The following is a 72,089-nucleotide window of genomic DNA, read 5'->3' as shown; positions in this document are numbered from 1 at the left end:
TGACTTGAATTAAACTTCAATATTTCATTTTCAAAGCAGAAATAAAAATTAAAAATCGTATTTTAAAAGTTTGATTCAATTTTCATTCCCCCATATTATTCAATACCTCACCATTAAAAAATTGTAAGACACAAGTAGGTCACGACACGATAACATTTACGCATAAGTAACGGATTCCACAAATACAAAATAAACATCCATGTTTTTTCAATTAAAAATGGAGAAATAATACAAGTTTGCTGGCATACGAAATGTTTTAATTTAGAGTGAATTAATTATACGCGCACCACAGGTATAGGTGATCCTATACCATGGATTAAGAATGCAGCCGGACTAGCCAGCCGTACTAGCCAGCAAGTGGACGATGGAATATACAGGTTTTCAGGCCGCTGCTAGAGGCGGGCTGAATTTGTAATTTTGTTGCGGATTGTATCGCGATTTTGGAATGTTTTAATTGAACAATTTAAATTTCTGCGGCTAGATTTTTGTAGTGAAGATTTGTTTGAATACTAAATTAATACTTTAATTCATTAAATTATTTGAGAAAACTGATGACTTTTAATGTAACTAAGTTAAGCTCTAATAAGTGCTTTTGGAGCACATATTTTGTTTTATTCAGTGCTAAGTTACTGATGTGAACATTTATACAATTCAAATGTGAAGAAACTTCCTTAAAACATATGGATAATTGAGTTTTGTTAATATTATACAAACGAATGTTACGTGCCATTTTTCAATATTTCAATCTAAAAAGGCAGTAGATGTGACAAAAGAAGTCTTTTTTCATACTCATACAATTTACAGTAAATTCATGCGTTGGATTATTCATTTAACTGTCCGAGCAAGGTTCGCAAAGACGCGGACCACTTTGTAAGGCTTCCGCGTGTTGGCATTTCTTTTAGCTGCGACGCCTCGAGCCCCGACTTGATCATGCGAAACTTTCCTCCTATGGCAGATCCTGTTTGGTGGCTTTCATTCTTCCTTGTCGCATTCCTCCTATCCTTCCATTCAAGGCCATTGCAGGAAAGTCTGCCTAACGGGGGCACTGTATATAAGTGGAACAAATTCTTCAGAGTCAACGCATTGGTAGAGGCAGGTGACATTTTTGAAGTGAATTTTCAAAAGTGAATTTTGAAGTTGGCAGGAATAGTCATGTACAGTATGTAACTGTATATAGTATAAATGGTGCTCGCATGAAAAAATTTCAAGAAGTGAATTTTTAACAATGAATTTTGAAGTTGGCAGGAATAGTCATGTATGTAACTATCTATAGTATAAATGGTGCTCGCATGAAAAAAATTTAAGAAGCGAGAGATTACTTGCTTCTTATATAGTAATTTCCTGTTTCTTTTCACTCACGTCAAAAATAACCACTCCGGTCGATGTCCTTTATAGCCGCTACGTTCAAGAGTTGATTTTACGGGATTCGTTTAGATTGATTTCTCGCCTTTTAATTTTCAAATCTAACCAACGCTTTTATTTCAATATTATCTTATATAATCAACTTACATTTTTCAAAGTCCCCAGGCAGCAATTAGTCTCATGATGTCATTATTTACTCGTAATATTTTACAGGTGAAATAACTTCACGTAATCCAAATGGTCGAACACCGTTAAGACATCCACACGTTTGAGGTCAGCTGCTGGAGTTTCGGTTGAGTAGAAACCGGCAAATTTGAAGCGGTCAGGTCGAGTATAGGCCGTGATACCTGGACAGGCGAGACACATTTTGCTTGTGGTTTGAAATGAGGGGTCCAGCTTAGGGGTTTGTCTGGTGTAGGGGTCTGGCTATATGGTGGAGGTCAGGCTTAGTGGGCCTGGTATGAGGACCAGGCTTAGTGGGCCTGGTATGAGGACCAGACTTAGTAGGCCAGGCTTTGTGGTCCTGGTATGAGGACCAGGCTTAGGAGGCCATGCTTAGTGGGCCTGGTATGAGGACCAGGCTTAGGCGGCCAGACTTAGGAGGCCTGGTATGAGGACCAGGCTTAGGCGGCCAGACTTAGGAGGCCTGGTATGAGGACCAGGCTTAGGAGGTAGGGTAATATGAGTATGAGATCTGAACTCTCTGATATGAGAACAATGCCTCTGTAATATCATTTAATACACTAGGCCTATTCTTGTAAAATCACATTTGGCGTATCCTAAATCCACTTGAATCACTATAATCATTATTTTACCACAAGGTAAAAAGTGGACTGCAAATATAAAATTTAATGTTAGAATCCTCAACGTTCCTGATAAGAAAAATATAATAAAAACACTAAAAAAGTCTTACCTTAAATTCTCGGAACTCATTGCTTTAAATTGCACGAATGAACGAAATTCAAATTTCTTCCGCTGTTATTAGACAAAAGAAGCCTTCCGAAATTGTTGAATTGAGGATCGGGGTGTCGATTTTTTCATAACTACCTGTGAAAGGAAACTCCAATTTCTTCGATGTCGATGCATATGAACCTTCGGTTGTATTATATTATATTATATCGGTTGTATTATAAATTCATCACAATATGCAAGTTTTTAGTTTGTATCTCGTGTGGGCTTGATGCGGTTACATGAAAAGTAAAATTTTTATAAGAATTTGGAGTACTCGAGTTATGGTTCTGCTAATGGGAAGTCTTGCTTGCTGCACTGACTTTAATTGCAGGCAATGAAATATATCTATTGACGTCATTAGACTTGTATAATATATGCATATGAATAGACGGCTATGATTAACAAAATTGGATTATTTAAAAAAATGGGTTATTTTATGGCGCGTTCGGGGTTAGTTAGGCTCGGTTCTCCACGACTCTCTTGGAAATTTGATTTCATCATTACATAATAAGAATACGATGTCAAAATGACCTAAATTTTAACTATTTAGAACAGTAGCCATAAATACAAATTAATGCTAATGCGTATTATATAAAATATTTGTTCTGCCACAACATATTCTGTCATTCGAAATATCATTAATTATGCACGAATAAATGATAAATGACATCTTCAATAATTATGCAATTAATGGTGATAATTTGAAAAGTTTCCATAATTTTTTTACATAGAACGACACAGAATAAGCTATTGTCGGCTAAAAATTGATTTGGACTACGGCAAAAACGGCAAAGCATTGCGTGAAATAAATCGGCATGTCCATAACATATCGTAAAAGTTTTAGATCTGATCATCAGTGATTAGATTCCATTCTCAAATTGCCAGGAAATAATATTCTATTAATATATCAATATTCGTATAATTTAATATCGTTAATTTTTCATGAAGATTAGTTGCGAGTCGTATTAGTTGCATGATTGATCACTGACGCGATATATGTTCATGAGAGCACCACTTCAAGCACCTTCTACAAGTCAAATGACGTCGAAACCATCTTGATTACATGATAATTTCGTTTAAACGATGTCAATTCCTAGTCAATTTATTTCAAACAACGTTCAATCAACATTATTTCAACGTAATATCCCTGGTGGATTGAGACCGCAGGTCAGCGCGTCGCCGCCCGGCCGGAGGGTCGCGCTGGCCAGGCTTTTTAGTGCAGCGCTCCGGCCGCGCGTTTCCTGCGGACAGCGTTGGTTTTATTGCATGATCGTTACGGTCCGGGAATTAATAGCTTCCATTATAATGGCTGACCTGTAGAGGCGTTTTAAGGAGGATCCATGACACATTTCATTCATATATGTACAAATCGTTGTTATTCTTGAAGTTTCATTCATTCATATTTTTGTTATTTGTTACAGTTTGTTATTTGTGAAATAATGTTCGGTAAGGGGTACGTTTTTTCAGAGGTGGTGGATATTGATATAACTTTGATACACGATATCATGGAATAAATGTGTAAGTCATGCTAATAAATACTCATTGGAACTTTTTCAGTTTGAACATTTGGGTCGTACTAAGACCAGTTCTTAACCATATTAATCATAACGGTATTTTTGAATGATATGAAAATGGGCGAAGTGCCGTGGCAAACATGTAAACGTTCCTAAATTTAAAATGATTTCGTTTTAGATACAAAATTAAGAACGCACTCCTATAAAATGAACATGCGAAAATTCTCAATTTTTAATTAAAAATGGTTATCTAGTAGCTCTTTCATCAGTTTCGAAAGTCAATGATGTAAAATTTCACAGATAATTTTAATAAAATAAAATTAATTTTCTTATTATATTTTGGCCATTTGAATTTTGCATTCATAAAGGGCATGGTACGGAATTTTTCGGTCAAGTAATAAATATTTTTATACATAAATTAAAACAAATTACATCGCTAGTAAAAACATGCCCACAGACTTGAAATCCACGACTAACAAACACTAAAAAAATATAACTCAGTATTTACAGCAGTGAGTGACAGAGAGCGCGTTTTCTCGTCGACGAAAACTTGAGGTCACGGACAGACGGACGGATAGACGGACAGACAGACAGACGGACGGACAGACGGACATGGCGAGCTCAATAGTGCATTTTTTCCATAAATGAGAAAATGCACTAATAACAGACTAAATATAACAGCTTGGTCATCAGGTCGCGAGGTTCGGCGACTGAAACGTCGTTCGCGATGGACTGTGAACTATTTTTTTTTTTTGAAAGCGAAATGGCTCATGTAAAGAATTAAAATCAGGATGTAAGAAAGAAATGCCTTAATTATTGCAAATTGTGTAACGACAAAACGTAACAAAGCATGTGCATTGGTCATGATCGAGATCCGAGCTTTATTTATATTTGCGGAAGAGCTCCGTAATGCAGGAAGCCGGGCAATTTATACTCCTGATGCAGAACTGAACGAAGTAAGGGAAGAAATAACCCAGCACCAAAATGAAATAAGTTTATCTTCGTGGATAACTCAATGGGGGACTCGCTTATATGTTTTTTTTTATTAATTTAGGGCAGAAAATTATGAATGGTGCTATTTACTCATAGTCTATACCACTACAATTTTTACTGAGATTAAGTGAGAATCATTGTGTGCATCGTTGTGTATGTTCATTGTGTACATGATCTTTTAAATGTGCATTAAAACATAAAAGCCTGCGATTCACTTGCAAGAGCGAATTGCCAGGCTTTTATGTTTTATTGTTTTTTTCAAGTTTTAATCTTTTAAAACTTGAAAACTCCTATGACTCTGTGTTCCGCGAGTCCTGGTTTTCGATTTAATGTTGTTTTGTGTTTTTGTATTTGTAGGTTTTATTGTCTGACTTAAAATTTTTAATTATAAAATGATTGTATACATTTTTAGTTTTTCGAACTGATGATGGAGCTGGACTCCGAAACGTTTTCAATATCGATATGGTGAATTTGATTGGCGTTTTCTTTGCTTTTAATACAGATTTTGATATTTTGTCTTTGAGAAAGGAATCGAGGAGTTTTCGACTGGTTACAATTGCAGTTTTGAGGACGTTAAAGAAACTCTAGAACGGGACTGGAGAAACTTTTGCTGCAATGAAAGAAAATGTTTTCCTTAACTTAAATACCTCGAACGCTGAGGGGACATCATACAAGTAGCCATGAGTGGAGTACAATATGACGTATTTTACACGTCATTTAGCAGTCATGTCACACTTCTATTGCATGTACTCAGCTCTCAGCTAAAGGACGCAAGAGTCTGTCCTCTGTACAGGGTCGCTCACCGAGTCTCATCCTTTAGATGCTAAAATAGAAAGTTGGTCATTCGAGAAAGTCGCAAAAGGTAGACTGTGCCCTCAAGCACGCTGCAATCCGGGACGATGTGTGAAAATAAGAAAACATGTCCTATCGAATCGTGCTTTTTGAGAATACCTACTAATTTGGCAGTCTTAGCTTTCCTGGAGAACTGTCTCTTCCAACAATGAACTCTAGCATTTAAACACACTTTACGAAATAAATGTCTGATCATTCACACGAAAATTCAATGCCTGTCCCGGACGAGTTAGGAGTTTGTGTGTAGTGAAGCTCTCGAATTCCACATTACTCGGAAAATATACTGATAAATTAAACATACTATGCCAAGCAATTACAGCTCAATAATAGCATGCAGCATATATGACAAATGGTTAGAAATTATGCAGTCTGACAAATGTTTAGAAACAAACCGAATCTTTAGGTAATTCGTGTTATACCCAGTCAATAATGTGAACGCACACTCAACTTAATATTGCAGTACTTTGTTTCTCCATTGTTCTAATACTAAATCCAGCTATAGCTCCATACTATAGCTAATTAGCTATTCTACTGAGTATGTCTTGCAGATAGTTTGGCTATATTTTCTTCATTCATTACATGTAAAAGATGATTTAGTAATATCTTTTCGTTCCGAATTTATTAATTTTAATGACGCAGTGGTTCTGCTTCTGGCTCGTAACTTCGTTGCCTCGAATGAAACTAAAATTTCTGTCGATTCATTCACATTATGTCTGTTCTCATATTATTTGAGCACGATACTAATATATGTAATTTTTCAAACTCTTTAAGCTTTTTTTGTTTCTTTCAATTGTTTCCACTGCTTCTGTTGGTCCATGAAATCAACTTCAATAACTAATGCATATACATATTATTCGCTTTCGGTTTACCTTTTTAAGCAGAATCCAAGTTTATCAAGCTCCAGAACCGTCAACTTTCATTTGCTTATTTGAAGTCAAATTTCCTCTCTTTTTCAAATAAATGCTGATCTGCATCTTGCTTGGGGCATCTCTTCGTTCTTTAATAGGCATAATTCATAAGCTGTCTCAAAGCGTAGAGTCTCATTTAGCTCAAGGCTTGAGAAAGTATCCTTCAAGCTGGAATACTTTACCTGGTGGGAAAATAGCAATAAGAAAGCTACAGAAAATCTAACTTTGCATGTATTCAATCAGTGGCTTTTTTGATGGTCCATGCTGGTCATATGAGCGGAATTCTTTGCCATATGTGTCAATTTCATGCTCAGATGCAAAAAGATTTAGTGAACGAAAGTTTTGACCAGATTTGCTACGGAAGAAAGACGTCCTATACAAAAGTTCATGATTATCTATTTAATAGAGTGTTTAAAGAGTTGTTGAAGGTGCATTGCCATATACATATGTCGAATTAATTCTCGCAATTCAAAACGATTCAATTGATAAATACATTGAGCAGAATTGACCCGCGAGAAGGCAGTCCGATACAAAACTTCATTATTAGCGAATTTTCTTATTTATGGAAAAAATGCCCTATTGTGCTCGTCATGTCCGTCCGCCCGTCCGTCCGTCTGTCTGTCCGTGACTTCACGTTTTCGTCGACGAGAAAATGCGCTCTCTGTCACACACTGCAGCGAGTACTAAGTTATATTTTTATCCATAATATTCATCATGGAGTATTTGAAGAGTTGTTGAAGAGCAGAAGGGTTGGGTGGGCATTGAGGCCGTACGTCTTCCGAATTTCTCCGGCGTCTTGCGACGTCCCGCGGTGCTCTGCTCACCCGTGGGAGCGATTCCAGCTTGCTGGAAGCTGACAGTGAAAATTACTTCTCGAAATCACGGTGCTTTCACAGTCGTTAAAAGCTGCTTGTCTCTAATAAACGATGATTAATTGATGAGCATTTATTTCGAATAATTTCTTTTTTTATAATCTTGGGTCATTTGATTGGACATGAAATGGAACTAACTTGGTCAGTATTGCAAATTTGTGGATGATTACATGCTTAAAACTTCATTATAGGTTGATGTTCATGCAAGAGAATTAATAGATGATGAAAATTAGTGCACAAAAAGATTTGGCTTTCCTACCACGACGTTCATATTCGTGCGCTCAATCATGCGTGCTGGAAAGCCGTGGTCATGCGCATGAAAAATGTGCAAGTATAAGTGTAGTCAAAGAAAGCACTTTGTTCATTTATTGAAATGTAAATTTCTAGGAATATGTAAATGGTCACTCACTTTTATTACATGAAGCTGACCGCAAAAAGATTACGGTACCTAATGTTGCAGGAAAGTGACTGGTCTAACCAGTGATCATGCAGAAACTTTCACTGGCTGCGAAAAATGTATACTTATGCGAGGACATGCATGTTCATAACTGTACAAAACAATTAAGATAATCTCTGTACATTTTGATCAATGGTCACCAATATTTTCCCCTCACCAATTAAATGTTAATACATTTAGCGGGTACGAATAGAGGGTTAGACGTAATCTAGAGTCTTATTGAATGACCCGTTGACACATGTAAACCTGTCATGAGACGATTCACGTATTCACGTGGAGTTTTTTTATAACATTAATAACCACGTGAATACGTGACCGTTTTTATATCGTTTAACATGAACTGGCAAGTTAGCACGGCGTTGCCCAGGCTTGATTGTTCCCACAATTATGGAATCCTGTTATCTCAAATCCCGTCATTTACGTAATCCTTAACTCAGCTAATATTTAAGCTCGTATATTCTAACGATATGAAGATCACTGCAAACTTACTTTTCACATAGAAGACAGGAATTCGAATATTCTTATTTTGCATATTTTAAACTAATTTTATATATGCCAAGTGTGAAATTAAATTAACATTTTGATCTTGTCGTTTCCTTCAATCCTTATTTTTTTTCTCCTACAAAAAAGTAAATTTCGTATCCGGTATAATCCCAACACGATAAGTATCGTGGATATATGCATCCGAGCAGCCCGTATATATCGGTGCAGATGCCATGCAGGCTAAAAGCAAACCGATTAAATTGACGATTAAATTTAAAACATCCCTGCTTAAAAAGCCTGTAGTGTCATGTTTTATTACGAAATTTACTGCACTAATGTCCCGCTGTGGCTTTCCGAGAACTTGTGATAATGGAAGCGAGGGATAGCTCACAAGAGGCTCTTAGCATCAGAGATAAGGTACCCTAATTTTGCTTGTGAGGCTTTTGAATGGCTGAGAAAAAGCAACTTCGTGGCAGCGTCTGAACTTCAGTCCTATTTAGCATCAGAGATAAGGTACCCTAATTTTGCTAGTGAGGCTTTTGAATGGCTGAGAAAAAGCAACTTCGTGGCAGCGTCTGAACTTCAGTCCTATCAAAATGAATGGCCACATCAGGCAAATTTTCGGGCCAGATGTAGCCCGTGTCCTGCAGGTTAGTGTAGGGTTTTTATTATCATACACGCGTAAATGATGACATATTTCTTTTCTAGCGAGTACAGTATTGGATGCCTCAACCTCTGTCATCTGCACTTCACGCATCGTGCTGATTCTTCACGTGCACACTGTCCGGCTTTCATCCTCCAGATGTGTTTTCAGTTTCATTTGAATGAGTTTCCAGTGTTATAATTTTGTTATTGTTTTAATTTACTTGCCTTTGTTCATCACAATAAGTTAGGCACTATCTTTAGGATTGTGCGTTAGGTTATGAACTATAGCATCATTAGGGAATTAATTTGATCATTTATGATCTATATGACGACTATCCTATTCAAGTTTTCATTTAATCCCTGGAATATTTAGATAAAATATGATTTTATGTCTGCTGATACTCAACATTCTCATTTTCATTTTTGCGTAACTAAGTTAAAAACATCGACTGTAAATTTGGTGAAGGGACTCGCTCAGGTTTGACCGTTCCCGTTTATTTCAATAAAAAAACTCGCTCATTGGTCAGCAATGAAGATTCATTTGAGAAAGGAGCTCTAGCAGAGGGTGAAAGTGTGTCTTTTAAAAAGTTGTAGTAACTGACGAGCTGATAAGACGACCACGGTCGCAGGACCGAACAATCTTGGAAAAGATAGCAAGTTCAACTTCCACTTCCAGCGTGTCACCGAGCAAGATATTTAGCATTTGGCTTGTGCGATATACGACAGCTTCATGACTGCTGTCGTGTAGAAAGTTGATTCAAAAGGTTATAATTTTGATTGCTTCTACTGTTCAATTTCTGCGTAGATGCACGCAAGATTTGTGAAAACTTTCTCCTAAATATATTCTAAAGTTCACTTAAATGTTTTAAATTCGAGCAGTTCGCTCTCCTTATTTATAGGTAGACTCTCTCTCATTGATCTTAATTATTACGACGACAAATAATTTGCTGACGGAGTTTTAATTCAACTTAATATTTCGTACCTAGTCGAAGAGCTATTGTTAGTTTTCATTTGTCATCCAATAAATCAACCTACTATTTCAGAGATAATCGAGGAGCTATTGTTAGTTTTCATTAGTCATCCAGTAAATCGGCAATTTCACCGAAGTCGGCAATTGTAATGGCATAATCTCTGAATTTGACAATGCCATTAAATTATATAATGAAGGAAAGTTCTTATCGGTGAAGGCTAACCTAAAGTGTCAGCAAGATGAAAGTAACATCATCTGCTGCGGCACGCGTAAACCTGCATACTGCGCTGCTGGTATGCGATCGTGCGTAGGAGAATAATTGCAATTTTACAGACCAATAATAGAAAAAAGTTTCAGTTATAAAGAGTTATAAATGTTATAAACTTTCATCAAAAATAGATTTAATACTTACAAGTAAAATATAACAGGCTAACGGGACGCAGACAATTGAACAAGAACATATTTTAATGAATTATAAACACTATCACTTAGGATATACAATCTTTTTATTTACCTATTAATTCAGTATAAGGTCAACTTTGATTGCAACTTTTTTAAAATCGCTCCTTATGTTAATTGTGACAGAATCTATGTTAATACAATTTTGTCATTAATTTGTCGGGAATATTTTGATATTATAATTGTCTCTAGCTACAAATAAATGGCAGTACGCTATATGCAACGACTCAGTTCATTTGCGTTTAGTTTAGCTACAAATCGTTTTAAATGCTTCAATTATTTAGAAAAATTAAGTAAATTTTATTATTAAAAATTAAATTAACGAATTAAACTCTTTTATTTGATTTTCGTTCAAAATATCAACAATGAAATAATATTTTTTAATTAAATGAAAATTTTGTGAAACGTTATCTTAATAAAGTTTCATCAATTGAGAGGAAATATCAGATAAGGGAATTAGGGAAGCACATGCCTTTGAGGCCGAAGTTACCTCTCTGGGGGACAGCTTTCGGAACAATTGGAAAGTTCGGTGTGAGAAAGTCGGGCTACAGGTCCTGCTCACACTAGGATTAGCGACCAAAATCTTGCAGTACCTGACGGCAAACATAAGGAATGTCGCCATAAAATGCAAGGGGAACTTCATCTGGCGTGCAAAATTTTTTTTTCCACTTTGTTTATTCAATCATAGTTCAGCATAACACTCTTACATTTCGAACAATATCGAAGCCAAATTTGTACAAGCACATTTAACTGATGTTAAAGTTAGTGGCAGGAAGTAAAATATTAATTCCAAGTAAATGTAGAAGCGTATTACTAATGCATCCATTTGCCATATTGATAAAAGTCAGACCTGTTGCCCCAGCTAAAGATCGACTGCTGCTTCTCGAGCTGCTCCACTAAAACGAGTGAATATCAAGGAATTGGATTGAAATAGAGCTGCAAATTCGATATATTAATGCATTCTATAAATATATTTTAAATAATGTAATATTATGCATTATGAAAGTGCTAAAACTGAATAGAACATATTAATTCCGTTTTGTCGATATAATCAATACATAAAGTATTCTATACATACGTATAAGATATACGACACGTAACGTATTCTATACGTATAAATTATACGATAATACTCAAACTTCACGAACATTACTTTGGTAAATTTAGAACAGAAACAGAAGAAAATTTTTTTTTTGCTCTGGACTTCAACTTATTAAACAAGTGGAACTTTAAAGTTGGAATATTCAATATAGACATCCACACATCAACATTAATTTTGAGCTTATAGTCGAACATATATATTTGAATAGAATAGTTGTAAAAGCTAAAAAATATAAATAATAATTAATACTAATTTTTTATAATTCTGCAGCTAAGGAATTTTCTTTGAGAGACTACGGGAATGCTGCTAATAAAAAATCATCAGGATATGAATATATATACTTTTAAATGGTGAAAATAGACAGAGTTGATCTAAAAACCTCTGAATTTGAAGAAAAATATTACTAATCAGTTTGCATTTTAGCTGGAAATGGTTACTACTCATCTGTATAATTGACACAGACCTTCACAAAATTTTCAAAGCATAGAAAAAGATTTATATTCATTTCTATTAATCCTCGAAGTTTGTGTGACCCACGTTATCTTGAGGAGCCGAATAGGGTTCAACTTTCAAAAGAAATTGTCATTTTTATAGGTAATAATTTCAGAAGGTTTTTTTCCAAAATTAATGATATTAAAAGAAAAATTATTTTTATTTGTTCTAGTGAGATTACTTGGTAATTAAAAAAATGGACGAATATAGGATTTTTAAACGCTTCACAAAAAGCACACTATTCGTAAGTACTAAGTTCGGCCTTAAAATTAGGCAAATCTCAACGTGATATGGTATTAGATATATATTTTTATATAGTTAATTATCGCCTGATATTCTTAAAAATTATTAAAGAATTCCCTATATCCATTATTAAAATTACCATTAAGCCAATTAAAAATATATACGATTGTTCCTTACTAGCTAATAATTCATTGAGAACGTTAAAGGAGCAATGCTCCGTATAGCGAAGACGCAAAACAATCTTTATTCTTTATTCGTTATTCACAGAGGAGCACACAAAAATATACATAACAAGAGACCATCGAAAATAAAAAAAAATACTAAATGCTTCCTTGTGAATGTCTACATAAGCTAAAAAGCTTCACAGACGACATAGGCGATATTACTCTCAATAGAACAATAACATATAATCCTTCGCAAGCTGCTTGTTTTCCGCATTGTTTGACGTGACAGCTAGTGGGCGATGCCTGCGCTGCCTTCCCGCATACAACTCACCGACCATCGCTGGCCTGGAAAGCCTTGTTCTGCTTATGAGCGAAGCTCAAAAAAGTTCATGAATGAAACGCCGCGGAATGCAGGTTACGAACGCGCAGCTGCGGCCTGCGCTGGGCCTTCTTCCTGCTGCTGCTGCGGCCAGAGAAAGTTGTGACGTTTTTCTAGCTTCTTGGCCAATCAGTAGACGGTGTTTTGAAGATCATGGATTGTTATCATCGATTTGTAATTAAATAATTCACTAATTACTGATAAAATATATATTTTGAAAATAGAATGTATTTAATGTAGGGATATTGCACCATTACGGAAACTATTGTTCGTAATTTATGTACATTTACCTTAATTAAAGAATAAATGATTTCCCGAGGTAATTCCCAGTGTTTCACGGTACAGGTATATATCATTTCTCACACAACAGCACAAATTATCATATAAACATGAGAAAAGCAAGAAATTTACACAATATTCACTGTGGCCTAGCTAGCGCAACGTCACCGACGCGGCAGCCAATGAAGTTCCCGAGGTGCCAGTGCCACCTGACGATGACGTCACGCGACGCTCCGCCCCCACGCGGTTCTCGACGTGTTAGTGCGAACATCAGTTCATTGAGTGAAGAGATTCTGTGTCGCGTGCACGTGTTGTGATTTGCTCTCGACATCAGTGGAGCTTAGTTGTCGCACGTTGACCAGGGTGGGTTTGATGTTTTGTGAAGTGTTGCTGGATGTGCATGGTAATTGGCAACGGGTGAGCCTATCAAGATCCGCTAATAGCTGAGTAAATGTCTTGATCCTGCTGTAAAAATTATTCATAGGCCTTGAGAATTTGACAGTTTAATGAGTTTAATATACGATTTTATACCAATAACTAATCTATATATAAATAAGCATATTTATTTATATATTTTTTGTCGTATGACCAGAATGAAGGAATAAAGGAGTACTCAGTTGACGCTATAATAGAATCAGTTTCAAATTTGAATTCAATTTAAAAAATTTCATTTTAAAAATGTATGTAAGTTCCAAAAACAATTCGTAATTTCACATCAAACTGTTAGCCGCCTTGTAAATTTCACTCCATGTTTCCTATAAAACATTTAAATCGATAATTAATCTGTGGTGAAGATGTTTAACAATTACGTATCTCTTTGACTCTAATAACAATTGAGTATTTATTTGAATCTAATTTGAAAGTTCAGTGGTCTTTTCCGTTCGCACATTTTCATGTTAAACAATGAATCTTGTGTACGATTCATACTTCGAATGCTCGTGAACATGCCGTTAGAATACTTCGAATGCTCATGAACATGCCGTTAAAATACTTCGAGAGTCGTGAACATGTTATTGTATTTATAAAATAATTTAGTTTCACATACGGGAACCAATCTAAGAACAAATCAAATTTGTCCGACTAGATCTCAAATTTACATTGCAGTATAACGATAGAATATTAGTGATTGCATGTCTGTGAATAAAAATTTTACAAATGTTTCCCTTCTTCATCCAACTTAAGTTTTCTCTCTCGCTGCTTGGCTGTTAAATGATAAAGCAATCACTAGCTGTGACCACAGCAGCAACGATATTACATATTTTACTAATAATCTGATAAAGATATGCTTTAACATATTCTCCTCAGTATTTCCAAACATAAAGCAGCATAACTAAGTTAGCTAATCGTTAGCTATAGCCAGGCGGGGTGACACTGACGTTCAAATCATTCTCACACAGAAAACAATCTCGTCTTCTAGTTCCTCTCTGCCTCATTCGGTTCGTTCCGGTTCCTTTATCACACATGTTGTAACGATCAGCGAGACTGAAATGGTGATGAGAAAGTTGTATTTGATTTTCATAATTAGTTCATATCACTTATTTTGAATAAATAATTATTGGGTCCGACTAGACATCTGTGGGCACTGTAAATTTATTTTCATTATTAAATATCATTATTAAATTATTATTTTATTTTCATTATTAAATGATATTTCCGAATCAATAATTTCGATTCTAAATACTCATGAAAGGTAATATTAAAAGGTATGTCTTCAACTCGAATGGAAGAGAACGGCACTGGTAAATCTTTCCATTTGGCTTGAATGTCATGGATTTTTTTTATGATAATTGAATAATAATAGTTCGATAGCACCGCGATGGTTCAGGATAAAAAAATGAGTATTTTTCAACATAACAACATCTGTCGTCTGTTTTATTTGAAAAAAATCGAGGTAATTTTTCAAATTCAAAGTGACTGTTATGAATTATGTGATGTAGAAGCTGAACTGTTATTATTATTAGCTTTGTCACGAACAGTTCAAGTAAAAGAAGCGGCCAAAACATAAGCGATCTCGTACATAATCCTTTTAATTAGGCCTATCAACTGATGATGAAATTGCAAGAAATAAAATGCAATAATGGCAAATAGTATTTCTTGATCTTGACGTAATTTATTTTTATTTTGGAAGAAATTTTAAGAATGATTGCCACGTTGTCGTTGGATTGGACCACTTGCATTTTATGTGCGTAGTTTGTGTCCATTTTGGATTGTGGAAAAAGTTATTTCAGGGTGATTTTTTTTCACCTTCTTAGAAAATATATTTTCGAAAGATTTCGGCTTATCGTAGTAACTTTTATCTAGTCTCACCCATCATCATGCATGAAAATTGCTTATGTCAGCATTACGGAGCATTTCGTACCCGGTAAATTTTACATAGCTATATGCAGGTAGTAATTCTTTGTTCCAACAACGACGAATTCCATTGAAATTTGGAAAAGTTTAATCATCGTTCTGGATTAGAAGACAATTCTTCAATCAGAATTTGCAAAGAAGAATTTTTATGAACTTCGAGCTCGTCAAACGTGAACCAAATCAAGAATCCAAGCATCGTTCGAGATTAAAAGACAATTCATCAATCAGAATTTGTAAACAAGAATTTTTATGAAGTTCGAGCTCGTAAAACGTGAAGCAATTGTCCAGTGCATTGCTCTAGATTGTTACCGGCATTCAGCGAGCCTGGTTCAGAAATCAGGCGTCCTTCGGCCGGCACGCGACGCTGCGGTCATCGCCATACGACGCCCGCCGCGCAAATTTCGGACGCGGAGTAACGGCGCGCGGTGAGCAGCAAGCAACAGGGTCGTGGTCTATATGTTGGTGTCATCATTGATTATTATTATATTAAAGCAATCTGGTATCGACAGTTGTTATTATTATTATATTAAAAAATGTGGTTTTGTCAGCTTTGATTATTATTACATCAAAACTATCTGGTACCGTCAACTTCGATTTAAATTGTATTAAAACATTCTGGTACCGTCAGCTTTGATTGCTGTGTTAGTAAAACAATTTGGTAACGTCAGATTTGATTATTATTATATTAAAACAATTTGGACAGTCACCGATTTCTCACCACCCGATGATATGGTTGATTTAGGCCAGAATTTTCGTCTTTGAACCGCCAGCTCGCTGCTTAAATCTTAGTGATCCTAACTACTCAGCGACCCAAAACTAATAATTTTCCGTATTTGTATGAAAATCGTTGTTGTAATGACAGAGATTGAATGAACAAATGTTTATTTGCCTCGAAATAGGCATTTTTAAACGTCTATTCTTACGTTATTGGCGAAAAAAAAGTTGTGATAGCTGACCATCGCCATACGTGGTGATATAATGATTAGTAAAAATAGTAAACATTTATGTTGAGGAAATTATAGGTTAACGAATCCTATAATAAAGTCAGTATTTTAAATTGCAGTTAAAAGTAGAAACGCTACTGAGGAAGTGGAAGCGTTGGAGGATAAAAAAGGGCTCCAAAGGAAGTAGAAATGAAGTACAAGAAGTGGAAGTGCCAAAGAGGAACAAGAAGTGTTAGGAAGAGGTGTGACCAGCAGAGGGAAGTGTGTCAACGTATTTAAGTTTGGTAGCCGTTTCCACGTCGCAGCTTGAAACTGAAGCCTATTCTCAATTTCAATGGAAACGTTTTCCCATATAAAGCTGCCTCTATTGAAGCTTTTGATTAGACAGAAATGTTTCTACGTAATCTTACATATCGTAACGACGTGCATTGTACACGACTTACACACAATAATCGGGAGAACTGGGTCGTGCGACGCGTGATACTCGACACGAATAAATCGTAATTTAATCGCATGTTTTCGTCGTCAAGTTTGGAAAAGTTCTGATGCTATATTTCCCCTATCAATAACTTTCTGAATTTGAAATCGAGAGAAAAAATTTTGTTACAATGTCACAAGAAACGGAGGCGCCTCATTATTTGCTTTAATATGCATTTCGCGGTCACATATGAGTCGTCTCTTTGCTTACGTAGTTACGTATAATGAAAATTGCATGGAAATTTCTCGAGCTTCAAATTTGCGCTTGAACTCATACTGGAATGTTCAGGTTATGACGAAATGGGACCTTAGGTAGAGAATTGTAAGCTGAAAATATCAACAGTAAATAAAGATTTTGAATATAATGTTAAAGCATGAAAAATGTAAACTGTGATTTTAGGAAGAATTATAATGAACTAATATTTCCCTGAGTCTGACTCATGTGTGTTATTCTCGATTAATGTGAAGTGATCAATATTTTATAGCGGGAACTTGAACTAATCTCAAGTAATGATCCATTCTGAACTGAGCACTTTCTATATACATATTTCAATTTTGATTTGCGTTTTCGCTACCCTGACAATGTGCGAGTGTTTATATTCGTTCAGTTATTAACGGTATTTTTATTTTGTTCAATTATCAGTATTTCCTAACAAAATAAGCCAGTTTTTCACTACTATTTTTATCGGGTAAGGGTAACTGTTTTCTAATGTTTCATATTTCCTCCTGAAATATAAAATAAAAAATTTTTACGCTCTGAGAAACGAATTGTATAAAAGTTCCCTATCCTGCTCGGAATTAAGGTTTACCTGTGTTTTAGTCTTTCCCTAAATGCCCTTCCTGACTTCGGAAGCAGGCGTTCTCAAGCGAGATGACATAGCACAAATCCATCGTGTACAGTCATTTCCATCAATTACTTTCCCCTGTAGCTTTCGGCTTCTTTGGTCTTGTGACTCTTGTCGAATGAGTCCGCACCTGCATGTGCACAAAAAAGTATAATTCTAAACTTCTTCTAAACTAACTATTCTAAACTTCTTGCCCTGGTTTCATGGTAACTTCGCAATAACTACATGCACAACGTAAAGGTCCATTATTTTACCACAATTTATAAATAAGATGTTCAAAGGCGTTTTATGAACGGAGAAATTCATCTGGGCTTGACAATCGGACCTAATTTCTTCCTATTTAAGTCCATCACCAAGGCTTTCAGTTCTCACACTCATTTAATATTTTTCATCCGTGTTTCAACATGAAACATAACATGAAGCATGGTGCGACATGATCCATGTGCAAGGCTTCATTTTGTACTCGCTTTCATGTTGTTGTGGAGGCTTAATGTTGAACTCTTGTTCATGTAGAAAAAGGCTACAAAAAACACGAGAATGTCAACAATATTAATATGTAAACACACTCACTTGTGTTTGGCTTAATATATACATATATTATCCAAGGTTATCCAGTGCACTAGACGTTCGCCTCGAGCAGGTTATTTGGATGTGACCTCATATACCAGCGGTTTAAAAGCTGACACTTTTCCACTGCTACCAGCATGGTATAGCTATAGTACATAGCTTACATGTCACATGGTAGTGATACAAAAACGTAAACCTGCGTATGTTTTATGACTGAACTTTTATATGTAGATGCAATAGATAGAAATAAGGTTCATTTTAAACTAAGGATGAAAATCCTATGCAGCTTGAAACGTGACCCCTCTGAAATGGGGAAAACATCTTCGATATCAGTCGTTCCCAATTTCGTTTATTAAATGTCTCGAAACAAAAATTTATCCAGAGACTCAGCCTCAATAAAATGTTTTGCTTTACTATTTAATGCTTCTTTGAATATGACAGATTCGAGTAAAAACTCGATCATTAATTTCGGATATCTAGTTTTAAATTGATTGACACGAGTTACAGGGGGGGCAAGCAATGTAAAAACTTTACAAATTTATTGAATAAACATATGTTAAATTTAAATAAAAGAAAGACACTTCCTAGACCAATGCCGAAAGCGATCATTTGCCTTTTTCATGCTTATCAGCACGAACGGAAGGTTCATTAATTTCAGCAGAAACAACATCCTCACTTGACCCGACATCAGTAGCTGATACATGAATTATGTTGCATAATTCTATTACATTTATATCATCTTGATAAATTTGAGCATATAATTGTAGATTTGTTGCTTAAAAAAGTACTATTCACTGTGTTTAATGAAGATAGTCTAAATAACAGTGGTGAAATTAATAGTACCTGAATTATGTAGGACATGTGAGAAGAGCAAGCTGCTGTAATCAAATATTTTAACTCCGTTTTTCCTGAGCGTCGTAAAAAGCAGACGAGCAACTGTGAACTATAGCTGGGGAGTGTTACCGAATATCTTAACATTGCAGAATTTAGGCCAATTTGCAGTCGACGAAGAGAGTTGCTTTTTCGCATTGAGTTATGGGATAAATAATTAAACATGTTCACTCAAGAAATGTTGACCACGATTTTTCCTTCGAGGCATTGAAAGTTAGGGAAAAAATTCTCCTTGTCTTCGTTAGGAGTAAAATGAGAAAGAAAAAAACGTTATCATGTAAACATATGATTCGTATTTCAAATTCCATGCATTTAATCCTAAGAAGGGTAGTGTGAAATGAAAAATGAAAATAAAGGCTATAGTTTTCAACTTTTACGTCCGTTTGAAGTTCGAATTAAATAGAATGTCATAAAAACCAATCACATTTCTAAGTAATTTCTCCAGTAGTGATTACTTTTTCATTTTTTGAGGGCCTTTACTTTCACAATTAATTTATTTCCTACGACTTTTGTTAGTTTATTCGTCTTATCTTAGTTATAATTTTCTGATAAACGCAACGAAACTTCCAAGTTTGAATAATTTCGTCTCTGTTTGCAGATTGGCGACCAGCACAATGCGCCTGCTGGGGTTACTGACTGTCCTCTCGCTGTTGGTCCACGTGAGTGTCATCTTCTAGTTTTATACGCAAGACTTGCATTTCTTATGAATTCATTTCAGATGAAAGACGTTTTACTAATTAATTTTTCAGATAAATTTAAGGTGATTAGCTTCTATCGTTGAACAAACCATCGATCTGTGGATTTCTTCACTCGACACTGTGGTTCAGCAGGATTATACGAAAAAAAAGCTCTAGAAATAAAAATAGATATTATTAATTGCCTAATAATCTACCAATTATACGCTTTGATTATGGAATGCATCAGTCTGAACTACGAAGCAAGCGCGTTCTTTGCAATCAACAATTGGGCTACAAGTATTTAAATCCATTTACATACATCACAAATCCATTTCACAATTATACGTACAACGATGAAGATTGCACTACTGACACTTTTATTAGCCATCGCGTCATTTAAATAACCACCTAATGAGCTCAATATGGCGTCAGAACTGTTCGCTTTAAGGATATTAGGCCAACGCATGAACAATGCACACTCTGACCCTCCAGCGACCCTAAACCAACGGAAGCATAGGCTGCTCGCAGCCGTGTCTGTCTGACCCACTTACTGGTACGTCCCTGCTACGGCCGTCCCTGCTACGGCCGTCCCTGCTACGGCCGTCCCTGCTACGGCCGTCCCTGCTACGGCCGTCCCTGCTACGGCCGTCCCTGTTACGGCCGTCCCTGTTACGGTCGTCCATGTTACGGCCGTCCCTGAATTTGATCATGCGACTTTGAATTTGAATTTGATCATGCGATCAAATTAATGAATTTGATCATGCGAGTGCATATCGCTCGCAAACAACTCATTGGCAGTCGGCGTTGCTGCAAGCCCTGTTCCGTTTAATAATCCTAATAACAATAATATTATCAAAAATAAAAATAAATATATGGAATTGAGGTATGTGATAATATTGTCAAAAGTAAAAAAAAAATATATATATATATATGGGATTGAGGTATGTATCGATTAATAGATTCTTATAATTATCTGATGGCGACCGTTAAGAGTTAACGAGAGTTATTTCTATCGAGCATATCACATCGAGCACAAATACGGAATAGCGGCCCTTTGATGGATTTTAAAAGATTAAATCCTACCTATGTATATATATCAAAACGACAAAATTTTAAATCTTATTTGGCCTCACGGCGAGACGAATTTTACCCTATCTTCCGTCCCATGTGTTCAAAATGTTCGCTGTTGAACATTGAAGTATGCGTTCGAAAAACTTGGCCTCACCGAAAAAAAACCTGCCTTCAATTTTTGCTGTGGCATCTGAGCTGGAAAGAATACGCGATGAAATTGACATATATTGTAAGGGAAGGAACTGGAAGCAAATGAAGCCCACTCCGCGCAATTAAAAGCACTTTATTAAAACCATGGTATTTGAATCAATTGCATGTGCATACTGCACATGGAGACAACTTTTGGTTGCCCGGTGTGAAGGAGATTCAAAGTATAGGAAGGAGGAAAATTTGTTCGAATAAATCTAGGATGTGAATGTGCAATGGTTCAAAAAGTCCAGGAAAGTATTTGAACTTGTAATAAAGACTCTCGAATAAAATATCTATCTCCTCCACAAGAAATTTCAGTATAAGGTTCGTTTTTTAATATTTAAATAATTTAAATTACGCCAGTGTACTAATTTATGAAGAGTAAGCGCACAGAACCCGATTTTCTCTTCCGCCATCAGGCGCACTGTCGGAAACCTTATTTATTTTTCCCGCTCAAGATTTCGCGCCCCAAGAGAACGTCGCTAGCAATTGCAATCATTGCGCGCACAACAGAAACCTCATGACTCCTGTCTTCATCATTGTGTGTAGTAGTCGTCGTAGGTTAGGGAGGCCAAATTCTTTCCTTTCTTCTCATTCCTTCCCGCGGTGTCTCTAGGTCGTGGTATTAGGTCGCGACCCTCGGGCAGGCAATCGGCTGAGGGTATGTCAGGAACTAGGCTTGTCGCATGATCTTCAAATAAGTAGTCTTGCCTGAAGGTTTGAAATCCTTTTTCTAAAATGGTTATTTAGAATTCTCACTTCGGTTATCGTATTTTCTGTATGCTGACCCTTGACGGCAGTGCCCTAGACAGAGGATTATAAGCTTGACTGCTGTTAAGGACGAATGCTTCTCCTTTGAACAAAAAGTAAAAAAGAACTAAATATAATTTAGTTCATTGTTGCTACAAATACGCATTGGCCAACAAATAAATTTTCGACAGCCGCTGAACAGGAGGTGATTGCGTCTCTAATAATTTGTTACATTTGTTACAACGCCTCTTTACGTTGGACGGATACACAGATATCATTCGTATTGGTTAGATACTTAGACTTTTTTCGTGCATTTTACTCAACGTTATTCGGAATTAATTCGTATAATGACTACGTATAATTCTACACTACGTATAATTTCTACACTACGACCGCGACCTTAAAATTAAGTTAAAGAACATGGAGATTATTTACAAAACTGGGTTAGGCAATGACTGGTGGACGATAATTTTTTAAGCCTGGAAGTCAGATGTGAGTCGTCAATGGTTCCAGATGCTTACATCACGTAAGAAGCACCAATTCTCCAGAGAAACTGCCGCATTGTTGGTCGTAAGCTGAGAAGAAAGCAGACGTTGTGAGCGTCGCTTTCCCGGCCGCTCGTGCGTACCTCCGGCTTACTTGACCTTGTCCGTGAGACTGACGAACTATTTGGCTGTCCTATAAGGAACTCACAATTATATACTTATAGTTATATACCTGCAATTATATACTTATAGTTATATACTCACAATGATATATTTATACTTATATACTCACAATTATATACTCATAGTTACATACCTATAGTTATATGCATACAATTATAACCTCAATATTATATACAGTAACTATAGTTATATACTCACATTTATATACTTATAATTATATACCGTCAATTATATACTTATAGTTATATACCTGCAATTATATACTTAGAATTATATACTAACAATTATATACCTATAGTTATATACTCACAATTGTACTCAGAATAATATATTTATAGTTAAATACTCATAATTATATACATATAGTTATATGATCACTGTTATATACTCATAAATATATACTCACAATTATATACGTGGCTTCCCATTAGACTGTCCATGTATATAATTGTGAGAACACACTCCTAAGCTGTCCGAATAGAATTACTCACACAAAGCAAGACGCATTATATGAAAAGTAAATCCAGAATTTGCAATACATTATTTAAACTTTACTAACATAATATCAAACATCGTTCATGAGATGCATCATGAAATTTAACAATTTAGTTAATGAACAAAATTATGTGGATTATAGAAAGGAGAATAACAAAATTAATATGAAATTTCCTGCATCACTCGATCGTTTCTGAATATTTGTTTTGTGTCGCTCCCTCATATGAGATTGAGATATGAGACCATGCAGGTATTGAATGACTCTTGCATTTAAAATGATCGCTTCACTAATCTTTTAAGGATCAGCGAGTTTTCAGCTATCAATGATGCACGCTAATGCATAATGATTTGGAATCACTAATTAACATCCATTCTTGACGCAGGCTCGTAGTTTAATGATTTGTATTAGGCTAGTCCACTATTTTTTAGGCTATAAGACGTGGATTAGCGATCTGTCAACTATTCTTGACGTAAGCTAACGGTTCAACATTTATATCGACATTAAAGCACAAATAGCAACACATGTCAAGGAATGCACTTAGCCAGCCTAAGCCAGGTGTACATGAACGGTGCGTATGATTGTTATGAGGCTCCTTAGATTTAATAACTGACCGACTTATCAAAATCTGGATGAATTCTAAGTATTTAGAATAACACAAACAACTTAATTGAAAAGATAAAGCCAATATTTTTTTGAATACTGAAAATATTTTTATGGAATAATTATCCATCTGCATTGAAGATATAATGTCAACGTTCCTTGAGTGTAGTGCTGGAAGAAAAAGTATTTTGTCCGTGTTTTCATTCCCGCGCGCGTTTCACATTTCAATTATATTATTTTTCTGCATAAATATGCAGTTCAGCTGCAGTTCGCACCTGTAAACCCGGCCTACATTACCGGCATAGTCGGCACGTGGTGTTCCGCATTTTAGGTTTCCTTTCTTTTAGGAGTCGTCTTCCGACCTACATAGAGCACACTCCGCTCACCGCGCTTGTACACTCACAACAGACGTGCGGTATACGCAACATTCCGGCCCAAGCGCAATAAACTTCCGCGGCGCGCGTATATATGTGGAGCAGCGGTATGCTCTTCGCTGCTATAATTTGCCTCTCAACCTAGAAAGTAATAAATATGGTGTGTCGCTACATTGATCTGTTTCATTTGACTACGAGCGTTCTGTTACACATTTAGTTTGCTACATAAATCACTTGTCTATTTAATTGAGTAGCTGAATGGCTGTGGCACGATTTTTTTTTTTTTATTATAAAATTGTCATTCATTTTGACAATGTGAGAACGTATCCAAAACCGAAATTATGCAGCACAAATATATGCCTACTACAGTTAATTGTGTCCACTTTTTAAATATGCACTTTATTTGTTGTTGATGTTTGTTCTGCATTGAATCTGCACTCGGGAAGAACTAGGACTAAAAAGAGAGTGTTACCACGAGAGCCTCCAGCAGGCAGACATTAATAATGCTTGCTCGCAGACTGTCGTCGGGCGACTCTCACTGCCACCGATGCTGTCGAGAGCGGACGATCATTAGGCTTCACTGTGGCCGCTGGAATGATCGCCGTATTATTCACCATTAGTTAACGATGTCCAGGCCAGTTTCATTATAGGATAACAATAGTCAATCTAAGGTTTATTTGACTCTGTACATCATCTGTTCATGCATAAATCGCAGAAGAAAAATCAGAGTTACATTTATATTCTTTAATATGTGACTTATATGATAAATTTCGAACTTCTTTTTGAGGTGAATGTAAAGGCGTTTTTTGAAAAATAATTTCCTGACATTTCCGGTATCAAAAACAATTCATCTTGATAGTAAAATTAGAGCCAGAAATTGATTCCGTGAAATAATTTCTGCACTTGGCACATTTCGAAAACAGAAACTGCGCGGAAAGCAACATAATTTACAGAACCAAGTCGGAAAAGTTATCTTTTTGATGCCGAAGAAAATCTAGTTGAGATAGAGAATCTTTACCAATCAGTAACTTCAAAATGCTTAGATGATATGAATAATTAGTCGAATAATAAAAATTATCATGACACCTTTTGATGGCAAGAATTTGGAATCTAGAGCATAGCCTGCCGCATCTATTTTTAGCGCATTTTCTCATTTATGGAAAAAATTCACTATTGTGCTCGCCATGTCCGTCTGTCCGTCCATGACTTCACCTTTTCGTCGACGAGAAAATGCGCTCTCTGTCACTCACTGCAGTGAGTACTGAGTTAAATTTTTTCTTACGAAGCATTTTGCCAGCGTCTCTCTATATGTAGTTTTCATCGTAAGTGAGATTGAAAGCTTGCGTTAAACCTTCCATTGATCAGCTATGACATAGTCTTAGTCTGTTTCTTAAAATGTCCTTCTGTTAATTTATTTCATAGTCAAAATCTCAACAGATGTCTATTCTTAAGCGAAGTTTGGCGCTGACCGGAGCTGGGACAGCCTTACATAGGCGGGGTCAGTTGATGGCTCGAGAAAGTTGCATGTCGAAAGTTGATAGCAGAGCGATGTTTCGGTGCGAGTTTTCCGACGTGGCTCATCGGACTTCATCTCAGATAGCGATGGTTCAGAGGCTGCACGACTTCGTGATGTCTGCAGAATCTGAAACAATTCGTGTAACTGAAATGAACGCATCGTACCATAGGTGAAACTAGTGTGGGGCGGAAGCGCACTCGCGCTTTTCTTTCCCATCATCGAATTGTTGTCCCGTGCATTAACGAGATAACGATGATTATTGTGCTATGTCGTAGCAAAGGTTAGTCGCGAGGTGATTTATCAGCATCTGCAGGTGCATGGAAAGTGAAGAAATCAAGTGAGCTTCAGGATATGAGAGCGTAAAATAACTCCAGCTGCAGGATGGGGATTAGATTTTTGTTGTAGGAAGTGAAACGATGCCCGCATGCCTCGCTCAGTCCTATAGGATGCTGATGATTACATGGTGATTACTTAGATAATCATGAAAATACGTACCCTTGCGTGAGATTTACCCCCTGAACATTTCTTCAGGGAATGAAAATAAGAAAAATAATTTATATAATTAACTATCTTCAGATATTTGTATTAGATGGCAGAATTAGCTTGTCTGAATTTTGCTTCAAAGAAAGTTGTAGAGTAAATGTAGTCTTTTCATTTTTAGACTACATTCTAGAAATTGGAAACTACTACGACATCCAGCAGCCATTTATCCTGCTACATGAGACAAGCTTGCAACCAGACCAAGTTTCAAAGTAATACAATCGAGCAACTTCATCTTATGCACCTACCTAAAGCAAAGAGAGAATGTCTAAATTGCTCTGAATGCTCATATTTCTAGTAAATTTATTTAGAAATAATAAAACCCTTTGCCTACAAAAGAACGATGAATGAATTTTAGTTTGTCGCACATCGTGCCACCGATGCTGGCCTTAGTGCGCCTAAGTTTGGCCTCAGTGGTCCTAAGTTCGGATCCAGCACGCCTAAGTTCGGCCCCAGTACGCCTATAAGTTCGGCCCAAGTACGCCTACGTTTGGCACCAGTACGCGTAAGTTCGGCCCCATTACGCCTAAATTCGGCCTCAGGACGCCTAAGTTCGACTTCAGTGCTCCTAAGTTCGGCCTCAGTACGCCTAAGTTCGGACTCAGTACGCCGAAGTTCGGCCTCGGTACGCCTAAGATCGGCTTTTGTACTCTTTAGTTCAGCTTCCGCACGCCTATGTTCGGCCACAGTACGCCTAAGTTCGGCCTCAGTACGCCTAAGTTCGCCCTCAGTACGCCTATTCACCGAACATGACGATGAGCGGTCGCTCGGTTGCGCCTGCAGTGGGAAATGGAGCTGCGGTTACAAAATTTCAGCGCCGTGTTGGTCAGCAGGTCTTGAGGTTATATAGCTCGTGTCTTGTGCTAGTTTTTCTGGTGCGGTTCACCAGTTTGTGCTGCTGCTATACGGACATGTGTTTTTTATTGCTGGCTACGGGCCATTCTGTTACTGGGTTGCGGTAACTGCATGGATCGTCGTAATTGTTATGTCATCCGTCTTATGCCGAGAGTGGCAAGTAAAAACATAATTCTAACACATTTCGTGAAGTCTTTATTATGATAAAAAATTATGCTCGAGTATATCGAGTTACGATAACTACAGTATATCAATTTTGACAGTAAGGTTCTAATTTGAAAAATCGAATTGCGGTTGGAGGAAACCCTTCTATTCTTTAGTGAATCAAACGGTCAATTATACAGCCGAGAAAAATCAACACAGTTATTTGTTACAGTTTAGTGAATACAGTTATTACAGTTTAGTGAATACAGTTCAGCGAATTATGCAGTCAAAAAAGTATCAACAACAGTTCTTTCAAATTTGTTCGTACCGGCTCACGATCGTTTAAAATATGAAATAGACAGGAATTTTTCTTCAAATCTGCGGAATGTTGTAGAACATACAGTCTATATTATTATTTATTTGCACAGGCGTTCGATTGATCATTCCGTTTGTTATGAAATAGCTTGCCATCACTAATCATTCTGTCACTAATCAGGCTCGTGAAAATTTTAAATGAAAGAATGAAATTTTCTTACGTATTCTAGTAATTTTGTATGGGGCAACTTAAGAACTGGTCTTCAAATATTTTCGATGTGTTTGCGTTAATAGCATCGGTAAAATTTTGGGTTCTCCTATTTTTCATCTCAGAAATCTTACTATTATAATGATAAAGGTATTACATCGAAAATCGTCTTGAATTAACTTTATATTGCGCTTATTTCTTCAATATTCAATCTCTTTTGATATCTGAGCATGAAGGTCAACGATGTAAAAATAGGTAGTACACCAAAAGAACTTTATTCATCTTGTATAAAAGCAAGCAATTTTTTAATTAATGCATTCATTTCCATACCGGTAAATGCATCATATTGAAACAAGGAAAATGCGTCCATTTCATTTTTTTACCTGATTTGAATAAAAGACGCAGCCTCTTAAAAATTACTTTTCTCGCATTTGAAAATTTATTCAATATCGTGAAAATTCGACCTGCTTGAAAGGTTCCAAACATTTCTGCTTTTATCCTACGTAGGTTGCATATCATTGAGATCCATGACCCACTTCTGTACAAATACCTCGAAAAAAACTGGTGTGGACGGGCATGCGTTCTAGCCTAAATATTGAGCCAGTTGTGCTAATTTGTACCTTACGGTGTGCCCTATCCCATCTTACTTACTGAGGCGGGCAGCACAACCCTCCTATCTATTCATCACACTTGTCTTGTGTATGTGCAAATAATTATTTTCATCATTATTTAAACTCAAAAATAAGATTGAGAACTAGCATGTTCCTCGTGTCACTGTTTCCTGGTTCTGATAAGTTGAAGTATTATTTTTTAATGATGAATTAAAAATAATTTTTCGATAGCTGTTTGGATATCAGTGTTGCTACCGAATAAATACTTTTTTATTTTAAAATGTTTTGTTCTTGAGTAAGTGTAAACACTGTGAATTTAGAATAGTTGGTATTTTAGTTCAATTTCTAAATTAATATAGTTGTACCTTATGAACTTATGATGATTTCGGGACTTCCTAGTCCCCGGTCACGCTGTTTCCTTGACTATTGTTACGGTATCATCATGTAACGTGGAAAAGATGCAAGTATCGAGACATTGAATAGCTCCTATATTGTTCGGGACGTCTTGTCTCGATATCGTCCTGAATTTACACCGAAAGTTGAAAATTGTCTCTTTTTTAATCACAAATCTGGAAATTCCCTTCGTGGATGGTCTCATCTATTATAAAATATAACGAAGGATTGATGCTTCCGGCATATTTTCTTCTATTCCACCTATGTCATGTCTGAATAATGCTATCTTATGTATTCGCTTGTATGGCAGGCATCGCGAGCCTGTCGAAAAACAAGCATTTTATCCTAAAGGATGGAGTCTGACTGAACACTCCACGTAACTTCGACCGGATTTGTGGTCCTAATATGCGGATTGTGGAATGGAGGCGATACTCGAGTCTGCCTATAGTTACCCAACAAAAACGTGGCGTTGGCCAAGATATGGGCGACTGCCGTGTGTGGCATAACATAATTAAAAACCAGTTCGCCATGTAAGCTTTACAGTCGAACGGCAAGAACTAACTTGACGGCATGTACGATGTCATGACGGAAAATGAATAATATGATGAACTGAAGACTCAAGGAAGTTGCAAGATATTATTTTAGATCGTGCGCGTGAAACTGAGTGCATCTCTCAGCCTCAATGCTTAAATTACATTAATGAGTATACTTACATTAATCGATCGCAGAAAATATTTCGAATTAGTTTGATAATTGTGAATTGTTAGAAAATTATAATTATCATGAATATTATTTCTCAAAATTAGAGCCAAAATTTGTGGGAATTTTTTTCTGCAAAGGCTCCGCTTGATACTGTGCAAGACGTTCTAAGACGGACCTGAGACGTTTTCGAACAGTCTTTATGGGTATATATTTGGCAATAATGTTGTACTGGTTATGATTTGGCTCTGTGATGAGGACACCGAGTTCGGAGAAAAGTGCAAGTCATTATATCGCCGTATTCACAGGAGTGATAAAGGTCGACCCTGCACTAGATAACGCATGCACAAACGCACAATCACGCAGTCAGTTGTTGCTGGATGATTCTGGCAGCCAACAAAACTGCGACGGATTGACAGCTTCAAGTCACTGCTTGTCATCCTAGTTCATCGGCAACAACAAAGTTCTTAGAATGACAAAGTCCGGTAAAAATTAGTGAAGAAAGCAATCGTTGTGCTTGAAACTCGACTTCTTCAGTCGCCGAGAAAGTGATTGACAGTTACGTCTCCCCAATGAATTGGAATTAAAAAAAAAGCGAAAAGGCGTTTGCCAAAATTGCTTAGTTAACATTCATTTCGTAGTGCACTAATGATTTTTTTAAGACGAAGAACAATCAGTAATTATTGATAGATTTAAAACCGTAAGGTTTGCTCTTCAAAAAGGATAATTCTGAAAGATTGGTTGCTTATTTATGAGTAATTAGCAGTGGAGATTGTCAAAATTGCAGTGGAGATTTACCAACCACATATCATGGCCTTCCAGAAGTGAATACAATAAAAATGTAGATACCCCATCTACCATTTCGTAATTTCATATTATCATTAACCAATTTAAATTGATTGGCTCGCGACTCCAATATCTAATTTGGATCTAATTCATTCATTTTGATCTAATCTAATCTAGTCTAATGGCAGAAATTGAAAATTGGCCCGCGACTCCAATATTCCAATTATTTTTCCATTAGAGCTTTTTTTCCAATCCATTTCTGCCATTAGAGCTCAACCCCCCCACCCGCGCCAGGACGAATTCTAGTGTGCAGAATTTCATATAAAATGGGCGAAATTCAATCCACTGCAAGCTTTCATAGTTTTTCAAATCAATCTGTTTCTTTTTGCGAGAAAACTTCCACCTATTTCGTTTTGAAATCGTTCGTCGCGCTCTTTTTGAGTATTCTGTGCAGGTGCACCAGTCAATTTGCTTTCACTGTCGAGTGAGTTTTATTTTGATTCCTAATGAATTTGATGTCATGAGAAACAGCATTCATTTTGAAGCTGCACAATGGCTGAATGTATGTAAGAAACTCTGCTTCCCATTAGCAAACGGGCTAAATCTTAATTAAGCTCGGGAAATTGAACAATTTTATTCGCCGCAGGTGAGGGAGAAGAGGACATCCATTTCGTTCGTCCATTCTTCAAAAATACACAAGTGATTTTAGCTTCTTATCGAAATAATCAAGCTTATATGTCTAATTGTTAAATCCTTTTAGACGCGCGTTGCTTGTTCCTTAATAGATTGAAACGCAATTGTTCCTTCTCACTAGAACTCTACATCCTCTGACCAAGGAAGACCAGATTCGTTTCATCCTAGCAAATTGAAATATTCTACTAATTCACATTATAAACAAAAGGATGAATGTAAACCATACAAATTTTCGTAATTTATAATGCCTTGGTCTCCATTATTCTGATACATTTTAATGTTGAAAAAAATTCCACAATGCATTACTCCTTCCATCAAGAAACATTCTTTCGATTTCACCCCCAATCAGCCACTCAGACACGCAACAGGATGCCACTGATTGACTGACTATCATTATGATCAGTGATGCCGATACTGTAATTTTGTTCACGGAGTTTGTCTACGCAACTGCAGGATTTAGATTCTTCGCGAAGAGTTCACTTTATTACCATGGCAGGTCCTATATAAGTTGTTCAATGCCTTGCTGTAGGAGCTGCGAGGGGGACGGAGAGTTCACTCGTGCTACGTTCAAAAGACGACACTGAATGCTTTTTTGAGCAATATCCCGGATGGTCAGGTTATGTGCCACTACCCTCAGCAAGTGGCAAGCAACACCATGCATTTTCTATCAGCTGGCTTAAATTTGGGCATCGGCTGACGCAAAAGAGGGCATCAGTCGGCTCATTTGGGGGCAGATGCGCGGTGGCCGCATTCAAAGTTACCTTCGGGCCCCGGTGGTGAGGCGAGCTGGCTAGCGACGGCTTGAATACAGCGGAAGACGAAGGCGGCCATAGACCAGGGTGACCATAGACCATATCAGGTTGACCATAGACCAGGACGTCCTAAACTTAACACAAGGGCATGAAAATAAGAATTAATTTCGTGCGTATAGGGAACGGATTTCATGCAGAAATTGGGGGAGTTTGTCGGCTCCGGCGAGGTCGTTTGAGAAGCTTGCTGTGCGGTGGTCACGTTCGCCGTGCGGCGTCTGTCACGTGTTGGTAACGGGCCGTGACCGCCCGGACTGTCGCTAATGACAGGGCCGTGTAAAGTGACCGCGCATACCTGTCAAAAACTGTGAATTTTTTGCTAGATGTGACCGAGTCAATAACTATGGAATAATAACCGTAAACGTCTGATGAAGATTATAGTTTTGGCCAGTAGCGGCGCGATACAGACTGACTCGTGTGCCCCGTATATCTGTTGAGAATTGTAAATCTTACAATATGTGTCAAAACTACCAATTAAAGAATATGGTCAACGATGATTAAACCTTATGAAAAGACAGTCTCCTAACCTTGAAATTCAAAATATTGATTGGTAGGTGACTTGGAAATATGTTAATTAAGCATGATAAGGTCTCACAACACTCATGGACATGTCTTTCGCTTGTCAAAAATTACCCTAATTTCTTCTGGGTGTGCAGACCTTCTTGTACAAGTCATACAATAGAATAGAATTGTTGGCACTGAAGAAATAGGCCCATGACCTATTCAAATTGCAATGCAACTCCAGCATCGGAACAATGCCCACAATCCGGCACAGGTTGCGAGAATAAATTTCACACTAATGATTCACTAAAATTGAAGACGATTTCTCTCTTAATTTTCATTAGCCGTTTTTAGGTCCAAATGATCAGATTTACGACCATATGGGCTCGTTGTGAGAGCTGAGTAAAAAGGACCAGCTGGTGTCAGGCAGAACGAACCGAACGCAAAAAACTGATTAGCTCATAAAATAGCAATTGCATGAGGAGATAGTAGTGCAAGGAAGAATGAGTTATCGGCGACGCATCAGTACAATTTGACCCCTACTCTAATAAATATTAGAGTAGGGGTCAATATAAATATATAAAGTGCCGTCAATTGGATGATGGTGAATGGATGCGCCATATGGCGTTACAGTTTCAAACTTCAAATACTGCTGCTTTCATTTAATAAAATTATTTAGACTTGCAGAGTAGCATCGGACTCTGATGTCTGAAATATACACCATTTATTTACTGAAGTCATTGTTTAGATAATTAAGTCGTATATAACATATTGCACTTGAATATTTGAATCGTAAAAATATCTATTTTTACGTATTTATTATCGCAAAAACGTAAAATATCTTTTTTACGTTTTACGTATATTATATATTTACATTGATTTTAGGCTTAGCTAACACATTTACATTCTTATTGAATTCTGTTGATGGTTTCCGTGCTTGAGTTTCTTATATCGAATGCCAAACGCTACGTCGCACTCCTCATACCACTCTGCGTGTACAACTACCCACATTCCACTCCCTTCACACCACTCCACTCGTACCACTCTCCTCATACCACACCCTCATGCCACTCCCCTCACACCCATCCTTTTATTTTACAGCACTCACACCACTCCCCACACACTACTCCCTTCATACCACTCCTCACATACCACTCCCCTCATACCACTCCTCACATACCACTCCCCTCATACCATTTCTCACATACCACTCCCCTCATTCCACTTCTCACATACCACTCCCTCATACCAATCCCCTCACAGAACTCCACTTGTACCACTCCCCTCACACCACTCCCCGCCTATCACACCCATCCCCCCGTCACCCCACACCCTCACACTCCCACTCTCTCTCTCGGAAGACCGCATCCAGTTTCCGGGTCTCGGTTTTTGATGGCTCGGCGCAGTCTTTCCCTGACCTCGATTTGTTCCCCTCCCTTCCCCATCTCACCTTCCCCCTCCCTCCCCATCTCGACCCCCTCCCCTACCTACTATGCATTCAGCCTTCTCTTCTTCAGTCACAAGATTTCATTCATTCGTCTCATTACTAAACAGTCGAGCCATTTTTAAGCGGCTACACCGATGATCGGTATTGAATACAATTCAAATATACAGTATTTCATGAATAACAGTCGTCAGGAACACTGCAATCGGCAGATTATTATTAAATTGAAAAATTGTTTATGAGTTAATGATACAATCTTCTATTATTTTTAAGTAGTTTATGCTCATTATTTTTTGCATTTTATGACCTATAAATATTGTAGTCAGCTTAGATTGCATGCCATTCATAGCTTTCCGAGGGTCTTAATAGCCAAAGCTTCTGCATAAAACATGTACTGAAATATGTTCTGTTACAAGTGAAATATATTCTGCTTTTCTCGTAGTGGAAATAATGGAAATATTTGTTCAGATTCTAACACACAACTGATTACACGGCCATCGAAGAAAAAAAGCACTTGCAATTCGTAATCTTTCGATAGTTTCAAGTATTATAGAGTAACTAATACGACAAATTTGATTTATAACCAAAATACTATGCGTTGATTCGAGACAACTATTCTCATTCTAAAAACCTTAATACAGATTAGTGCATATAAATTAAATTGCATTGCTTACTTCAGCATGGAAAGCTTAATCAGGGTTTTTGCTGGCAGTGGCAAGCACAATACGCAAAAGTTCAAGTCGGTTTGAAATACGTAGGTTGAAATAAAACTTTGCTATATGATCTCGATGAGGCGGCCTCTCAAAGCTGCGTCGACAGAGGCCCACACTTCATGAAAGGGTATCATTATTATTAATGATCAAATTCATTAATTACTTCACAGAAATGCAGTATCAAAAGTGAACTACATGAATTTATATCAACTGATAACAATCTTATGTAAATTCGAGGAGGAGTGCGTATGTCTATTAGAAATCTCCTATCCTTTTGCAAGAGAAAGTGACAGACAATAAACAAACTGTTCAAACATTTTATTGGCTTACCAGGCAAACTCAAGAACTTTCATTCGTGTTGCTAACTTAATTTGCACATCTCCTGAATACTCTTGTGGTGGATAACTTTCTCTCAAACGCTAACTTGTGTTACATTGCACAATGGTGACATCATTGTATTCCTACCTACTCTACTTCTCTTTGAATCAAAGTACTATCGCTATCTTGAAAATCTTTCTATTTTCGTGCACATCTGAAAGCTAATAATTTTTTGTCTAAAAATTTTTCGGCCTTTTGGTCGAAAAATAAATTTTGGGCATGAATTATCTGCATAGCTTTAGTTGGTGTGATTTATAATGTAACTTCGGTGTAAGAATAATAAAAGTTAAAATGTTCATTGCTCAGTTACAGCATCTATCGTCTAAAAAATTGACTCACTTAAAAATATGACAAAATTAATTTGATCGGACTGAAAGTTGTGTTTTTGAATCTCAAAATCTTAATTTCTATTTACGCCCGTGGAAACCGGAAGCGAACATTATATTCATTTAAAACTGCTGGCAATGCATCGTAAACCGAATAATCTACCAAGAATTTGTAGTGTGTCTCATGGAACTCTTACGTACGTGAATTGTGGCTTAATTCTGCAGGAATTCATCATTGTAGTTTTATCCACAAAGTTTATTTGAGATCTGAATGGCTGACATACGAACAATTTAAATACTAACATTTCGATTCGAACTTATGGATGAGATTATTGAAATTTAGAATTTTGCATCCATCGTAGTTGAAATTAAAATACTTAGTTAATTAGTTACCTAATTAGCTGGACAAATAATATCTCGTGGACTTCCCAATTTTATATGAATTTAGAAAAAGTATGCTCATTGATTATGAATGCATAAAAGGAGTTGACTGCATTATTAACATCTTTTACATATCAAACAAGTAGAGATTCAATTTTTGGAGCATCAGGGTTTATTACGGCATTGAGGTTGCATAAATAAAATGTTCGTTGAAATTTTTTAAAATGTAGAAACCTTGACAGTGAAAATGAACGAATATTTAATTCTTGGAGAGTCGTGAGATTCATGAGTCATGAAAGAAGTAGTAGCTAGGCATCTGTGTCGAGTTATTCACCTATGATATGAATGAGCCAATGCATGATATGAATGAGCCACTGCACGATATGAATGAGCCACTGCATGATATGAATGAGCCAATGCATGATATGAATTAGTCACTGCATGATATGAATGAGCCACTGCATGATATGAATGAGCCAATGCATGATATGAATTAGTCACTGCATGATATGAATGAGCCAATGCATGATATGAATGAGCCAATGCATGATATGAATGAGCTGGCTGCGAACATCATTCATTTTCAGCCGCGGCAGTCAGAAATAAGACGTGCGGTATTGAGGTCTCTGTGTTTACTCAGCCAACTGATGATGAGTGCACTGAACAATCCTCATGTTCGTCATCTGGGGAGGCTAAATAGAAAGTGATATTGATGCTATTTATTATATATACTGGGTAGCAAATTAAAAATATTATGTGAAAAATATTGTGAAACTAAATTTCTAAGGCTATTAAAATTTTTATTGATGGAGCAATATGACACGAAAATTGTTTTGTGAATTTAAATTTTTTCATTATTCTAAATATTGCTTTGAAAATATTGAAGTGTATAGTATATGTTTAAATATATATAAGATTGATGTTCAGTTTCTCTCACTGTTAGCCAAAGCGGAACTTAAGAAGCTTGCCAGGATAGATATACATATTTCTATAACAGTTGAGAAAATATTCACCTATTGAACTTTATGTGATCGAGTGGGAACGCTAATTAACAATTAATATATAATAGTCCACCTTGATAATAACATGTGACTTATCTACCCGCATCCTCGAAGACATCTCCTGCAATATATATTTTATGATAAAAATTAGGCGTCCGAATTTTAATAAAGAACAACGAAACAAATTGATCAAAATTGAAAAATTGAAATCATCTCAATGAGGAATGTGTGAATAATAATTATTCATCCTAAAATTATTCTATCATTAATGCTCGTATTACACCAAGAAAAGGGCAGATAATATCTAGCTTTTTAATTGGAAAGATTCAATTTTACTCGGAAAAATAAACAAATAGGAGTCGTGTCGCTTGTTAAAATAATTTTATTCCGATAAATTATTAAGAATTAGCAGCACTCACTGGAAAAGAGTAACTGAAAATGAAGTCTGCGTGTTCATTAAAGAATTTATTCAGTTTCGTGCTCTGCGCGACGCTGCGGCCTGAATGTCGCGCGATCTCTCGGCTAATTTAGACTGACTGTCCATGAATTGGTCTACAATAATTTGCGTCAGAATAATCTACAATAATCTACAATAATCTACAATAACCTGCGTCAAAATAATCTACAATAATTGGTCATGGATGAATTGGTCTACAATAATTTATAATTCATGACTTTCATTTAAAATTTATTTGACAACATTAAAACTGCATAAAAAATGTAGCTTGTTGCTGAAGATGAAGGATCAGGAATACTTTCATCTCTGAGAAATTTACGTTAAATAGACTGAAGGGCAGGTTTCTTCTACACAACGTGGCTTTAGTAATCGGCAATTTAACGCTTTTTAAATTAGTATCAGTTTGAGTTACTTAAGTCGGGGTCAAGAAAGCCTTGATTGAAGATATTCTTTATTTCTTCATATACTGGAATGTGCCGGGAACTCCAATTGGCATTGAAAAATTCGCCTACAAGCATTATTTAATGTACAACGGCGTAACGTTTAAATTTATGTACATACAAAAGTGACATTGCTTTTTAGCGCATTTTCTCATTTATGGGAAAAAATGCGCTATTGTGCTCGTCATATCTGTCCATCCGTTCGTTCGTGACTTCACGGACGGACGGACGGATGAGAAAAATGCGCTCTTTGACACTCACTGCAGTCAATACTGATGTAATTCTTTGTTCATTAGTGAACGCATTTATTCATTCAATTTCCTCATGATTCTTTTTAACTTTATATTCTTCCTGTTATTTTTATAGAATAGCAAATATTTCCTCTTCGCATTCTTCCCGAGTCAGGATTTGATCCGCGCTGGCGCTGCTTCTTGTCAGCGTTCGAGCGTATAAGCGACTTTCTCGAGGCTGCGTACGTACGTATATAGGGAAGCTCATGCGTGGCCGAGCTAATATAATACTCTTCTGCGCACGCCCTACGGGAGGGGCTAGGGAAGAGTGCAATTCGGCTTGATACGCCATTTAATGCCCAGTTTCATGGACTTTGTACTAACTAAGCTGTAGTTTGAATATAAGTAAAGTTCATGTTAGTGGTATTAATAGAAATTTTAAAGTGATGGGGCTGAATTAAATTTTAATTTACAATTTACTGTTTAGATTTACCGGGAATAGCACTAGGTACGAAAAAATTATAATAATCCGATTGAAACCGTGAAATTATGTACTCTTTATTATGATGAGCTTCATTCTTCGGAATAACCATACTAATATTCAAATTCAACAACTTTTTCTATATTCAAATTCAACAACTTTTTCTCAGTTTAAGACATATCCTCACCATAGTTTGAATTGTTATTCAAGTCAAGCGACGCAGACTCAGGTCACATGGAGGCCTGGAAGCGTAAGGTAAGAGGCCTGTTGAGCGTATCCAGGTCGAGGGACGGTCTCAGTTTTGGAGAAAGTTAAGGCGGCGAGCCTCTGAAGAAAGAAAGTTTTTGTCTGGCTTGCGCATCATCGTAGGCCTGGATGGACTGGCAGGGTAGCAGCTTCATGTCAGTTCCTGGTCAGGGCATATACTTTCAAAAAATATAACTCAGTACTCACTGCAGTGAATGACAGAGAGCGCATTTTCTTGTCGACGAAAACTTCAGGTCACGGACGGACGGACGGACAGACGGACAGACAGGAAGACAGACGGACGGACGGACATGGCGAGCACAATAGTGAATTTTTTCCATAAATGAGAAAATGCGCTAAAAAAAGTTAAGAGATCGTAAGTTCATCAGCCAATCATTGACGGCCTTTTAAGCAAAATCCACCAATCATAGACAAGAAAATAGAGCGTAAATACTCATGTTCACTTAGCGAATTTTGAAAGAATGGCTCCAGGTCCTCAGAATGTAAATGAAGTTTCCGAATTCTAGGCTGTGAATTCAGATTATGTGTTCGAGCCTGATGGAATAATGTCAGAATAACCTATTTCTATAAATATTATGTAAAGCGATGTTAACTCCGAAAAATGTACGTTAAATAGACTTAAGGGAACGTTTCTTTTAAACAACGTGGCTCTAGTAACCGGCAATATAACGGTTTTTAAATTAATAATTTTTAATAAAAATAAACTCAACATGAATTAAGTACATCAGCGCAAAATTGGTGGCCGCCATGTGCCATACAATTTCTAGATTCAAATCATTTATGATTTTTATGTCCTACAATGCTTTAGAAAATAAATATAAAATTATATAAATAAGTATTGAAGAAGAATACTTATTTATATAAAATTATATAAAGAAGTATTACTACAAGGCGAAAAGTCACGCAATAGATTTCAATGCAATAAATTATTTCTGAAATTCTCTTAAAATGTTAGTTGGAATTGGTTTACGAACAAAAGCCAAAACATATCGACATAAATAGAAATTTTTTATTTCATGTGAGTAATTCGAATTTTGTCCCTTTTTCAATATCCATAACCTAATTTTACTTCAAGTTGCAGGTAGAAAATCCTATTAGCCTTTTATTAATACTTGAGAAAATCTTTTTGTAAAACGACTCAAAACAGCAGGAATTTAGGATTGGTTTATTCGAAAATTTCGGCGAATATTTGGAAAGCTGCGAGGTCAAATAGCAGTGGAGGCTTGCCGATGAAACTGATCTTGCATTTCAAGTATTTTGTGACCTGATTCTTAAAAAAACATATTTTGTGTCGCGCATGCAATGGTAGAAAAGCCATAAATTTCGAGAACTCTCTCAAAATTACCAAGCTTGTGACCTGCATGCAATATATAGTAGAAAGCCTTAAAGATTTTTCGACCGGTATAGAGAAGCGTCCGGCATGTCTGCGTTGCATGTTAAAGTAAGAGACCCATAGAAATTCAACCTACTGGTAAGATATTTCTTTCCTAGACGATGCTGGTAAAAGGCTTACTATTCTTAGAATTTTTTAAATGCGCAATTGCGCATATATATAATTTAACTGCGTAGCTGATGTTTGTTTTTACGCATTTCGTTTTATCGCTTTCGAGGCAATACATGCCAGTGGATCACGCATCAATTATAAAAGAGGATAACCGAATATCGAAATTAAAGAATCATGTCCTTGTGTTTATTATATATAATAATCATTATAATATGTCCTGTAATCATTAATAATATTGTCGATGATACGTATCATTGAGCCATTATTCTTCCATCAGCTTCCTCTATATGCATGCAATATCGTGAGGTGCCAAAGAAAGAAAAATTCTCAGCAAGTAAAGATTTCGGTGTTCAACAAATAATTGTCTTAGAATTTATTGTAGGTTACATTTTCTAATTTGGCAGATTGTTATCCCACCATGACATCCTATATGTTCACGTCCATTTCCAGAAAGTTAAAATAGAAAGTTACCGTCGAATGTCCACAGAGCAGACAATTCGAGGAGAAACCAGAGCAACGGTGCACCTTATTAGCAAACTGTAACTTTACATAGACTGGCAATTCTAATTAATTGCTTAGTAATTATATGGAATATATAACTAGTTTGAAAGGTAATATGATTGGGCAATAGCTTGAATAACAATTCGGGTTACTTCCAAGAAGTAGCATGAATTTACGCTTCCATGAAAAAAAAAAGATATAATTTGCACCATTATTCCCTTTCTTTATTCATGTCTTACAGTTAATATTGCTCCATTATAATTTGAAAATTTTTTGCAGGTGTACTGAAAAATTAAATATTATAATGTTACTCCTAAACTAAGAATGCGTAAAAGTTGCTAGATAATCTAGGTCATGATGGCGGCTAAGTTAACCGAAAGCGAACTCAAACTCAAATACCTTATGGATAAAGGAAATTCCTAGAGCTCTTCCGGTTTAAGAGAGAACACTGAGGTATGGACTGCGTAATTATGGGTTGGAGCTTTAGAAAAAACGGAACCTTTGAAAATACACATTAAATAAGTTAAGATGATATACGAACTTACAAATTGTGCGAATTGCTCTTTAGAAGAAAATAGATATAATTTCGTATATAATTATCAACGATTTGATAATTAAGGCCGTCGGAGCTGCAGTATTTAAAATAAGTTTGTATAGTGATTATATAGGCATAGGCTCTTCCATTCTACCACCGAATTTCGTTTTGTCCACGTACAGACAACGACTACATCTGAGATAACGTTGACCATTATTGACATGCGGTGCATAGCAGAGAAATGCGGTGCATAGCAGAGAAATGCGGTGCATAGCAGAGAAATGCGGTGCATAGCAGAGAAAAAGAACGTAGGCCTACCGGGAGTAGTCCACAGGAAGAGTATCGGCAGAGTTTCTAAAAAAAAACACGCATGCTTTCCGTAACAGGTGCGTACAGTAGGTCAGATACGCTGCGTCTTGTAGCCTAGCCATACGCCTGCAGATGGTCGAGCCAAGTTGCTGTACGCAATGGTAAAGCAAGCGTAACTCACTGTCTAGAATTTGCAAAAAAAAACATTTAAAATGCAATTTTTAAATCCCGATGCTCATTCACCGGCTTAAAAAAATAATCATGTAATTGTAAAAGGTGTCAATTTACATAGATTTATTTGATGAAGGGTGACTATTGGAGTCTGTTGAAAACAAATTTATTCACCAGGTAATAATAGGCATATATGGTGAAAATAGTTGAATATTTGAGTTTTAGTTTTCTTATTATCATCAATTATGTAGAGAAGGCCAATAATATAATGACATCGTCTCACTTGCACACCAATTCGAGACTTCATTCTGAAACTCTTGTATACAATCGAACGTTAAATTTTGCTTCTACAGTTAGGTTTAATTATTATATATACGTTTGACTTGTTGCTTATTAAACTTAGGTCGATATATTCGCAATTGAATAAATTTGAATGACAATATTTAACATTATACTAGCATTTAGCTGAAAAAATGCAATAACTCAAATTCATTATGAAAAACCAATTGCGATCGTTAAAATTTCATTATATTATCCCTGAACGTTCCAAATATTTAATTTAATTACATTATTACTGAACGTTCCAAATATTAAATTTAATTGTATTATCACTGAACGTTCAAAATATTTAGTTTATTTGTACTAGAACTGAATGTTAAAAATATTTAATTTGATTGCATTATCACTGAAAGTTCCATATATTAAGTTTCATTTTATTACCATTGAACGTTACAAATATTTAATTTCGTTGTATTATGACTGAACGTTCTATCAAATTGCAGGTTCAGACAAACTTCTTCTGCATTTAACAATTAAACAACTTACACATTATATTTTTGCTTAAACGAGAAATCAATCCGAAAAAATCATCATGTCAAATTGCCAGTTCAAAAAACATACCGTTCAAATTGCCGGACAAATGCTTGAGCAATGTTGCCAGTTTCTTCCTCACACTTTCACCAGCTTCAACTCTTACAACTTCCCCAGCATAAGAACTTGCATGTGATGCGGCTTCATAAAGCGCGTGGCTGGCAAAGATGAGCATCCGGCGAGTTCTATCAAAATGTAGAGTTGTTTTGCTGCCTCTTCTCCCCATAGCTTCTTTATTCTTCTCTTGCCTTTGCTTATCTTTCTGTAAATAAGCTCTTCATAAGTTATTCTCTTCGTAAAAATCGTTAACAAATCGTATTTAAGGCAATTACAGTTAAACTGGTTTTTGCCGCAGCAATTTATAAACAAAATTTACGTCGAAGACTGCACATTGAAAGGATGTGAATCTATTTAAAATCGTAAGAATTTCAAGAGCCTGTACTCTTGGTTTGAATTAGTTCGCTGCACATTGCAAACAATGCAACATTAGTTCGCTGCACATTATTTGCATTATTAAATTCACATTGCACAGTCAAACACGTTCGAAATTTGTTCGAATTTTGGTGGTATTTTAAATGTCACTGAGAAGCTTCGTTCCTCAAATGTGCTCAAATTGCAAACTTGTTTTATCACAAAAACCTGAAATATGAATTTAATTCTTGAGTGTTTATCTCAGATAGTTCACCAAATAAATCTCTGTCGATGCTGTGCTCAAGATAATACACAAATAATATTTCACAGTCTTAGCTTTTAACTAAAGAAATCATTCAAATTTCAATTCTAATAACTCAAAGTCTCTGCAAGGCATTTCCTCATTAAAGCTTGAGAATAATTTCATCTCGTCTCTTTTTATGGGCACCGTCGCTTTCTTCAATAAAAGTGAGAAGCGTTGGGCAGGCGGCGAAAGTAGAGGCCGGAGGCAGGCCAGCAACGAGGCTATTATTCATGGCACGTAGACCACCGCTCTCACTCGCTCACACACCACGTCTTTAATCGTCAAAGTTCTGTTCTGAATTTAAACAATGTACTGATGAAATAAAACTGGACAGATTAGTTTCGGTTATCTGATAATAGTGTTGCACAATCATCATCTCAATATCATTAGATTAGCACAATAAATCGTTGAATATTTAATCCTAAAACTGAGTAAAATTAATGCGGTCTTTTCCAATTTCCTTTCCAAAATGTATAATATTTAAATTTTCCAACATAAATTTGCATTTATTTGTACAAATTTGTATTTACTAATAAAAATTCAGCAAGTAAACTGAAACCAGTTGTGAGGCACTCGATAAAAATTCAGAAATCCACTCACTTAAATGAAAACAAGGAAAAAAATCGACAAATATTTTGAGTATTTGCTTTACTTTCGGTCGAAATTAATTAAATCGGTAACGGTAGTCGTCCATGTTATTTTACTAATCCAAATATATTCAGTTGCATGAGCAAGCGAGCTCTAATTAATGTCGATTTCATATTGAATCAGCTTACATTTTTACTCGTGTTTCAAAACAGGCAGCAAAGCAGTCGATCTTACTACAACCTGACAGGACCTGATGTTTTCTTTGGTGATGTCATTGTTTATGTATAGATCCTGCAAGGTTGGATATGTACCTCTTTCTTAGTTGCGATTGCACTATCCTGATCAAATTCTAAGTGAAACCTGTGAAAAGTCTTTGACTGGAAGAAGCCAACTTGTTGAAGGCGATGAGAAAAAAATAATTTCTTGCTACTCTCTATTTCCCAGAACTTTTCCGGCTCGATGAAACATTGCATTACATTGCACGTCTCTAACTGTTGTTTTGTTTCAGGTGTGGGCCAATGACGGTGAGGCAGAAAAACCTGACGTGGCGGTGAAAGCCTTGGAGATCGACGGCAAGGCTGTTGCACAAGACAGATCTTCAGACGCGGCTTACATGGACGAAAGTCATACCCCTTCGGACCAAATGGCTGTAGAGTCTATTGATCGTCACTATTCTGTGCAAGCTCCTCCACCTCAGCAACTTATGCAGGGAGGTCCTATCCCGTTCCCAGTGTCTCTTGCGGCCAAACCAGGCAGTCTTGTTCTCCCAGGCCATCCTTACCTCCAGCAACCTAGACGTCCGGTTTATGGCATGCCGCACCACAGGCGAAATTTCCCTCCTCCAGCTGTGGCTAAGATTCCTCATCCGGTACGACCTAGCTATTCACCGGCTCCTGCGTTGGGTCAGATCCCAAGGCAACAGGCCCCCCGATTCGCTCAATTCAACCCTCCTCCACCTCGATCATTTAATCCTACTCCTCACCCATTCAACATTCCACCCCCTACAGCAAGAGCAAGTTTTCCTAATCACAATGGAGTATTATTAAATGTTCCCACTGGAGAACCCGTATACCAGCCGCCGCCACCACCACCTCCTCCTTCTCATCCTTCCCCTGCAGCGGCTCCACCGCCCCCTCAAAATTCACTTCAGAACGAAGGACCTGATTTTGGAGAACCTAAAAATAATGATTTAATAGAAGAAAGTGAATCTTCCAGGGTGGTTCAAGCCCTAAGCCCGCCACCACAAGTACCAACTCCTTTGTCACAAACAGCAAAAAAACTCAACATTGAACAAGATCAATATGTCCCACCCGCCCAAATTGAACCTCGTCAGCCAATTTCTAACAGCAAAGATCAAATTGCTGTAGAAAGTCACCGGGAAAATGTATACGTACCACCAACAGCCGGGGGCCCAATTGAACAATGGCCCTCATCCGCTCCTGACATGCCTCAGATTGTTGGATTGGATGTGAAATGCGACAAGAATTTGATGAAAGTGAGAATAGAATTTGATAAACCATTTAACGGGATAATATTTAGCAAAGGACATTACAGTAACGTTCATTGCGTTCATTTACCAGCTGGTCTTGGAAGGACTCACTCCACCTTTGATGTGTCTATTAACTCGTGCGGCACAACCGGCAACACTGAGAATGGATTGTACGGGTACGGTAGTCAAAGTGGATCTGGCACTTATTTTGAAAATACAATTGTTATTCAGTATGACCCACAGGTTCAGGAAGTGTGGGATCAGGCAAGGAAGCTCAGATGTACGTGGCATGATCAGTACGAAAAATCAGTGACATTCCGTCCATTCGCAGTTGACATGCTTGACGTAGTGAGAGCTGATTTTGCAGGTGACAATGTTGGCTGCTGGATGCAAATCCAAGTAGGTAAAGGGCCTTGGGCTTCAGAGGTTTCGGGCTTGGTAAAAATTGGACAAACCATGACAATGGTTCTTGCCATAAAGGATGACGATAGCAAGTTTGATATGATGGTTCGTAACTGCATGGCTCATGATGGAAAGAGGGCTCCAATCCAATTGGTAGATCAACGCGGTTGCATCACTCGCCCCAAACTCATGTCAAGATTTACCAAAATAAAAGACTTCGGTGCATCCGCATCCGTGCTATCATACGCTCACTTCCAGGCTTTCAAGTTCCCAGATTCGATGGAGGTACATTTCCAGTGTACTATTCAAATCTGTCGGTACCAGTGTCCTGAACAATGCTCTGAAGGACTCTCTCATGGCTACTCAGGAGGAATTGCCAGCGCCCCCAGAGATCACAGACGAAAGCGCGCAGTCGATGACTCCAATGACGACAAAGACAATGAAAGTGACAAGGAGACAGACATCGGCGTCAACAGAGTCATTCAGGTGGTGTCAACGCGGGACTTGACATTCATCTTGGAAAAGAACGGTACTGACGCAGAAGAACTGCGGGAGATCATGAAGGAAACATTGGTCACTTCAGATGAACACAACGGTCTCGTTTGCATGTCAACCCCAGGATTCGCTGCAACGCTCATCGTTCTTCTCGGAATCTTGATTGTTTCATGCTTATTATCAGCGTTTATGTGCCTTAGGTTCAAAGCAGCTCCAGGAGGTGGTAGCATTATTTCTAGTTATGAGAACCCAGCATTTTTAAGAAAACAAGATTGCTTCGAATTCTAACAGAGCAGTAGCATTGCCAGTATTTCGATTATTGCTCATTTAACATAGATGAGACGGGAAATGTACTTTTGATGCATGGATGGTGTGAAAATTCCCCTCAATAAGTTTCTTTGTGAACTGACATAAATTTCCACCCCTTGGAAGATTCTCAAGAAATTCCAGATGTTTGTGAGTGATAATATTCTTGATGTGTTGTACATATTTAAAGAGCTCGAAGATACCGCTCAATTCACTTCGTAGTTAGAGTAGAGATAATATGTGAAAATTATTATTGGAAAAATGATGTACATGCCTAATAAGAAAATACCTATAGATTGGTTTTAAGCAATTAAACTTAAATGATAATAGTCCACATATCCCTCTATCTTCAAAGATCACATCGCATTTAAACATCTTATTTCAGAGAGTCACTTTTTGTTAACATTTATCTCATAATTGCTATTGCCCCGTCATGGCGTCTTCCTCCAAATGTACAGCACATTTTCCATTCACTTTGCTATAGTTTTCACGCTGAAGAGCTAAATATGATTTATTACTAACGAGTATTAGCGAGAAAAGAGCCAAACATTTGAGGAGATTATTAGGGCAAATTGAAAAAAATGAATAAATACTGATGGAAATTAGTGTTTAGGTTGACAAGCAACTCCTCTTTTCGTAATTGTTTCTGTCGTAGAGAAAAACAAAGTCAAGGAGGAAGTTCAAACATGAACAAAAGTTTCTGAAGTTTGATATTCTTCAATGCTTGCAGTTTAGTTGGAAATTGCGTTAAAAAAAATAGTATTCCGTTTTTACTTAAAAATAGTATTCCGGATCCACAGGACCTGTCATATAGAATAGAATAGAAGTGTCGGTACTGAAGAAAAATGTCCAATAAATTAGTTAGGATTCATCGTAAATCGCAATCAGTAAACTAGTAATCATGTAATGTTTGCAAAAAATGACCAAATTGAAATATATATTTATTTTCATAATGTATGTATTCACATATAATTTGACTGCCGAAACTTGTCTGCATTTCTAAATTGTGCACATCGACAGTAATTGGCAGCTGGAGACCTATTTAAAATAAAACCAGTGTTATAATACGAGCACAGCTCTTGAAATGTCGTATGAATACAAACTACGAGTGAGTGAACAATATAATTTCACGTCAACCATTAATATTTTCTATAGGAACATTGTTACTAATCCAGTATGTATATAATGTTTGGCATACTTCTTCTTAAGTTTGATGTGTTTGTTGAGTTGTTGCTTAGTTTATATGTTCCGTTGTTGATTGTTTTTTGAAAGTATTTATTTATTGAATGAATGTCGTGTGCCGTTGATTGTTTTAGGTCTTTGGGTGTGTGATAATGTTATTCCATTAAAATAAGTTAAGAGGATTGTTGAAAGGAAATTTGTCAACATTTCAGATATGCCAAATCTATCGAGTATAAAATTTGATTACAGCTTTTCAAGAGAATTAAACTAAAAAAAATGATTCGTAAGGTTTAATTTTGACGAGTGGATTCCGTTTATATCTAATAAAAAGAATTTTTAATTGATATAATATGTACTTTCTTTATATTAGTTGCAATGGCGATGGCTGGATAACGTGCGGGCCGTCAAGCCCGTGACGCCAGAACGACAAGGACAACTAGCGGCATTTGTTAAATAAAACATATGAAGAGACTTGTGTTTTTTTACTTATCTAATTCATTGAAATTTAAGTCGATACAACATTAATTTATCTTGTGGAGCGCGTGGCGCATTTATATATCAATGAAGAATTTAAATCCAGTACTAAAACAATACACAAATAAAAGAACTGGGGGGTTTTCCGTTTACCTATGGTAAGAATTGTATCACGTTTCAAAACGCAATAGAAGTTATTATTCCGGGCTGTCCTGTGTATGCAAACGGTGATGTAAATCACCAGTTTGTGCACAAGTTCCCAACTCTTTCAGTCTTGGTTTTTCATTCAAGAATTAATAAGGATTACTGTTCTGATATTTTTATGACGAAATTAACATTGTACGTCTGTTGGAGTAGAAGACCCGAGACAAGGTTTTTCTAACCGTGATGTTACTGGAATTTGATAAACGCCGAGTATTAAATTTTAATGTCGTATATTTATTATTTTTCTCATTATCCCCGCACAAAAAATCGGCATTTTTTATATCATTTATGCTTCGATATTGAGGGACATTGGATTATATGTGTACAAGTAATAATTTATTCTCCTGACCTGGTGTGTGGAAATAGAAAAGTGGATGCACGATGAAGTTAATTAAGGAAAGACTTGAGTGTGTAACAGGAAAAGAAAATTGATCGCATAAAACAGAGATAAATTCATACTTCACGACAAAATTCGTTCATAAGGATTATAATTTTTCATAGAAATTACGATTCGTAACCCAGTTTGTCGTTGGTGCGCAGGCGTTTCATTATAGAGAATATTGATTTTCGTTACGCTCTCTGAACGAAACACCGTAGCCAGCCTTGATAACACCAAATATTTCGTAAGCCATATGATGCTTTTATTTTACTCCCGCTACCAAGTCTCATCCACGCGACAACATTTCTTCTCGCGTCGAATCACCGACATGTGGAACAGCCTCCCCGATGACATCGTTGGCATTCCGAGTATGAACGCGTTCAAGAACAGACTAGATAAAGCTATGGAAAAATATATGTTCAGATTTGAAATGCCTAGCACCATATCGAACCCGGTGGAAGTCTAGTAGATATTTGAAACTATCGTCAGTCATGAAAAGATCCGGTCAAATAACACGATTTTATATCTTCTATGAACGAGTCACAAAAAATACAAAAATCGGCGACAGGCCACATCAGGCCTACTCTTCAGCGCCGACATCACTATGATATGATATGATTTGATATGATAGATATGATATGATATGATATGACATGATATGATATGATATATGATATGATATGATAGATGACATGATATGATAAAGAAGCTCAATAATTGACTAGCCAAATCTGGCCTATCGCCGATTCCAGACATAACAGAATTATTACAGCCTACTGGGGTTTCAAACCCACAACTCGCCGCTCCAATTTAGATGTTCTCAACCCCGGCCACCTCACTGATTTCGACCAGAAGTGCCAGTCAATGAAACTGGGATCGAACGCACAACTCACCGCTTCAATCCTGGTACTCTGGTGAGCCGTGATCAGATATGCCGAAGGCCAGTCGGTGCATAGTTGAACTAGTACAAGGTTGACCCATCAGAAGCCCATTTTTGCGGATGTAGTTTGTTGTTCGCCTGTGACGTCACTGATCTCAGTGACGTCACAGGCATTAACCAATCACCGAGATGCGATCAAACCAGTCAACCAATCCGTCGTGGGAATGACGGGTTTGTTTACGTTTCTCGATCTCAGTGACGCAAAAAGAAAGCTGAACCGAAAGACGGAACTTCTCGTGGGTCAACCTTATATAGTTCAACCATGAGTCGGTGTTGACAATAATCGAGCGGCTTCATGGAAACAGTAGATTTTCGATTGATCATTACTACGAGAAAATAATGCTCTCTGCCAATGGGAGCGCAGCCGTGGGTGACAAAATTGACTCGTTAACAGGCCCTGGGCCCAACGCCAACCATCAGCATGCAATATCTGTACATAGCCTCAGATCAATGAGCTGTGGGTAACTCCGGCTAACAGTAAATCCGCTTTGCATAACACAGCCACTGCTTCACAGCACCGGAGCACAACTGGCCGGAGCGCAACAGGCCCCACCGCAACAGAGGCGCAGGTTAGGTTAGGTTAGGAGTAGCCTGTTGCGGTAGGGCCTGTTGCGCTCCGGCCAGTTGTGCTCCGGCCTGTATGCGCTCCGGCCTGTGACTGAACGGCGCTGTTGTGTCGAAAGCCGTGAAGATGCCCGGCTGCGTTACGCTAGGGAAGGTATATGAATCGCACTGTGGACTTGGGCTATGCTGACCTCTAGCTATCCACCCCTGCCAATGAAACGTCATCTACATCGCGGCAAGGACCGACATCATACCAGAAAGTTCATATACTAAAAACATTCCATACATGTAAGCAAAAGCACATAGTCAAGCTACTAGTAGCCGTCAAATATATTTTTCTATTCAATATCACATGCCAATTTGTGAGTTTTAGAAGCTGTATTCAACGTAATTACCTAGAAAATGCAATTCTTAGCATCGGAAAAATCGCAAGCCTCAGGTCATGTTGAAAAATGCTTGAGAGTATCTTAAGTCAATCTTGTAATATATCCAATATTGTATAATGTTGTGAATAAATAGCTTCGTTGTTAACTAGGTCAAGATCGGTCTCGATTCGTAAAATTTATAGATGGAAAACCTGCTAAAAATTAGCGTTTAACGTGCGAATGAAAATCGAAGCAGAAAAAAACTACTGTCGGTGCTAGCATGAACATAATATCAATAAATATTTCCAATTTTAATTGTTCCTGCCTGGTTTTGATTTGACAAACTTGTGCGTGGTAAACCTGCTACGGAAATTCACCCCAAAAAAGTCGATCTGGTCTTCGTACTTTTCTTTCGACCCAACTCCAACATCATTGACAACCTAGATGTTTTTTGATGATATACAATTTATGATAGATATCGACAAAAGATTTATACACAGATTCAGTGTCTTTCTGCCGTGCCCCTGGGTTTGTGCTGCAAAGCACCGTCGTATGGCAAAGCATACCTATTTAGCAGCTGCGTTTTAACGCTGACAAATGTAAAGTTATCCACCTTGGCAAGAATAATGAACAGCAAGATTACAATATGAGAAGACACGGTTGCAACGTGCGGGTGCAATTGTACATGCGCAAAGTATATATATTGTCTTTTATAAATGTCAGTGCCAATTTACACATAAATAGAATTTAAGGTCTTATACTGCAATTTAATATTTGTTTAACTTTATTGTATGTAAATAAATCTTTAGAGTACAATAAAACTTGATTTAGAAATGACAGTTCATGCCGACAATTTCTTATTGGGCTCGGTAGATGGCGCTGCTTCTATACAGAGGGTGGTTGTACATAACTCCAGCGTGAATTAGTCCTTCATCTCACTCTAGAAAAAAATCAACCGCTAGAGGGCCAGCGCTGTGCGCTCGTACTATGCAATGTACTAATAAATAATAATAAAAATATCAGTTTTATAGGTGATGAAATCAATGAAAATGTAAAATGATCCATTCAGTCACAATTTGGCATCGAATTATTTTCTGAATATGTCCAATGTGAAAATAATCAATTCAAGTTCTATTTTTTTCAAAACTGCGGAGTAATAAGCTAAGCAATCAAAAATTCTGAAAAAATTGTTACATGTAGTTTATGATTTACTTTATAAATTATGTCATGGGGACGAACGAGTGAGTAATCTTCTTTCCAGTTGTGCTATGTGTATATCGATGTTGCGGGCTAATGGCGCTCCCTTGAGTTCGTAAATTAGTTGTATCCTCGATTGTACCGTTTAGTGTATATTTTGTACATAAATTGGTGAGTGTAAATGTTGTTCATTTGTTTTCAGTTCTCGCATTTCATTGTTTTTAAAAGTAGTTGGTTTTTCTTGAAAACGTAATGCATACCGACAAAATCTCCTGAGCTGTCACTCTTTAGTGTTAGCAAATACTTGATAATATTCATAATCATAGATAGTAATAATCATAGTATAGTAGCTAGTGTCAGCGTTGATTAGACCAAAGCTGGCTTTTCCGATTCTAGAATGTAGACATTGTAGAATTCAACAGATTGCTGAGGCTTCGAAACTATGACTCAATGCTTTCCTTGACTCTCTGAACTGTAACATCCCCCCTTCTCAAGCCAAGTTCTCACCAGAATTTGGATACCTGGAGAAAACATCAGCAAGAAAGTTTTCTTTACCTTTAACATACTCTATATCAAATGAATAATTTTACAATGATAATGCCCAGCGCTGCGGGCGGGCCGGGCAGCGCATTCTACGAGATGTAAGACACTTATTCTCATTTAGCCACATCAATGGAGCGTGATCAGTCCATACAATAAATTTACTACCGTATAAATAATCATGAAATTTTTCAATTGCCCACTTAATAGCTAAACATTCTAATTCTATTATTGCGTAATTCTTCTCGGCGTCTCTCAGCTTTCTACTAATACAAGAAATTGGTTTGTCTTTGCCATCACATCTTTGCCACAGAACGGCTCCTAATCCTAACGTCAAGGCATCGGTTTGGACAACAAATGTAGCACCTGGCGTAGGAATGTACCGTACAATGGAATATTCTCTTCTAAACATGACATGCTGTTGGAAAAACACGTTTTCAATTCTTCCGTCCACACAATCTTATCGGGGCAGCACTTTCTCAAGGTATCATTTAAAGGTGCTGCATATGTGGCTAAGTTTGGTGCAAATTTTCTATAAAAGTTTATCAATCCTAAGAATGAACGCATGTCTTTCTTAACAATGGGTTGTGGAAAGTTTTTAACGGCCTCCAATTCATAGTGACAAACCAGAGATTTTTTAGAATCAGTTCATTTTTAATTTCCTCATTTACCTAAGATTTAAACCAATTACATATGTATGATAAGGCTGGTATCCAGGATACTTTCCTGGTCTACTTCTACTGCATAGTGGCAAAGCAGCAATTTTTTTAGACTCTTCAAGTTCATTTTTGAGTCCTATAAGTAGTCTAGAAAGTATCTTGGATACCAGCATTTTCATACATAAGAAATTGATTAAAATATTGAGTAGATGAGGAAATTAAAAATGAACTGATTCTAAAAACTCTCTGGTTTGCCACTATGATTTTATACTAGATAGATAGGAAAAATTGTTACGTTTATGCCACTATTTTTAGTTTTGCGATATTCCAATTAGTTTCGCTACTACAACAGTTTTACGCCGTGTCATAGGCCTGTCCCGAGTAGCCCCGCCTGTCCCGAATAGCCCCGGTTGACGGTATTCAGTCACCGACACCTCCTCACTCTCAGGACAGTCATCCAAGAAATTTTGCTTAATCAGAAACAGAGGCCCTCTAACTTCAAAACCGAAAAGTAATTCAAATAGAGAAAATCCTGTGGTTTTCTGAGGCACTTCCCTATACGCAAATAACAAAGGTTGCAAATATCTATCCCAAATAGAATGTTCTTCGCTACAAATTTTCTTGAGCATCCCTTTCAAAGTCTTATTAAAATTTTCACAAGTTCCATTGCATTTGGGTTGTATGGGGTGGTATTAATGCTCTTAATTTGAAGCAGCTGATTAAATTTCTTCATGACTGAAGACATGAATTGCGTTCCCTGATCGTGCAAAATTTCTGACAGAAGGCCAATTCTACAAAACATTTCAAGTAAGGCTTCAGCAATGGTTTCGCTATCTATTCGCTTCAAAGCTATTGCATCAGGATATTTGGTAGCTAGATCTATCATAACAAGAGCAAAACGGTTACCTTTTTGACTTTTCGGCAATGGTCCTATGATGTCCACCGCTACACGCTGAAATGGTTTTCCGATCACAGGCATCTTAATCAATGGTACCTTAGGAGGACGATTACATGAAAATTTTTGGCATTTAGAGCATGAAATGCAGAACAATCGAATATCATTATGACAACCAGGCCAAAAAAATGTGCCATTACTCTATCCTTGGTTTTCTGAACACCTAAATGTCCAGCGGTAATACATTCATGGGCCAATTCCATTACTCTCTTCCTCAATTCTGAAGGCAACACGATCTGCTTAACGGTACTGAACACCGACTTCTTATCACATGCCTGTCTTGTCAATACATCGTTCTCTAGAGCAAATTTTGGAAAATTTGTCGAGCTTGAATTTAACAATTGAAAATATTTCTGCAATTTTGGATCTTTCCTCTGCAAAGCTATCAGATCTTGGGTATTAATTTTCGTCAAATCTAACAAAATTTTATTTCTTGACAGAGGCGATATGGTTTCTGAGTCGCATTCTGAACGTTTCTGACTCCTAGTTAGAACAGCACAAGCAGTATGAACAGTGTTGCTAGTGGTACATGCACATACGGCACCAGGAATATTTCCTAACAAAACATCAAAAGGCAGTTCTGACAAGCAAGCAGCGTCAGTAATTCCCTTGAAAAATACACAGTCTAATTTAACACGAGCTTTGGGAACATTTATCACACGATTATCCGCTAATTTTAGACTAATAGTCTCGCCCGTCATCTGGAATGTAGGCACAAGTGACTTCTTGACAAGGACCGTAGTAGCACCGGTATCACGCAAAATTTTAACTTCCTTACCATTACAATGACCAAAAGTTACAGGCAATGATTGATCTACCATGATTTTAGAGTTACATTTAACGACAGAATTTGTGTATGAATGATCGACGGATTCGTTAGCTTTGGAAGCAAAGTTTGCTGTTGAATTTACTTTACTAGTGGCAAATTTGGAACGGCAAAATCTTGCTATGTGACCAGGATTGTTACACTTGAAACAAACATTACGTTGGTTTGGAACATAAGGCAAATGAGAAACTACAGCACTGCTCATCTCAAAGCTACAGTTGTGTGAACTGTGACCCAAGTTCCCACACTGAAAACAAGTGAGTTCTTTGCCAGTCGCAAAGTCTGCAGGAAATTTCACTTTGTCCTTGACTCCAGCTTTACCATGAATGGCCTGGTAGTTGTCAGCAAGTTTTACAACTTTATCTAGTGGCATATGAAAGATATAATTTTCCCTCAAATATTCAGAGAGATTTCTGTCTACAGAATTAACCAATTGATCTTTCATAATAAATTCTACTATTCCATCAAAAGATTTCTCAGTACCAGCCAAATCACAAAATTTTTCAAAATATTCTCTCACTCTGAGAGCGTACTGGCAGAAAGATTTGGATCCTTGTTTCGACGAATGAAATTTACTCTGATAGTCATACACTGTAAATCCAAGTGCACTTATCAATTTCTATTTCACACTCTCATAGCTTTCTCCAGCAGGAATCGAATTCATAAATGAACACACCCTGGAGTTGGCAAATCCGTTTTGAAGCGCTGACATGGCCATGGAATGAGACCAGCAGTTTGCTTCTCGTACCTTCTCGAACGTCTGCAAATACACAGACATGTCCTCTCCATCGTTGTAAGATGCCAACTTAATAAGGTTCTTCCCAGCAAATACGGTGTCGTTCGGGGTAGTAACTGAACGATTAGCGACGGCGTCAGCATTAGCTGCGTTAATTCTGGCAAGTTCCAGCTCCATCTCTGTCTCAAGTTTCTTCATTTCCCGTTCATGTGCTCTGACTTCCCGTTGCAAGTCTTCTGCCGCTTTCCTCTCCTCTTTCTTCTCTCTTCCTCTTTTCTCTTTCTTTGAACCTCTGCTCCTCTTTACACCCAAGTACGTATTTACGCAACTCTTCCCCTGAATATCCCAATTCTTTCCCATCAATTATATATTGAGAATCCATGGTAAGAAATTTGAACTATTCAGGTAATTGAACTTCTGTATATTGACAGAACATAAATTTAGGATAAACAAGAATATCCCGGACGAGCCCCCATATGTGAGATTGTTATCTCAAGGTTCAGTAAACAGAAGATCTTTCCAAGTCTAATTATCGTAACTGTTAAGCAGAGTGGCGCATAAGAGTTATCTGAGAGCAATATTGAGAGTAGCGACGTAATGAGAGGAGTCGCGAGAGAAGGACTCCGCTGTGCCCTAGAGGATGGACAACAATACTTACAATTAACACCAATGAATAAATAATCTGACTATATTAGCACGATATAACCTTCACAAATATAGAAAACCATAGTTAACCTCGTCCAACTCATACCTTAGAGTCGTGCTCTGCAGCCTAAGTAGCTCAGACCACCTCGCAGGGACATACAGGACGAAGTGCTTCTAATTCTATGACTAGGCTCAAAGAAAGGTTGCATGCCTGTCAGTAGTACGGAATGGGCACTACAATACTACAGTTAAGATCTGCAGAGCAAAATTCCAAGTCAACTGTGAGAAGATCCAAACACGTATGAAAGTTGATAGTTGACCTTGCTTTTATAATGCTTTACTAAATAGTGATAAACTGTTTGTGTAGAAAGAATATTATGGTTTGAGACTTTTTAACAAGTCTGTGAATATTTAGGAATCCTTTAAGTATACTTGTATTTGCTGATTTTTAGTGATAAATAAATTAATAGATGATTGATTTAAGAGATGGTTTTAGACTCATAAAAACTGTAATTCCAACACAGGGTGTTGGAATTATGGCACACAGCCTGACACAGGGTGTCGTATTCTGACACAGGGTGTCAGAATTACGAATTACGATTTTGAAGCACTGTCAGAATTAGCCTCACAATGTGCTGCTTTTAGTCACATGCAGTGTCGGAATTCAGCGATTTTGTAGATTTGAATTCTAAAGGCTTTTAAATGAATATGGCAACAGTTTGTGACGTTTCATCATTGCTGGCTCATAGTGTGGTGTTTTGAGAGTGATGTAAACCAATCAGAACTTGAGTTGCACATACAGTGATCTATTTATAGCCATTTATTTCTTTCTACATCCTTAAGGTTTCGGAATATGGTGTGTTTACCCTAAGTCCCATGCACATGTTACCCTTAATATTTAATTTTACCCTAAAAACAGTCAACACTAACAATTGTCTTCAATCAAGTGGCAACTGATGACCGCAACTATGCGATCTATTAACTATAAAGAAATGTTTTTGATTGACTTGTTATTTTTTTGTTGTGCAGGATATTTTGGTGGGATCATTGAAAAAGTGGGAGTTGCAGAAGTTGGAAATTTTATGAAATGACATATTTGCAGAGTACAAACTACAAACCGCAATTTTTTCAATCAAACAAAAACACATGACATTAGAGCTGGGAGATTTCATACCTACTGAAATTATATGATATTAGAGCTGCAATATTTCAGAAAAGAATAGGACTTTTCCAGCCCTGCCAGAGTCTAGAGAGGCAGCAAAGTCTGATCCACAATTTGGTAATTTTGGTTGCAATGCAATTGTCAACACTCAACTGGTCAGGGGTCCTGACCAGTTGTCAGGACCCCTGTTCTATTTTTTTCTGATATATCGTGGCTAATGTCATATAATTTCAGTAGGTATGAAATCGCGCAGCTCTGCTGTATTGTATTTTATTTTGATTGAAAAAAAATTGCAGTTTGCACTTTGCAAGTATATGTCATTTCATAAAATTTTCAACTTCTGCAATCCACATTACTTTATCGTTCCCACCAAAATATCCTGCAGAATGTAATCATCATAATGATAACAAGTCAACCTAGATGTTTTGTCAAAGATTGTGCATAGTTGCAGTCATGTCAGAGCAGTTAGACTGAATTAACACATGTTCAGTTTACAGTAAAAATGAATGTTATTGTTGCCGTTTGACTGTTTTAGGGTAAAATTAGAGATTTTGGGTACCATCAACTGGGGTGACTTAGGCCAAATTACACTAGTTTCTGCCCATCAAATTCCTACAAAATAGGAATGAGGCGGTGCTGGTGGTTATAAATTTGTAAATATATTACTGAAATGTTCTTCTTTAAATATTTCATGTCTAAATTATGTCACTTGTATTTTTTAATATTTTTTTTAAATTAGCTGGGTGGCCGGTGTCACCCTGTGATGGGGTGACTTTGGCCACATGTGTTAAAACACAGTAAAAATGTAGTAAAATGATTTTGTTGCCAAAGTCGACCATTAGCAGGGTGACATCGGCCACATATCAAGAAATTTCTTTTAAACTGCTGAACAGATTTCAACAAAACTTTGTATATAAATACCTAACCTCCCAACGGTGATGTTTAGCTCATGACAATTTTTCTATTTTGCTTTTCACGAGTTATACAGATATAGGAGGAATGACCGGCTTTTCTACCGGCTGGTTTAACCAAGAGCAGTTTACATATATCCATGTATGTATAGCCATATAACTTGCAAACAAAGGCAAAAAGAAAAATTTGTAGCAAGCTATACATCACCACTGCTGAGGTTAGGTATTTAAATACTAAGTTTTGTTCAAATCTTTTCTGTAGTTTTGGAAGAAATTTCTTGATTACTGCAAATTTAAGCACATATTTCTGTTTAAATCATGAATGAACAAAAAGTTGTAAACAAAGGCACAATCAAATAAATTTTCACAAGCTAAACATTACCATTCAGTAGTTAGGACTGTAAATTCAAAATTTCGTTCAAATCTGTTCAATAGTTTAGAAGAAATTTCTTGATCATTGTGAATTTTGGCCCGTATTAAAATACAACTATGACAAAAAAAAAAAAATGAAGGCAAAATGAAAAAAAAATTTCACAAGCTAAACATTAGGTACCATTAGGTCCAAATGAACACGTGTACCAAGTTTCATCGAGTTAAGTTCATTAGTTTGAGTGATATTCCTTGATCATTGAATTTGGAAATTGGCCGTGAGACTAGCCGGGAGTCCGGCCGTTAATTTGTCTGAGACATAAACCCAGGAGAGGTCAAAAACACAGATCTGGGTGAAAAAAAACCATTGCTGGGAGTCATGTGCTGCATGTGTTGTGTACAAATTGTCAAACAAACATTGGAACTTCCGACTTTGACTTTGAACTGCCGCACCCTAATGCCCTCTTCTTCCTTACCTCCCCCCAAAATCTTTCCACCGCCCCTAGGGGGGCAATATCGCCCACTTTGGGAACCACTGTCCTAGAATATATCATCTTGTGCATAGGCAATGTATTTTTTTGTATATGCATTCAGAAGAGATCTGGGTATTTTTTGTAATTTACTGATATGGTATTATTATTTTCCAGGGACTAGTTATATAATCAGTTTCAAAACAAAACATTTGACTTGATATTGATATTTTCAGTGATATTTTCAGCATTGTAAGCTTGTTCTCTTTTGTGTTATATAAACTTGAATCTTCAAAAAATATGGCAGAAGATCTGGGAGAGAGTTTGAGAACTTATAAGATCCATCTTGAACAGGTTTGTATATAATTTTAACAAATTTTATTAAAGACCATAGCATGTTTTTTATTAATAATCTTCTTATTCGTTTTTTCAATGAGTCAAACCAAATTTCTTGATGGTGCTGGGAGATCAAAAAGCAGGTTATGTGGTGCCCTGACCCATCAAGACATGATAGCTGAGGCCGTCATAATCAAGAGCGAGTCTCCAGCCATCAACCTCCAAACTACAGGATTCATCCGGACATTAAAATTATTTTCAGAGTAATTTTAAGCTAATATTTTAAATTGTATCCACTATACAAAATCTTCAATCATGAAATGGTGAATTTGCTTGGCGTTATTTTTGCTTTTAAATTATATACCATTGATATGTATGGTACTATGGTACTGTCATTTCCAAAGTTAGTTTTCAAGTATTGTAGAACCTTCACCAGCTTGATAATGAAAATTGCATTTTCAAAAAGTTGCAATCCATTTAAGTATCATTTTGTAACCTGCTTTTGATCTCCCAGCGCCATCAAGAAATTTTGCTTGACTCGCTGAAAAAACAAATAAGGAGATTATTGTCAAAAAACATGCTCTGGTCAGTAACCAAACTTGCAATAAAGAAAAGATTCTGCCAAATTACACCAATTTCAACAAAATGTATATGTATCCTATCAATACCTATTTTATTTTTGACCTTGTAACTAGAAATTTCATTTGTTAATTACAGGTTTCTTGCCCTGAATCAATTATCTCTGCAATTTGAGGTTCATCCTATTGTGAATGCTGTCATTTAGAATCTGATTGTCATAAATCCACTTGTTTGTTTGGAGCTCAAGTGCATTAGACTTATAATCCAAGCATATAGTACAGAACTCCCATAATATTTCTGTTCTTAAATTTAACAGAAACTTTTAACTTTCAATTTTTAAGTAAAATGTACACTCGTAAGATAAAATAAATGCATAATAATTTTTTTACTTGAGGAATGCCAAGTAAAATGCCCTTAAATAATGTCTTGTTTACTGCCTGCATGTGTTAGTAATTTTGTTAATAACAATATACTTATTATGCTGTAGGTAATAGCTGCACTCATTACTTACATTACTTAANACATATGTTTAGCTCAATGGTCTGAAGATAAACAGTGGTAAGTTGTTGTATTAACCTGCTTACATATGTTTAGCTCAATGGTCTGAAGATAAACAGTGGTAAGTTGTTGTATTAACCTGCTTACATATGTTTAGCTCAATGGTCTGAAGATAAACAGTGGTAAGTTGTTGTATTAACCTGCTTACATATGTTTAGCTCAATGGTCTGAAGATAAACAGTGGTAAGTTGTTGTATAAACCTGCTTACATATGTTTAGCTCAATGGTCTGAAGATAAACAGGGGTAAGTTGTTATTGTTATGAGTCTTTGATATTAATCTGATTACAAATTTCATAAAAGATTATAAAAGTCTTATCATTTTCAATGTTGTTAGCTGTTTTTAAATATTTAAAAACCCTAATGACATGATGCTCTGTTCCAGAATGGTCACAATTTAAATTTTGTACAACATGGAAATTTAGCATTGACATTTAATTTCCTGTTCTGTGAAAATAATAAACCTAGATCACATCTTTATCTTACTGAATAAACTTTAATTTTATGAATTCTTGCATAAAGACCTGATAATAACAGACAGAGACATTTGATTTTATCCAAAACTTTGAGGTTTTTGTGTTTGTGTTCATTTTGAAGATCAATATTTATCAATGATGACCATGATTTATCATTAACAATTTATTGAACATTCACAGTATGATAATATAATTAGTGAAACTAATATTTAGATGCTAATGCATCTTTCTCAGCAGGCTAGAGATTCTTGTTAATGGTTCTTCAAGAGTCTTGAGTTTCATGTAGGCCATTCTAGTACAAATTGCTTTACCAGATTGACCTGCAGTAATTAACTCAATTGATATTAATATCTTTACAATTTTAGCAACAGTTGCATGTACATTTTTGGAGCTCTAAATATCTATTATGACTGTTCAGAATTTTTTACCTTTGAAAAAGTGATTGAATATTTTATTGAAAATTATACATTTTGAAGAATATTGATCACTTTACAGTTTTTTACTATTGATCTATTGAAAACTGTAAAGAAGATATCCATGTGCTATTTCCCTTGCCAACACTGTTCTTACATCACATGAGTGAGAGTTCAACTCTACCTAATAACCAAGCTCTTGAACAGGTCTTTGCAGTGAGTTATACACTTATACTGCATTATTATTTATTTAATCTATTAAACCTATGTAATCAAAAGTTTAATCTATGGGCTTGTTATGCTTTCATGTATGGAAGTTCTCTTGTTCAGTCAGCATCTATTCAATGTTTTGATAGATTATTCAGGAAAAAATATCTACCTATATTATTTAGAATATTTGCCCCAGGATTATATTATGATACCGGTAGTTCATGAGCAACATCATTGTACCTGGTATTGTGTATTGTAGCCCTAACAACTGTATTGCTGTGCAGGTACAAAGCCACAATAGATGCCATCACCAGTGATGGCATGGTGGCTCTATCATTTGAGAGTTATGATGCCAGCGACGTCACCAAAATATCCCTCCTCAGAGATCTCAGTGAAGCCTCTACTTTGTTATCTTCTCCCGTGGCTGGCAAAGGACCTCGGTGAGTAAAGCTTACTTTTAATCTTTTTAGCGCATTTTCTCATTTATGGAATAAATACACTATTGTGCGCGCCATGTCGGTCTGTCTGTCTGTCTGTCTGTCTGTTCGTCCGTGACCTCAAGTTTTCGTTGACGAGAAAGTTTTCGTTGACGCCCTCTGTCACTCACTGCAGTGAGTACTGAGTTATATTTTTTCATTCCTTCTTTTGGATTTAAATAATTGTTAGTCAATCTTGTCAGAGAAGTCCTATTTTATACCTGTGTCACTTAAAAAGCTTGTCAGACAGGAAAAATTTCTCTGCTGGCTGAAAAGTTCATAAATTTCCATGAACTTTATATGTTTCAATTCTGGTTTTTATATTTGGTATAACATTTAACTGTTTCAATGGGAACTTTTTCTATATAGGATTATAGTCTGTTTGCTGCTGTCGTCACTTGCTGGCTTGTCTGAAGCCCAAAATTTACTTTTTTCAGTTCAAATGTTTAGTGTCATTGTGGCTACATGAAAAATTACCATCATGAAAAATTACAAAGAAGAAATTTTACTGATGATTTTGACTTATTTGTATTGTCAGTTGTAGTTGTGTTGAAATTTGATTTCATAGGTTGGTTCATTTACCATCATCTTTACTGATAAAATGTTTGTGGTACATTTAACCCTCTACCGCCTGATACGAGTACGTAACCGGAGCAAGATTGTCACGCGCCCATACTTCTCAAAAAGGATACGTTCTAGTGAGCGCAAAATGACATGCACTGATGGTTGCCGCCGCGTACAACAACTTTAAAATGTTCTCTGTTGCGAACAAACGTCCTCAGGTTGCTACACTCAATAGTTTATGTATAATTGGATGTTCCTGGAGAGTGACAAACGGCAGTATAGGGTTAATAAGGATCATTTGAATGGTCAGATAATGTTGAGTGTTCATTCCTATTAACAAAACCACAAGAAAAGTGGAAAAACTCAAAACAACAATGCACTCTCAATTCATTTGGCATTCAATTATTTGTTGCTAAACCTAACTTCTTATTTTTGTGATCAATTAACTGTGCTAATTGTGAACAAAGCAAAGCCTTTCATAGTCTTTGCTGACTGGTTGAAATTAGCTGGTGGCAAGCAGATCAAAATATCAGTGCAGCTAACAGCTCAGATCTCTCATTATTATATCTTCAGCAAAATTCTCATAAATACATTTAATTCATTAACCTGTTAGTATTGTAGTAAATTCTTCTTTACTTGATTTAAATGACATGTTGATAACCAAGGTAGAGGCCTTCTTTGTTTCTCTAGGGAAGCAAAGCGGCCTAGTTTTGGGTAAATCCATATGAGCCTCGCCACCCATGCCGCTCCTGCGTGGTGAGTCTGTTACTGTCAACAGCTGTAGGTATCATGTAGAGCAGGTCTTGTATTGTGTGATGTTTTAGCTGTAGGTATCATGTAGGGCAGGTCTTGTTTTGTGTGATGTTTTAGCTGTAGGTATCATGTAGAGCAGGTCTTGTATTGTGTGATGTTTTAGCTGTAGGTATCATGTAGAGCAGGTTATATAGATATTGCCTGCAATGTTTTCCTGTCAGCTGTGGAGGCTGTCAGCCAGCGAGTCTCGCTGGTATACGCAACTGTCTAGAGTTTATTCTTGATTTTAATTGCAGTCGAACGCCACAACTACGGCCCTAATTTCCTTACTCTCGTCTCAATTGTGTGCCACAATACTGAAGGTTACACCTCTAAAGATATGATAGGTTGTAGTACACTATTAAACACTGTTGAACTCTTTCAAATAGTGTTCTATAGTGTTCAATAGAAAGTTGAGCACTATTGAACACTTTCAAATAGTGTTCAATAGTGTTTAATAGAGTTCTATAGCCACTATTGAACACTTGGTCTCTCCACGTTACGCTTGACTCGTGTGTTCAGAACTTATATATGTTTTTCTTGTGCCTTCCCTGGCCTATAGCGGGCTATGAATCGTGTCGTGTACTACTGTACTGTTGTACAGTTTTCTTGGTTCCTTGAAGTCTGGGCGTGATCTAGTGAGGCAATGTTTCGCCTTCTTTTCTCAAAATATGTGTCCTTTTTCCTCCGTAAGTGCGTACATCTCTCCCAAAGATTGTCTGGGAAAAAAGTATTGACAAAGGCATGCAGGAATAATTTCTTTATTTGTAAGTAATTCCGAAATTTGTGTACAGGAAACGGCAGGTCGTGGAAGCGCAGCGCGTGCAAATGAAGAAGAAGAAACAAAAGAAGTTCGACCGCCAGAAGCAAATCGATGAAGCGCACGAAGAGGACAAACAGAAATGGCAGCAGTTCACGACTAAAGTAAGTTCACTATGATACCATGTTATCTATGAAGTCCCTCGCTCATATCATTTTTCATAATAATGCTCATATCATTTTTCATAATAATGCTCATATCATTTTTTTATTTCATATCATTTGTTCATATCAGTCCTTTGTTAATATCAGTTTTGCTACACGTCTTAGCAGAAATATAAAAAAAGCATCTCAATTTGCTAGATGTTAATTTTTTATTATGGATCTAATCCTCGTCTCATTTTGAAGATTTTGTACGTTGTGTGCTTTTAATTTTCTATAATGGATCTAATCCTCATTTATAACACTTCGTACGATGTTTGCAGAGCAAGAAGCTAAAAGGCGTCACCAAGAAAAGCATCTTTGCGACGCCGGAGACGGCCTCCGGTCGCGTGGGCATTGGCACTTGCGGCATCAGCGGCCGCCCCATGACGGACTACACGCAGGCAGAGAAGAGGAAGCGTGGGGCCTAGGGCTGTAGTGTGCCTAGAACTCGTGTCTTTGACCGTCTATTATGACTGTACTAATTGTAACTCATGTCTTCGGCCGCCTATTATGACTGTAATGAATGTTAACTGTAAATAATTGTGGCATCAGCGGCCGCCCCATGACAGACTACACGCAGGCAGAGAAGAGGAAGCGCGGCGCCTAGGGCTTAGAACTCATGTCTTCGGCCGTCTATTATAATTATAATGAAGGTCAACTGTAAATAATTCATTTGTCCTTGAAGTCAATTGCAGGAAATATGGCTGCAGGATTGCAGGAAGCGCGGTGCCTAGGGCTGTAGTGTGCATAGAACTCGTGTCTTCGGCCGTCTAGTATAACTATAATGAATGTTAATTGTAAATAATTCATTTGTCCTTGAAGTTAATTGTGTCAGAAGTGCTGCTCAGGACCCTGTTGTTTCTAGGTTCTGCAAGAAGGGCCCAGCTACACGACAGCTTGCGTGAGGCCAACTCAACGCATTGAGGGTGTGGGGCTGGCCTCTCATATAGAGTTGGTGGGGCCAGCTTATTGTGTTGAGTTGGCGGGCCAGCTTATTGTGTTGAGTTGGTGGGGCCAGCTTATTGTATTGAGTTGGAGGGGCCAGCTTATTGTATTGAGATGGAGGGGCCAGCTTATTGTATTGAGTTGGTGGGGCCAGCTTATTGTATTAGTCAATGTGCTACAAAACGGCTCTTTTGTTTTCCTTTATCTTACTAAATGCTGAAGACGTTGAATAATTATTCATTGCCTGTGAATGACAGTGTATCTTTAAAATGTAATTTATTAATTCTCCACCACAAGATCGATCTAAAAAGAAAATGAATGAGAAGCAAGCAAGGTTTGTGAAAGAGACAGGCTTGCATGGCTATCAATTTATTTATTTCAGTATATGGTGTTGTTTTCTATTCGTGTAATTTGATGCTATGTTGGGAAATGAGTGTTTTTCCTTCTTTAATTTAATTCAATTAATTTTTCTCCATTTGGTTTTCACGTGAAGCGGTTTTCGCTCCATAAGTTTCTTGAATGAATGACTTGATGAGAAGCAAAAATATTTACGTTGAAATACAACCACAATAAACGCCGAGTGAGATTCTCTGCCTTCAATACCGGCAACAAGGGAGATTCTCTGCCTTCAATACCGGCAACAAGGGAGATTCTCTGCCTTCAATACCGGCAACAAGGGAGATTCTCTGCCTTCAATACCGGCAACAAGGGAGATTCTCTGCCTTCAATACCGGCAACAAGGGAGATTCTCTGCCGTTTTTGCAACCTCAACAAAATTTGTTTGCCTCCGTGTGAAAAATATCCCCGCCGATGTAATTTTTTTTGTCAGACTCGTACGTTTCACTGCATGTGACTTCAATTGTGTGTTGTCGTTTCATAATGGAGGAGATTTGGTTATATTCGCCATTGTAGATGAGTTATAATAACTGAATAGCAATTCATATTATATCTGTATAGAGCTGAATGTGCCTGTGTTTATTTTTGATCTGTTGAAAATTTCAGGAAGTTTTCGAGTCCTTTTTGTGTGTGACGGCCGTTACATTCAATATTGATGTACCATTATTCAATTCTCTTTTCGGTGTCAGTCACTCAGTAACAAGAGTTCATTTCCTGAAATTGCTAGGCCTGAATCAGACTTTCATGGTATAGAGGTTTTCAGGGAAGTATTTCATTTTAAAAGATGCTCAACTGAAGATGGTTTGATGGTTTCTAACCATCATCCGCGGTGAAGGTTGCAGCCCTGCAGCTGTAATGTAGATCATTTGTACAGTAGCCTTAGGATTCTCCTGCTTATCAAGAACCCTAATAACGCTCTCTCTATTAATGATAGCTAAACCCTCCTCTCTTCTCACTATAAAACCTGCCTCGGAAAATCATATCTTGCTGTATTAATAGTTATTTCTTAGTTTCCATCTTGATTACTTTATGATTATGCTAATTCATTTAGACGTTATGGGCCTGTCCCTCTGTACATATGATGGTAAAATAAGCAGCTGATATTTTCATTCATTGTGTTTTTGAACATTTACCTATAATTATTTACTTACGATGAACTGACGAACGCGTTCTCGATGAACAAATTTCTCTTGGATAATAACTTGTCCAACAATCGTTTATTGTCGAGAAGAACTACGCCACTGCATTTAAAATAATTTTTTGATCGTTTCTGCGATTATTTCTGCCGATCGCTAATTATTGTGCCAAAATTATGACTCTTACAGAACTTATGATGGGGCGTTTTTGATCTATGTTTTGGCCTCTAAAAGAAGTAATGTAATTGAGATGAATTATCCCGCGTAGAAATGATGCAAAACTCTAATACTAATATTAGTACTTGAAAATTATTGATAATTTATGACAGTAACTTTTTGTTCGTATGCAGCTTGTGGTTTTTTCTGAATCTCAATTGCTTCAAATTAGTCATATTTAACATCTTGACACCGATTGCTTCATCTTTTATTATGTTTTTATTTTTTGTACTATTATGAAAAAGGTTATCAGACAGTCCTTTTTTTCCGGACAAATTCTGCGATTTAGTTTTTTCAATTGCTTTGACCGGCTAACATCCGAAGAATTAGGGGTACATCCTAATTAAATTAAAAAAAGGAAATGGAATTTTTACACCTGAACTTACAAATATACTAGTATATATTGAATTATAGACCTTTATTTTTTTGCCTATTTTGTTCGGGGACTTGACCGTTTTTAGCGCATTTTCTCATTTATGGAAAAAATGCACTATTGTGCTCGCCATGTCCGTCCGTCCGTGACCTCAAGTTTTAATCGACGAGAAAATTCGCGCTGTCACTCACTGCAGTGAGTACTGAGTTATATTTTTTAGGCCATCAGGCAACCCTGAATTATGTACCACCACGTCCTGGAGAAATGCATTTCGTGGTACGCATACGAGTATGTACCACTTAGGAGTCAACGTGTTAAGGTCATTTTGGAGTTCAGGGGCCATACTTTCAGAAATCGCTAAGTGAACGTAAGTACTTACGCTCTATTTTCTTGTCTATGATTGGTGGGTTTTGCTTGAAAGGCCGTCAATAATTTTCTTATGAACTTACGATCTCTTAACTTTTTATATAAGTCCTGAATACCCATTTTACGCACTGTGTTCATCTCGAGAGAAGTGGCGGCCTGCAGGGTTGCGGTGGAAATGAGCAATTAAAGTCTCGAGAGAAATTTTATTCATTTATTCATGCATCATTCATACAGAAACCTACAGTACACAGACTGCGTCTTGCGTTCACGTCCTAACTAATCTAAAGTCTCAGATGCGACGCACTGGCGGGCGGCGACAGAACATTTGTAAACTCTGCTTTGCATAGCGAAGTATGTCATCGTTCCTTCGCAGCTAAGTCTAACATTTTACACTTCCACTTGAACGTGATCAATAAACTCTAGAATATGTTGCAGCAATATTACAATGTGTATCACTTAGCAGCATCATATGTATTCACTTATCTTAAACCTAAACACTTGCTCCATGATACACTTGTTGAAATTTGTAGGAGCGAAAGTCTCGTAAGTTTACTATGGAAAAATCAATACAAGCAACGATTTAGTATGGACCTTTTGAGAGGAGCATTTCTGCATGTTGTACCCACGAGACAACCAGCGAACCTGCATCAACATCATAAAAACATAATAATCATGATTATCAGAAAACGAAAATCGTCGGTCGAGCGAACATCCGTTGCATAGAGAAGTAAGACGAAATTATGTACGCTTCCGAACTGATAGGTATTTAAATATTGGATTATCGATGTTCGTGTCAACAGTGGAGTTTTTCAACTTTTATCTTCGAAATTAGAAAAGCGGCACTAAAGACTTCAATTTGATGTACTAAAATCAACAGGTTTTTACTGGAATGTTGAATTGCCGCCGATGACTTACTTCTTGAACCCGAGTGTAAGCTCGAGTGAAGCTGAACGCCTCCTGGGCAATTATTATTCAAATTAATCATAAAGCCATAAGGTTTACAGGACGTACAGTAACAGAGTAGAGAAACTCCACGCATAAAATATGACAAACATGTAACAATAAAAGCGCAAGTTGAATTTACAGGCGTTCGTCAAGACTATTCAACTGTCATTGTAAGAGTGAATTTGTAAAAATAATATTAGAGAAATCGTTGCTGAGAGCAAAATATATTAGATTTGTACATCATATATTTTTACAGCAAGAACAATAGTGAATGTTGAATGTATAATTACACAATTTATTGATGTGATGGGAACCTGCACAAGCAGGTAACACAACACAGACTACCGCGAGTCTACCATCATAGGTAGAAAGTTCTACTTGCATCATCGCACACACTTGTCTACTCGAGCTATTTACTCTACTCATCTCGCGCACGAAGGAAATTATCACATGATCGTCTTCCTAATCTGTCATTAAAAACCTCTTCGCTTCTAAAACTTTTTACAATAATCTGAAAAATAAAATTGCTGACACAAGCTTTGTGAGAGGGGAAACCAGGGGCTATCTAAAGCAAGGCAGAAACTTCTAGTACAAGAACGATGGTCGTTTCTAGTTGATCAACTGCTAGGTTATTTACAACAAGCGATGTGGTAGATGTGCTTGGTCACGGTATGTACTTGCAGCTTGAGCCAGAGTTTCTATAAGAAAGACAGTAATTGGTAAAAAATAGCTTTTTTTGATACTGACAAGCACTGATCAAGGCAGGGGAACACTGCGCACCCTTCTACTTAGTTCTACTTCTCTCACCCTAGTAGACGCCCGTCTACGAGGACATGTCTACTACTCTGACCCCAGTAGACGCCCGTCTACGAGGTCAGGTCTCCTGCCCTCACCCCAGTAGACGCTTGTCTACTGGGACATGTTGTTTTGAATTTAATAACACATTACTTAGTGTAGATAAAAACAGAAAACTCGGCGTTTTCGTTTAGGCCGTTCACAGAAGCTTTACAGTGATGTTATAAAGCAATACAACGGAGGCTGTAAACATAAAACAAAAACAAAGTCGATAAAAATTTCCAGAATAACACTGCTTTTCCAAAACCTTAGACTTTACCGAGTAGGATTTGAAATTTTGAACCTGAAAGTTCCATGGCAAGCGAATTGGGCGGCACTTCGCTTTTTTTCAACTCCGAGGCGAGCGCCGTGCATATGCATCGCTACAGTCACATTGTAACGAAGTGTTACGTTGTTCATGACGGAACTTATGAAACAGCAACTATTTTCTTCACAAGAGAATGTGAAGAAGTGGCATGCTTATGATGAACTCGCACCAGAAACATCACTGAACGAGTTTAGATTTAAAACCAACATACTTCGAATTAAAGGAAATAACTAATTATGAATATGGCATTAATGACAGTAATTTACAAATTGTAAATACGAATTCAAATCGTGAAATTAACTAATTATTATTAAGAATATAGGTCATGAAAGGAAGTAATTAATAATACAAATTCAAGGCATGAAAGGAACTAATTAATAATACGAATTTAAAGTATGAAATTAACTAATTAATAATAAGAATTTAATGCATGACAGGAACTAATTAATATTACGAATTTAAGGCATGAAAGTAACTAATTATAAAATAGAGCTTTAATTTACAGGAATGTCACGTGAGCGTCTCGTTGAGCTTGCAACAGTTTCCAGTTCGAGGGTTGAGAATGACGGCACAGCTTCTCTTTCAATTGCATAACATAGCTAAGTTAGGTAAGGTTATCAATAACAATGATCTGCATATACCTCGTCAAAAGCAACATGAGACGATGTTCATACCTCAACTTGTCACAATATATTCAGCACAGCAAATAACTACTCTCACTACTCTATGGAAGTTCATTGATGGTCAGAAGCTGAACGCTCGTCGCCTGTCTAGACTGTCCAGGGGCCATACTTTCAAAACTCGCTAAGTGAACGTAAGTACTTACGCTCTATTTTCTGGTCTATGATTGGTGGATTTTGCTTGAAAGGCAGTCAATGATTGGCTGATGAACTTACGATCTCTTAACTTTTTTTGAAAGTATTGGCCCAAAGCTAAAGAGCTTTTTGACACTCTGGCCATTTCTGCAGTGTAGTAAAGCGCGCGTTTTCAGCGAACAAAATAGATTCTTCATCACATATATCTTCTTCTCGCTACGTTAAATATATATAAAAAACTCTTTGAAATTGATAACAGGAATAAAGTTCTGCTTGAGTGGTCACTACAGCAACGTCAACACGTGCATATCAACAGGTTCCCTACTTCGTTTTTCGATTACGTAGGTGAAAATTTCAATATACCTACCATGGTTATGGAATTATAATTATAAATAGAATATAAAATAATCAACTAATACAATCGTGAAGTGAATGATAGAACAAAAGTTGAGGGGCAAGAGGAAGTAGTCACGCGTGCAGCGGATTTACCTGCATTAGGAAGGTTCAAGAAAACATTCAACTCGTAAAAACACTGAGCGGACGTATAGCTTCCCGAGCTCCCCAAAATAAATCGTAGCTACGAAAATATCAAAGCCAAAAAATACTTGCATTAGTTCTTAAGATTTATGTAGAGTTTTGGATTAACGGCGCAGCAGCCGGTACACATTATTTCCATACAAACATACAGGTCCCAGTACACACAGTTTGCATATAACTACACAGGCCGTCTCGCGTATAATGGCCTCCCGGTCTCGAGACATCAATTAACACACGCACGTTATTGGCCTTCCCTAAGGGTAACTGGCCCTAAAACTATCATCATATTCACTAATTCAATAATTTAATAAACATTTTTCACTGTGAATATCAACTAACATTTGCTTTCAACTTATCAAAGGGAAAGAATTCGTCAGTGCAATATACGATAGAGTCAGTCCAATAAAAATCTTTTATTCTGTATTTTCAACTGAAAAACAACAGATTTACACGATATTTCCCACATAGAATCAAATAATGCTTATGTACACCTAGCCGCAACAATTAAAAAAAACGTTAACCTTGGGAACGGGAATGCCAATAAATAAATGTTGTAACAGATATTAACCGATGGAAAATCAGACTGTGAATAATACAAAAAAACAAGATACGAGAAATTCGAATGAATATAGAAACAGAAGACAACACACAAATTGTAGTGAATGCAGCGAGAAGCTCACGAAGTTGCAAGCTTCTGGCAACGAATGGGAGGCGATTACTAATACAATGAGCGAATTCGAATACTAAATTCGAATACCAAATTCGAATATTAAGTTTGAATTCGAATATTAAGTTTGAATTCGAATACTAAATTCGAATATTAAATTTGAATTCGAAAACGAAATTCGAATATTAAATTTGAATTCGAATACTAAATTCGAATATTAAATTTGAATTCGAAAACGAAATTCGAATATTAAATTTGAATTCGAATACTAAATTCGAATATTAAATTTGAATTCGAAAACGAAATTCGAATATTAAATTTGAATTCGAATACTAAATTCGAATATTATTCGAATTCGAATACCAAATTCGAATATTAAATTTGAATTTGAATACTAAATTCTAAAACGAATGAGATAAATCAGTGGCAATGAAAGAGAACGAACACACTAACACCGTCACACTCTCACGCATGCAGACGTTGCGTCAC

General features: G+C 36.8%; 2 protein-coding genes across 2 annotated transcripts; both read left to right on the top strand.

Annotated features, from left to right (window-relative positions):
• The first annotated feature begins 13,417 nt into the window (after nucleotides 1-13,417).
• On the top strand, nucleotides 13,418-47,752 carry LOC108682082. The gene is made up of 3 exons (XM_018171194.1): nucleotides 13,418-13,488; nucleotides 19,800-19,860; nucleotides 43,916-47,752. The coding sequence occupies exons 2-3, from the start codon at nucleotides 19,816-19,818 to the stop codon at nucleotides 46,079-46,081; spliced, it is 2,211 nt and encodes a 736-aa protein (XP_018026683.1). The 5' UTR covers nucleotides 13,418-13,488; nucleotides 19,800-19,815; the 3' UTR covers nucleotides 46,082-47,752.
• A 12,550-nt stretch (nucleotides 47,753-60,302) lies between these two features.
• LOC108682083 (survival of motor neuron-related-splicing factor 30) lies at nucleotides 60,303-64,700 on the top strand. The gene is made up of 4 exons (XM_018171195.2): nucleotides 60,303-60,333; nucleotides 61,532-61,687; nucleotides 63,874-64,003; nucleotides 64,324-64,700. Exons 2-4 carry the CDS (start codon nucleotides 61,569-61,571, stop codon nucleotides 64,468-64,470), a joined length of 396 nt encoding a protein of 131 aa, XP_018026684.1. The 5' UTR covers nucleotides 60,303-60,333; nucleotides 61,532-61,568; the 3' UTR covers nucleotides 64,471-64,700.
• Nucleotides 64,701-72,089: the final 7,389 nt, after the last annotated feature.

This window comes from Hyalella azteca, unplaced genomic scaffold, assembly GCF_000764305.2.
Source record: "Hyalella azteca isolate HAZT.00-mixed unplaced genomic scaffold, Hazt_2.0.2 contig6680, whole genome shotgun sequence".
Taxonomy (NCBI): Eukaryota; Metazoa; Arthropoda; class Malacostraca; order Amphipoda; family Hyalellidae; genus Hyalella; species Hyalella azteca.
The sequence above is the reverse complement of the archived record's forward strand: the minus strand, read 5'-3'. Positions and strand labels throughout refer to the sequence as shown.

Coding starts and splice junctions, on each gene's coding strand:
- LOC108682083 (XM_018171195.2), top strand. CDS start 61,569: ATGGTGGCTCTATCATTTGAGAGTTATGATGCCAGCGACGTCACCAAA. Junction 61,688..63,873: donor GTGGCTGGCAAAGGACCTCG/GTGAGTAAAGCT, acceptor ATTTGTGTACAG/GAAACGGCAGGTCGTGGAAG. Junction 64,004..64,323: donor GGCAGCAGTTCACGACTAAA/GTAAGTTCACTA, acceptor CGATGTTTGCAG/AGCAAGAAGCTAAAAGGCGT.
- LOC108682082 (XM_018171194.1), top strand. CDS start 19,816: ATGCGCCTGCTGGGGTTACTGACTGTCCTCTCGCTGTTGGTCCAC. Junction 19,861..43,915: donor TCCTCTCGCTGTTGGTCCAC/GTGAGTGTCATC, acceptor GTTTTGTTTCAG/GTGTGGGCCAATGACGGTGA.